The 72,089-nt window shown below is 37.7% G+C and overlaps 2 protein-coding genes across 7 annotated transcripts; both read right to left on the bottom strand.

Moving 5' to 3' along the window:
* Positions 1-7,282: 7,282 nt before the first annotated feature.
* TESMIN (testis expressed metallothionein like protein) lies at positions 7,283-22,738 on the bottom strand. The gene is made up of 12 exons (XM_035552032.1): positions 22,688-22,738; positions 20,338-20,455; positions 19,068-19,126; positions 18,813-18,971; positions 18,037-18,157; positions 16,217-16,293; positions 14,369-14,454; positions 13,638-13,709; positions 12,898-13,000; positions 11,725-11,862; positions 9,307-9,482; positions 7,283-8,584 (listed from the first exon to the last, which is right to left on the bottom strand). Exons 1-12 carry the CDS (start codon positions 22,736-22,738, stop codon positions 8,428-8,430), a joined length of 1,317 nt encoding a protein of 438 aa, XP_035407925.1. The 3' UTR covers positions 7,283-8,427.
* A 2,289-nt stretch (positions 22,739-25,027) lies between these two features.
* Positions 25,028-66,492, bottom strand: CPT1A (carnitine palmitoyltransferase 1A). 6 transcript variants are annotated; one of them, XM_035552146.2, is made up of 21 exons: positions 64,804-64,931; positions 62,984-63,171; positions 55,006-55,216; positions 53,527-53,681; positions 52,247-52,386; positions 51,682-51,853; positions 48,391-48,492; positions 47,407-47,544; positions 46,478-46,555; positions 45,729-45,836; positions 44,263-44,350; positions 42,007-42,202; positions 40,819-41,007; positions 39,858-39,963; positions 37,963-38,079; positions 36,935-37,099; positions 35,361-35,495; positions 32,771-32,923; positions 31,700-31,804; positions 29,564-29,656; positions 25,028-28,136 (listed from the first exon to the last, which is right to left on the bottom strand). In XM_035552146.2, the coding sequence occupies exons 4-21, from the start codon at positions 53,665-53,667 to the stop codon at positions 28,050-28,052; spliced, it is 2,313 nt and encodes a 770-aa protein (XP_035408039.1). In that variant the 5' UTR covers positions 53,668-53,681; positions 55,006-55,216; positions 62,984-63,171; positions 64,804-64,931; the 3' UTR covers positions 25,028-28,049. The 6 variants fall into 6 exon arrangements, with proteins under 6 accessions (XP_035408039.1, XP_035408036.1, XP_050566892.1 ...); XM_035552143.2 differs by lacking the exons at positions 55,006-55,216; positions 64,804-64,931 and adding an exon at positions 66,298-66,492; XM_050710935.1 differs by lacking the exons at positions 55,006-55,216; positions 64,804-64,931 and adding an exon at positions 66,298-66,421 and having other exon boundaries at positions 52,247-52,433.
* Positions 66,493-72,089: the final 5,597 nt, after the last annotated feature.

The raw sequence follows: 72,089 nt of genomic DNA, 5'->3' as shown, positions 1-72,089 counted from the left end.
CGGGTCTTTTCAGATGAAGTCACTGTTTCAGAGTGGTAAATAGTTGTAAAACTGCCCATTTTTCTTGGAACAGTTTCAGTAACTTATTTATCACCTACCTGGTAACTCTCTGAAATTGTAATTGAACACACATAATAAAGAAAATCATTTGGTTAAAACAAAGCCTAAAAAGCACTGTAATCACTGCTAGAGAAAAAATAACATTGGATTCAACTTGTCAGAATATTACCAGTTTGAGAACTAAAGAGCATGTGTACTGATACATTTAGGCCTTGAGCTGGTACCAGATTTGAAAATAACACTTTCCTGCCTCACCACAGGAAATTACATTTAAACAAGGTTTTTGCTTTATAGGAATGCATTTGCCTGTGTTTTCTGGACCTGAAGAGTAGTTGAGGAAGCCTGGAATAATTGTGGAAGAAGCAGTTGCTGCTCATCTTGCCTTTCATCGTCCCAGTGAGAGAGAGGCAACTGACATATGGCATTACGACATCTCGATGCTAGCCCAAGATTATCCTTCTTTGAAGAATAATCCTGTGACCAGTTAAATTTACCTCAGGCCTATTGTGTGTGCACCTCAAAAATATTTTTATTTCAAGCTGAACCACTTAAAGGTCATTCTAGTAATGTCTTTGCCTAGAATAAAACTCCTTAAGCAAGTCAGACTTCAGACATTGGAACTCAAAGGGCAGGTAGCATTACAGCAGTAACTCTTGGGCCATCAATCACTCTGAAATGTTCTTGAAATACTGTACATAAACCCTTAAAGTCAAAAGAGTAGGTCAGATGTAGTCCTCAATTTCTAGAGCAAATCCAAAGATACTGAGTAGATGATTAAGCCTTGCTTCTTCAAGTACATTATTAATTCAAATGTCTTGTTTTCAAAGATATTTTTAGAGGGGCTGCCTACTCAGTGACATACTGTTGGCAAACAGAAGAAAACTTCACATTCTTCTCAGTTATTACTTACAAGCACTTGTCTTTGCCTGGTTATTTAATATAATGAGATGATTGCTTACTAGGAAGATTCCTCTAAGTATCACTAAAGCAAGGCTAGCACTAACTAGCCTTAAAAATAATGAGAACTGGCATTTAAAACCCTGCAATAAAATGCGTAGTTCAGAATTATTTATCTAGTGCCGCAAGAGCCACATGACAAAAAAACCAAAACAAACAAAAAAAACACACTATATGGATGTTTCCTTCTTCTAAAAACTTGGAGATTAAGTTTTAGTTTACTAGCTTGCATAAAATCATATAATCTACAAACTTAGCTTTCGTAAGTGCTTCCTAGCCAAAGAATTCCATGTCATGCTTCTAGCTGTAAATAGCTGATGGTGCCTGCTACTTCCTCACAAGAAACTATATCACAAATTCACAAAATTTAATCAATTCAGAGGAATATAATAACTTCTAAAGATCCTGACCCCTCAGAGCTAATTACCACTCCTTTCCCACCATACATCAGTCTGAAAATACCCTCAGACAAATAGTTAGCTTGACCTCATCTGCAATCTAAGTACAGCCTGCAAACCAAGACTCTTGTCCAAATCACACCAGACAAAGTAGTGATTGCGCATTGAAGATGAAAAGGAGCTGTCAATAAGCAAGTGTGGTGGATGTGGATGTTGTTCGTTTTATGATATTGGAAGATACATTCTGGGTTATTCATCTCTATTGTACATACACAAGTGAGAGCGGCACCTGAAAGGCAAGAATTCCTCTGTCTGGACCCAGTCTCTTTCATACAATTTATGCCTGTTGCTTTGAACTGAATGCTGTGTTGAAACAGTTTTTCTGACTTGTTTCTCTCGTTTATCACTAGATGGCAGGAGACATGCCTCTGACAATGATGAACAGTATTACAAACTTAATCTAGAGGACTTCTATGTATTTTAAAAAGTAATTTTTAAAGAAAAACATTCATAACTTACAAGTGTGTATTAGTTATAGCTGCTACTTTGTTGATTTTTTTCATCATATTAAAAGCAAAATCCTTGAAAAACAGGAATATTGTTTGCTGGTGTCGGTAGTTCTAACTCCATGGAATTATATACTCTGCAGAGGATCTATTCCCTGGTTTGGTACACCAACTTAAATTTAGGGAAAATAGATTGATTAAGGCCAGAATTTTCAAACAAATTTATTAAGTGAAGGAAAAATGTTAGAACATAGAAGAGACGAAAAAAAGATGTATGCCTATGCATTTCTACTAAAGCTAGAAAAAAAAAAGTGTACATAATATATACATTATATATATACACACATGCCCATGTTTCTCTCTCTCTATATATGTGTGTGTGTGTGTGTGCGTACATGCGATTGGAACAAACGAAATGATCAACAACATAAACTTACTCCTAGAGACAGAGAAGCACTATGGCATTCCCCTTAATATGAATAAATAAATAAATCTGATAATCTCAAATACCAATGTTTTTGTTGCTACTCTAATTTTTACAAATAATGGTGACTAAGAGAGCTCTATTAACAATTCAGATATTATTACTGGACTTTGACAATACATAACCTATACCCTCTCCATAATTATATCAGCACTAGCACTGACAGCTTCCAAATCATGGCAGACCTGCAGCAACCTCTGAATATTATTATTATTATTATACTCACTGCAGTCAGAATCTCTCATGAATTACCTCTTTCTGCTTTTGACAGTATGTAAATCTTAATAGGCTTCTTAACAAGGCATAAAAGAAAAGATAAGCAATGAAATGAGGCTGGATTAATGATATGAAAATGAAAAACATGTAAGTAGGGACAGCTCCACACTAAAGTAGCTTTCTATTGTCTCCAATCCTCTGGGAGAAGTCCTATATCAGAGAGATATCATATTTTCTTCTATCACTTCTCATCATTAAAAATAAATAAATTAATAAAATAAATTGTTTTTGATGTAGTTACTTTGATCCTATTTGATTTCTAGTCATTTCAAAGGAGCCACTTTTTTCACCATAAATATTGCTAATAAATGACAACTCCATACAACATTTGCTAAGATGCTTGCATCAAAGGAATTTAGCTTAAAATGACACTTTTCCCACCTGTTGCGTTAACCGAGCTACCTGTACTCAGTTGCTGGGCTTTGTAATCAAAGCAATTTGGAGCACCAGGTTATTCTTTTTAGTTTTTTACATTGTATATTCCACCACTTTTTTTTTTTTCTTTTTCTTTTTAACCTCTCTCCTACTCCAGGGCTATCAGCTTGCACTCAGCAATTCAAACATGACATATTAAGGCAAGAGAAAGTAAAATTTGCAGGCAGAACTTGCATCAGGCATCATCAACCCAAGCTGCAGGTCTCAAACAACCAAGTGGCACCCTTTGTCTATGAATGTTGACACTGCATAATACCAGCTTTTCAGTAACCCTTCCAGACTATTTAGGATTGAATTGCTAGCTAAGTTTACAGGGAATGGCCTGTCCGTTGTTCCTCACCTGTTATATTAAACATCTAATATTGTATAAGAGAAAACGTGAAACGTCACATTTTCCCCAAAGCCACATAGAAAGGTAAAAACTCAAACACAAATTCTGTAGCACACAGACTAATTAGAAGCTGGTATTCAGGAGGTCTGCCATGTGAACAAGTTTTTACCTATTTACCTCAGGGTAAAAATAAATCCATACCAGCTTCTCTGGACCATCCAGTTTAAAGAAAAATGCACAGTTTGCATAATGAATCTACTTCAAAGACAGAAAACCATGATTTTCAAAGTACAGAACAGAACCTCATTCACTTGTTTCAAATACATTTTGTCCATACTGGTTAACATGAACACAAAAGATCCTTTTATTATTATTATTATTTGTTTTATTTTTATTTTTACCTTTAGGTAGCAGGAATTTGTGGCTAAAAACCATGACTTTGTTTCCATGTTCTGTCCAAATGTGAAAACTTCCCCTCCCCCACCCAAATAATGTAATTATACCTTAATGTTTCTCTTGTTACAAAGAATTGAAGCATTACATTGCCTTTTACCAGCCTCCTTGCTAGGACAGAATACAGAGGGATGTGTTTCTAGCTGCAGTAATTACCTTAATTTTGTAGGAACATAAGATTGCTGTGTAATCGGCTATTACTAATGCAATTACTCTGAAAAAATGACTCACAATGAGATGTGTCAGGGGTGCTTCTACATCAGCACAGATTGTAGTAATTTAATAATGAGTCACATTTGGTCTCTGAAGTGGGTAATACTGAATGGCAAATATCCACACTCCAATGAAGATTTATGGAAGCATTATTTTGGGGGGGGTATGCTTATAGGATATGCTACTGTTTTTTGCAAATTCACCATATACCTCTTCCTCTCCCTCACATGTTAGCAGTATTGCTGTAATTTTTACTCCAGTAGACACCTCAACTGGGATCTGGGCCTCACTGTGTTAGGTCTGTGCTCAGGATCTGATATTCCTGACTCTTTCTAAAGGCCTAAGATCCTACTGAAGTAAATGGAGAGACTTTGGATGGGTTATGGACTGAGACCTAAATAACTGGCAGACTAAAGAAAAACAGTAAGGGGGCCTGTTATCCTGCTTTACAGAACAGACAAGAGCTATAATTCAAGGCCCTTTTCCCTAAATCACAGCCATAGAAATTCAGTGAATCTCTCTCAAGACCAGACAGGAAGCCTAGAGCAGAGCTAAGAAGAGGACTCAGGTCCCTGAAGTCTCCATTTTGCTCCTTAGCCACAAACCATGCCCTTTCTGTAACACAGAGCTCTGTGCTGTGCAATGAATTAATAACATTTGTTAACTACTAGCACTTCTCAGAAGGCCTGTCTGACATAGCTTCATTAGTTACTGACAAGGACTGTAAAAAAGAACTCTAATGAGTAAACAACAAAGTATGCCACAGCAGGTTGCCATGCTGCAATATTTGGGATGGAGACCATCTGTACTGTGTACAGGTACCCTATTCATTGATTACAAGCAGCTCTGCAGAATGAAGTGACTTAATTGCTTTACCCCAGAAACAGAAATACAGACATGCCCAAAATACCAAACTTTTATACAACTCCCACTTTATACACCTCTCACTGCAATGGCTATTGTAATTCTTTTTTTTTTCCCTTGTTTTTTTCTTTTAATTCCTGAAACTAAAAAATAAAAAATTAAGAACAATCACCTAAAGACAGAGATCAAATGATGACACTATACTAGATTTCTATCATACAGTAAGCTACTGCTATCAGTGCAGTAAAATACAATGCAATGTATCTAACAATTTTAAGTGTGTACAAAGTTCATCGCTTTCAGTAATATTCATTACTTGTTAAGTATGCATACAGATACCCAGACCTGTCCAGGGTTAACCCAACAGGGCAACAGCGTGAGAAATTGCCAGATACTGCAGACAAGGGAAGGGCTAAAAGTCAGCAGACCAACCTCAACCTGGGCTAAACTAATAGATAATAACAGGACAAATTTCTAGATGTAAAATACTGAAAGTGCAGAGTCAGGAACTCCCTTTGGATGAAAACTGAAAAGACAGTGAGAAGACGTGCTGACTTACTGGGGTCACTGGCAAGGATGAAACTACCAAACAAGGATGGAAAAAAAATCAGCAAAACTGGGAATAGAGAATAAAGAATAAAATGGTGGTGGACTGTTTATTTGAGAGGGAGTAAAATGGGTCCCTGCTGAAGAGATCTGTGCCTAATCAAAACAACCTGGAACAGCACAATAAAACTATTGTTCTGACCACATTCTTAAGACCCCAGTGCTGTGAGAAGCCTTGATGGGGGCCTCCATTATCACTCAGGAGCTCCATTTAAGCTGAGGCCTTTGCTCCTTCCTGAACTACTTCACAGATACAACTGGGCCCAGCTATATACCATGTTGATGCTGACTCACTGATTTAAATTCCTGGTATGACATAGTATTTACTTCATCACTATGGACTTGTTGGGCAACAAGTAGGACCATAGGCTAATTTTGTTACACGAGACACAAGAGCTCATCTGCTCTTCTTGATGAGGTACCATGCATGTTGTTGGTGCAGTTTGTAGGCACACAGGGCTGGATCTTCAAACACAGTCCCTTGCTGCTGATGAGTCATGTCTGCGTTCGGTTTAGAAGGGCCCACAAAACATCCACGTTACATTTCCCAAACTTGCCAGCAATTTCTTGTACATTTCACACATAAATCAAGAGATTCAAAACAGTACTGTGCCACAGAAAGAGTCAGAGATTGAGGGCACCAGCAACATCAAATGTCTTTGAACTGGCAGACATAAAAAAAAAAAAAAGACCTACATGACATAAGAAAACAAGCAAAACAAATTCCCCTGAATTTCCTGTCTCATGTGGATGAAAATTCTTTCATGATCCCAAAGTGATTAATTCAGGCCTGCACATTTAAACATTTTAATACCTCTGAGAAAGTGAATACAGTCTGCCTGCTTCTTGCCTCAACATCTGTTCATGTTCAGTACTGAGGGGTTCTAAGAATGAAATAGCAAGAAGAAATATTTCTCTGGGTGCCATAGTTGAGTAGCAGAAGCCGTAAGTATGAGATTCATGCAAGGCAAATATAACATAATCTACTAGCTCTGCTTTCAAAAGTCCCTTGAATATGCGAATGTACAGATACCTAAACTCTTATACAACATACATAATATACTGTCTCCAGGAAATATGTTTTAATTACGCAATTCTTTCCATATATTCATGAGGTTCTATTTTTAAATTGTTCAGATTCCTGGCCCACACTATATCCAGAAGAGTATTCTAACCCTTTCTCCTTGAATGGTTAGGAGAATTTATTTTCCATTCTAAATTTATGTGATTTGTACTGCCATCTTTTATCTTAAACAGCTTCTATTCCTCTTTGATATTTATACCTTGGATTTATTTATAAAGAGGCATCATATCTCCTCTCTGCCTTCATTTGCCTAGAGTAAAGCATAAAATCTCCTTTGTTTCTAAAGATAGATATTCCACACACACACATTGATCCCAGTTCTCAGAACTGCACCTGTTCCAAATTAAGTTTTATCTCTCTTGAGCACAGATGACCAGAACTATACTTGGTACTCCAAATGAAAATTTAACAGCATTTTATAAAATGACACAAATGTTTTCCTGTGTCTACTAAAATTTTCCAATATTCCCCACAAAAATAAAGTTTTTTTTTTTTTTTTTTAAATAGCATGCATTCTTACCTACTATTCTGGCAAGAATTTTTTTATGAATCAACATGACATGGAGAATATCTTTATTCTTTTCAGCACAAAAGTCAGAAATATTCAAGCAAATATTATTAACCTAGCATAAATACATCTAAAACCAAACAGCGTTATTTTTTATATATTCTGTCAAATCATTTAGATAACAATACGGCAGCAAATAGCTTACTCCTGCTGGAGAAAATAAAATTGAACAACAGTGAGAATGAGAAGCAGAAAACATATCACAGAGAAGATGTGAAAATTTTACACATTTTAGTTTTTATACATACTGAGTGTGTAGCATTTTAGATTTTAAACATACCAAAAATAAATAAAAAAAAACAAAAGTTATTCCAAACTTTTAGGGAAACTGGATTGCAAATCTAGGTTTCAGCAAATTTTAATTCTATATAAAAGATTCATAAAATCTTTTCATAAGATTTCATAATCTTAAAAGATTCATAAAAGATTTTTCTGTCACATACTCTTGTACTTTAAGATAGGAGAAAAAAGGATGTCAAATTCCTACTTTTTATTAGACAGGCTCTATGTCTACTAAAGCTACTGTTGGAAAAAAGTTAGGGGGCGGGAGTAGGAGATGAGCGGGGAGGAGGGAGGGTGGCACTGAGAAAAGGATGCTGGTATTGTTTTAGATGTTTTTTTCCAGCAATGAATACCAAACCAATTGACAATGTTGCTCCCTTTTCCAAAAATAGTACATCAGCAGACAGGAGAAATAAGTTGCCAAACCAGAGAAGATCCAAAGCTAAACGCAGCAGATTTACCTACTACCACTGGAAATTAAATTGCTTCACCATTCACATAATAACCAAAATAAGATAGGAAATTTTTACTCAGTTTTTACTGGATGTCTACTCACAAACATCCAAAGTCATTTTAAGTTAAACTTACTTTTAATTAGAGTCTGGGAAAAGACTGGGCCAATTCTTCAGAAAATCATAAGTACAGAGACAATCTTTTTTAGTAGAAAATGTAGTAAGCTTTCTTTTGTATTAAGTTACTTGAAAAAATGCTGGATATTACATGGATTTCACTTACACCAGCATAACCCAGAAAGAATTCATGAGAAGTCAATGAAATTAGTCCTATGAAAGATCAAGGTAAGATCATTAAGCAGCAGAATTGTGGAGACTGACAATATATCCATATTAATTCTCTTTGGCTTTATAATACATGGAAAATTATTGAAAACCTTCAGTCTTGCAGATTTTAATTATGCATGTAAAATCTGGGATAAACACCTCCCAAATTCCTCCATGATCATGCGTTCACCTAGACAGTCAGAGTATCCTCGTTTTTCTGCCTCTTCAGCTTGCACCAGGAGACAAGTACATGTTGCTTTCACTTCTTCCCAAGATAGACATCTCAGCCTGACAGAGAAAAAATAAGTTAGTATAAAATATATTCATTTTAAATACAGAAAATAATTTAAAAGACAAACTGCAAACTTCTTAACTAAGGTACTAACAGTAAATTCAGCCTACTCCTAGCAAAGAAAACAGCACCGAGTCCCTCAAGGATTCCCGAAATGGCACTTTACCACCCCTTCCTTTGAATAAACTCTTCAAACTACCAGTTGTTAACATCGTATTCTGCTACATTATTAACATTATTCTTTCTGTTATGCAATTCAAATAAAGGCATAATTTGGCATCATCTACCCAATCTATACATTATCCACAGCAGAAATTATTCAAACATTTTCAAAATAATTATTGTCTGAACACCACAAACATAATAACAACAATTTTCTTACTACTTCTTTGGGAAAGGTTTTTTTAGAAATGAACGGACTGGAGGGGATTATGAAGAGAATTAATTACGTGATCAACACAAAACTAACTTCTGTTTTTAAAGCAGAACTAATACATAAGTCCTTGAAGTCTCCATACTACGTTCCTAAGGGATAGGAATAGCCTCCCCTTTAGATATTTATTTAATTAAGAGGGAAAAAGCTATGTGAAGGTAATTCCTTTTATATAAGCCACCTGTCATTTTAGTCATTATTTCTTAGGTAAATATGATACTGGTTACATGAGAGATTACTGAAGATAGACCAATGGGTTATGCATTACTATTTCCAACTGTTCACCTGTCTTTCTCCAATTTTGGTAATATTTCCAATGCTGATGTTAAAACTGGGTTATTTCCTTCATTACTTCCTATGTCCATGTAGTTTAGCGCAGTCAGCTGTGTTTTTTTATCTGGACTTTCTTCATAATTTTTGCAACCAATGCATTTACAAATAGAGGAACACATAATTTTAGCCTGGCAAATACAGAATATTTGTATAAAAATTATATAAAACTTAAATTAAACATACAACTGAAGAACCACTAGACCTATATCACCAGGGACTTATTCTAGATATACTGGTTTATATTCCCAGAGTGAGACTGTCAGTATCAATTTGAGGAAGCAAGTCAGTTCCCTCCAAGGATTCTCTGTGGAGAATAGTGATAGTCCCTTGCTCTGTACACAGACAAATCACAGACTGCTGCCCTCAGTTTGTGGACTGAGCAATGAAACTACCTGGATTGGCAGAAAACATTGCCTGCATTCATGATATTATGAAGAGTCTTCCAAGCCTGGTGGGGCCTGAAGACTACCACCCATTCCTACTCTTTCATGTAGGATCAAATGAGGCTGCAACAAGGAGACTCCAAAATATCAAAAGGCACTTTATGCCCCTCAGAAAGATGTTAAAGGGATCAGGAGTGCAAGTAGTGTTCTCCTCCATCTTCCCATTTGGAGGCTGGGACCCAAGAAGAAGGAGATGAACAGACCAAGTGAACAATTGGCTGCATGGCTGGTGCCATGCTCAAGGTTTTGAGTTCTATGATCTCAGACATACTTTTAAGAGACAGGGCAATGCTGACACAGGATGGTGTGCACCTAACCAAGCGGGGCAAGAGTGTTCTGGGCAGCAAGCTGGCTGGCCTTATTAGCAGGGCTTTAAATTAGATGTGGCAGGGGAAGGGGATATACTTCTGAGTGATGGAAGCAAACCTGGGAGCATTGTCGCTTTAGGAAACAGCAGGGAAATACTTGTGAGCTGTCCCAAAGCAATCAGGAAAGGTTCATCTGAAAAGGTGATGTGACCGACAGCCCAGCTGAAGTGCCTCTACATAAATGTACACAGCATGAGAAATAAGCAAGAGGAGTTGGAAACAATGGTGCAAGTAGACAAATACGACCTGCTTGCTATCATGGAAATGTGGTGGGATGGATCGCATAACTGGAACACTGGAATAGAGGGCTACCAGCTCTTCAGAAGAGATAGGCAGGAAAGGAGGAACAGGGATCTTTCCCTGTATGTTAGGGAATGGATTGATTGCAAAGAGATGCCTCTGAGAAACAGCCATGGGCAAGTTGAGAGCTTGTGGATAAAAGTTAAGGACCAAACCAATAAAGGACAGCTTGCAGTTGGGGTCTACTACAGGCCTCGCGATCAAGGGGATCCTCTTAACGAGGCCTTCCTGCTTCACCTACAAGAAGCATCACACTCACACGTTCTCATTGTGATGGGGAACTTCAACCACCCAGATGTCTACTGGAAAAGCTACACAGCAGGCTGTAAGCAGTCCAGGAGACTCCTGGAGTGCATTGAGGATAATTTCCTGGTCCAGGTGTTAGACAAACCAACCAGAGGAGAGGCGTTACTGGACCTGGTGCTCACCAATGCAGATGAACTCATTAAAAAGGTGAAGATTGGAGGCAGTCTGAGCTGCAGTGAACATGCCCTGGTTGAGTTCATGATCTCAAGGAATACAGGCCTGGAAAAGAGCAAAGTCAGGACCCTGAACTTCCAAAGAGTGAACTTCCAGCTATTTAAAGACCTAGTGGATGAGGTCTCCTGGAACACTGTCCTTAGGGACAAAGGAGCTGAACAGAAATGGCAACTCTTTAAGGGTGTTCTCCTTAGAGCACAAGAACTCTCCATCCCCCTGCATAAGAAAGTGAGAAGGGAGAGCAAAAAATCGGGATGGCTGAACAAAGACCTGCTGGTCAAACTGAGGCACAAGAAGGAAATGCACAGGAAGTGGACGTAGGGACATGTGGCATGAGAAGAGGACAGGGATGCTGTCCGGATGTGCAGGGAAGGGATCAGGAAAGCCAAAGCACAAATGGAACTGAGCTTGGCAAGGGATAGAAAAAAAAATAACAAGAAGGGATTCTATAGGTATTTCAGCCAGAAAAGAAAGGCCAAGGAGGGTGTATCCCCACTGATAAATTAGAAGATTTTTAAGATCCAACCCAAGCCATTCTATGATTCTATGAAAACCATTCCTCATTTCTTCTGGAGCAAGGCATCGGCTGAGAGCTCATGATACTAAACATTTTAACTTCAGCTAGATTCAGTTCTTCGAAGTCAAAGACATGACAAGAATGAGACTGTGACCCCTATGTTCAAAAAATGTTATGATCAACAATTCAAAGAAAGAACTAGTTACAAAATAAAATCAATGTTAAAGTAATAACCAACAATAGGAAAATTCACCTGACTCACCTCAAAGCACTCACAATAATTCTTGAGACATCCTGAACGCCTGCAATTGCATCCTTTGTTATGGTGAGGTTTAACTTCTCCCAGTTTTGTTTGCCCAATCTTTGGTAGGAAAGCTTCTGGGTTTCTATCGAGACAAACCTGAAACAAAAAGTGTTTATGTCCACTTTATGTTCAGTATTTATGGATGGCACAGAAGCTAATATGCTTTTCTCAGGGACAGACAAGATCTCTTATGCTCTACCAGGATGCCATCTGCAGCAGTGAAAGACAGACATCAACAACCCCATCAGTACAACTACTGAAGAGCATTTGATTTGAAAACCAGTTGTTGCACATTGATCCCAAAAACTGCTGTAGCTTCCACTGGTCGAATGTAGCAAAGTAATAAATCTAATTAGATCAAATTCTTGTACAATCCAGAGATGATCCGAGTGACACAAAAGAGTTCTGGAGAGTAGCATGCAAGAATAACAAAGCCATTAATATATCCTTATTTTAAAGTATCAGCAGTAGAATAAGACCTTTCATTTTCACTCTAAACTTTACAAAACATAACAGACATATATATGTCTAAAATAGATTAAATTATTACCCAGATTGTGCAGTTTGAAACGCACACAAAAATCAGCCCCCATAGTACTCCATCTTTCACTAATAAATCAGTTTCCAAATGTAGAAGCAAACCGCTTCTCAGGAGTGCAGCGTTCAGTGCTGCTGTGATAAGCATGACCTTTGCATTGCTGATGAATCAACCAGAAAGACTGGCACAGAAAATTGCAGAAGATCTGTCAATGAGAATAATAATTTGGATAATGATAATTTGTTTTCCTTTAAATACTTCTAATTTGGGGACACAATAAATTTTCCTTCAAGTGAAAACATTTCTGAAATTAAACTTGGGGTTCCATACTTCCTTCCAAGAATGAAAATTATCATTCGATTATCTGAATGGTTTTAATCCAAAGTATCAGAAGTTCTATAAAAGGAAATTAAATACGTATATTAATTTATTTATTTACGTACGAAAAATATAGAGACATCACAGTGCTACTTAATATAAAAAGAACATTTCAAGGACTTTTACTACAGAAAAAACAATACTGCTGTATTTTTCATACATATTTTTCACAAAGATGATACCGGTCTGTTTTTGTTTTTGTTTTTGTTTTTTACCTTAATGGCTTTAAATCGTTCAGTTTCATGAAGTGGATTGTTGTAACAATTATTGCAGTTGCAATTGCAGCAAAAATCACCATTGGCAAAGCAATCACAATATCTGTGATTAACATGTAAGACAAAATAAGAAATGAAAAGATTAACTGCTTTTAAATGTTATTCTACTTCGAGACAGAATTTATGGTCTCTATTCATGAAAAATGTCCCCTTCCTCTGTCATTTAATCATATCCAAACCTATACAAAAACCTTCTCTCTCTCATTCAGTTCTACATTTTGTAAAACATGCCCACTCCACAGATGAATCAAATTGTAATCATTATGTACACAGCTCCATGCATCTTATTTATGTGCATAATATTTATGCATATAAATATAATAATACTGTGTGCATAATATTTATGCATATATTCTTATGTATAGCAGCAAGATAGATACTTCACTATACAGCATTTACATTCTATAAACTATTTTCTGAATACACACTGATCAGTACCTTCTAGCTTCTTTTTGTATTTTCCTTATTTTTTATTATATTCAGTCATCCAAAACTCTGCACTAAATTCTGAGCTTGTGTGAACGTTAGTTTACATAAATTATTGATCTTTCTAACTCAGGATCAGAGGAGTAATTTTTGAGACCTATGGACTGTTCAGTGGAATACATTTATTGTATGTTTATCCTTTCATATATACACTGCTACTAGCATTTATTAAATGTTGATAAACTATTACTTACAATTTAAGACACTGAGATTTTGTGCAGTTACATGGTTTCTTAGACTTTGTAAACCCTGAATGAGAAGGTAGGCTACACAGGTTGAAAAAGGAAAAAAATTAGAAAAAAATATACAAATACAGCTACTATGAAATTTAGTCTATATATTTAAAACAATAAAAACTTTTTCTTTTTTCCCTTAGCACTATTGGAGCTACTTAACGAGTGTAGAGTCACAGAGCGGGTGACAAAAATAGAAGACTAAATAACCTGTAATCTCCTGCTACCCACCAGCTGTCACTACCTGGGGCAAATCAGCCCCCAGTCACAGAATCCAGTGATGGTTGAGCAACTGCAAAGTGTTCTCACCTCTCACCTTGGGGTTGCATCTGCCTTGTATTTAACAATGATCTCCAATTAAATATTATTAAAGAATTCCATTAGTGTTAGAAATAAGGGCAAAGCACATTATTTACATTTGAAAACATATTCACTAATTCAGAAAATTAAATGTTTTTCAGACACATGGACACCACAATTGCATTGATCCTAAGAAACCCTGGAACCATGCTAGACAGCCTTGACCACCAGCAACAGGCTTCATGACCACCGAGATATATACAGAAAGCATTTGTACAGAACTGCATTTGGGTTACAAGAGAGAAGCAGCCATGTAACACAAAGATGTCTAGGAGTCATTTCCAGTATAAAATTCAGAAGTCATCATGGACTAAATGTTTCACTCATCTTACCCAGCTGAAGGCACTTTCACTTGCAGGTTTGATTCTGGCTGGAACGTGGCAGTGCTAGCTACCGATTGTAAGGATCCATGTTCAAACTGTTTAAGATAAAATGCATATAACTAGTTTATGTTAAGTTTTTAAAAAGACTCCCATGAGTTAGAAGAGATAAGGTAACACTGAGAAAATGCTCCAAGGATGCTTTGTTTGCCATGAATAGTGATAAAACTCATAGAAGTATAAAGCCATTAATATTGCATGCATTTCCTCTGTGAAACTGCTCAGTATGTCAGGATCCCCATTTCCCCTGGCGTGAAGTACCAAGAACAGCTTTCAGTGCTGCAGTATTAGCTTACTGTTTTCAACATACTGATAATTCTAGGTTCAGTAGCTTTTATTTCCAGTAGTCAACTGAAACTGGCTAGTGACTTGATAATTTACATTATGTTCATCTACCATATGACATCTAATTGGTTGAAGACTAGGCAAATTTTTAAAAAAGAATTAGATCACAGGCCAACAAAACAGACTGCAGATCTGTTGTCTCTTCAGATATACGATTAATAACAGCCTGGTTATGGAGAGAGAAGGGAAGAACAAATAGGATTATGCTGTTAATACACGTAAAATGAGGGGCTGTGAGTAACTGTAAATCATGGTTATTTTAATTGGTGATTGATCTAGCTGACCATAAGGAAGAGGAAAATTAATATATTTAAAGCAAGAGAAGAAATTTACGGAACAACAGACCGAGTATAAAATTAAAGAGAAAAGAATAGCTGTCCTGCCTATATCACTATGCCAGAATGTTTAGGCACAAATATGCTGATATACTACTTCTAGTGCTGAAAAACTCTATAGTTGATTGTTCCCTCTGGCCCTTGGGTTTTCAATTCCCTCCTTTATGACAGTGATTGCTATTCACAACCCATCTGCTGTGCTTGTACTGACATCACATATTCATTTCACATAAATCAGAAGTTAACAGGTAAAAATTTGCAGTGATTTTTGCTAACAGCTCTGTTGGAAGTAACACACTAGAAATCAAACATCTGCAAAGATTTCTGGTCTTCTGTTTGATTTTCATTTTTAAAAATAAATTGAAATACTTTTCTACCACTTACTCCATCAGCAAAAAAGAAACATGAAAGAATTATGATTTAATCAGATGTAATGACTACTAAATCCTAATCAAGAGGAGAGTGTAAAGAATTCTACTGGAAGAAAAGAGTCCCCTTCTTCTGTAAAAGCCAATATGCCTTCCTACCCCCTCCCTCCAAAAGAGTTGCATAACAGTTCTGAGAAATAATATAATCTATTTAAATACAAAATTCAAGTTCTGAAAACTGGAATACATTTATTTTTCTCAGGGAAAACTATATATTTAATTTTGGTATTATTTCCAGAAAATTCTGAAACTGGGACAAGAGGCAACGGGCACAAACTGAAACACAGGGAAGTTCCATCTGAACACGAGAAAACACTTCTTTACTGTGAGGACAACAGAACACTGGAACAGATTGCCCAGAGAGGCTGTGAGTCTCCTTCTCTGGAGATATTCAAAACCTGCCTGGATGCCATCCTGCTCAACGTGCTGCAGGTCACCCTGCTTGGCATGAGGGCTGGAGTGGATGATCTCCAGAAGTTTCCAACCTCAACCATTCTGCTATTCCATGATTCTGTGATACCTTTATATACAGAAATTGTATTGGGTGCAGAACTAATCTGTCCAGACTAACTAAACTGTCTTTAGAAAATTCACAGTTGTTATTCCTGACATAGACATAATGACCCATATTAAGAAAAGTAAAAAGAATGTATGCTGCTACTTAATAAATGCAAAGAATAAAGCTTCTTTACCTCTTGCTCATTGAGATCCAGTTTACCTGAAACAGGCAAATACTGCCCCAGTACAGCTGTTACAGGGTTGCCCACATCTGAAAAGAAGATATTTACCTGAAGACTGCAGAACTACTCAGTGTATACAGTTTATTTTTTGCATAAATATTTTTTAATTAAACATACCTGCAAATAGGTAGCTTGAACTTCTTATACAAATAAAAAAACATTACTTTCCTGACACCGTCTGTCTTCTGTCTGCACCTCCTGTTACAATTTACTTTAGAAACCAAACTTACTCTACAATTGTGTCAATGAATGAATGAATGAATTGTGGCCTAGAAGTTCTCTCTCCAGAAATGTTTTTTTCATTGCAAAGAACAAGAATAAAAAGCTGACCACACATATACACACACACACAAAAACTTAAAGAAGAATCCATCACCAATTTGTAAGCTAGGAATTTGAGCACAGGTTGTTTTTACTCTATGACATCAAGAACATTAAAATACAAATGGCATAATGGCATAGAGTTATAATATTTTGATAAGATAATAAAAATGGCTGAAACGTGCTTATCCCAAGTTCTTATTTTATGAATTTCTAGAATTTTGACAGTGTATCTGTAATGGAGATCTTTAACTTATGAAAAAAAGAAATACTAAAAATCCATGGAGAAATCCATAGCTGTCCTGATGAGGAACTGCACTGAAGTACATGAGTATCCTAGCCTATGTAGTAAAAAGCAAATATTAGTCATACTGAGATTACAAGATTAATCTTAGGCCTGTATTTACTTCTTTCCCATTTAAATTAAGAAAGATAGAAAAAAGGAAGTCAAAAGACAGCTTAATTAAAAAGTTGAAGATATTAGTTCCTAGAAATTTTTAGATATAATTCCTGGACCTACACTTTTTCCTTGCTAGGAAGATCAGTAAAATGGAAAAAAGCTCAAGCAAATAAAAACTAAAAAAAAAAAAAAGTGTTCTCCTCAGCTTTTTCTTCTCTAATATTACAGCAAATGAACAAGAGCTTGAATTTCTTTTATAGGAACTTTAATTTGAATGTGCCTGGTTATCGCTTTGATAAATATAAATAAAAATGCTCTACACTTAGAGCACCTACTGCGATGTAAACACTCAGCATCTATTGATACTGAGAATAGTATCTGTGCTTGTATGGTGCTTAATATTAAAAGGCTTTATTTTCACATTGACATCAACACACAGCACTGTAATAAAGTTAATAAAATAATACATAATTATTAACAATTTAAATAAATAAAATGGCAGTGATAAATAATGAAATAAGCCATGTTTATGTTTGAGGAAGCTATATTTCGGTAAAGAAATATTCTCTCAAGTATTGTATTGCTTCTAAAATGAAAATGTATTACTCCACTAAACATTGGAATAGCTAAACTGTTAACTTAGGGCCTCAGAAAGCACCTTCTTTAAAAATGGATGGTAATTCAAGTTCGCCAAATGATGCAAAAATCAGTGGGACATTTTAAATCCCAAGGCTAAAGTATACCTGAGCCCTCAAAGCTGCTCTTCTTTTATACAGAAACAGTGACACTTGGTGGCAAGTTAGGGTAAATGCAAATGTATGCAAATATTTATGCTTGCATTGTATTCAACATATTCATTTCATCTTTCTTATTACATTGAAGTGCCTAGCATTTTTCAGTTATAAAATAATGTAATAACTTGTGATAGCTATACTAACTTTGGCTCATCTCCCACTGTTGCTGTGTTAGAACATAAACATATGCAGTTGCACATTAACCATGATATGCTTGCTACCTGACATGTTAGAGATAATTTTAACTTTCATTTTACCAGATTGAAGATAATTATGTTGGTCTTGATACTGGGGCAATACATAAACTGGTTTTAGTTCCTGTGTGGCACAATTGTTTATGCAGAGTATTTGAGTACCTCCTTCCAACTGACAGATTACCTGGAATAAATAACTAATGATTAGCTTTCATCTAAGAAACTTTAATTCTTAACATAAAGATATAAAGGTTTTCATAAGGGCAATGTGTTTCATAAAGCTGCATAATCACAGACTGGAGTCTCTCAGACAAACTCATTATTATGCATTAAGTTGTTTGCTTTTTGACCCTTTCACTTTGTTTGGTTCTGGAAGCAGCTCTTGAAGTACCATACTGTATCTTCTCAAGCTAGTTGAGATGGACTCGTGGTTCTCTAAATTGTTGCATGGGGAGTGTTTTGCATGTTCTGTATGTGTTGTTTTTTGTTTTTTTTTTTAACTCTAGTTTTCTAGTATGCTGGTCTAAGATTCGGTTCCCTAAGCAGAAAACACCACATTCTGTTTCAAGGTTTCATTTCACTTATTTAGAAGTGATTCCTTTGTGAGGTAATTTTTATATTATCATATTTGCTTCTAGCAAGTATAGGTAAGTAGAAAATAATATGTTATATACAAAATAGCACTGTACTTGATAAAATTTAGACTGTGAGTCTGAGGAAGTCTTATTAGTCTTGACAAAGGGCTTATTAAGTGGGATTTTTTTGTGCATGTGTGGTATAAATAAGTTAAAAATTTTCTTTAGCATACAATTCTGCTATCAGTTACAGAATACAATCACCACAGGGTTAGAATCATTTCTGTGTAAACATCTGGGTTCCTCCACTACACCATGCAATGCTAATAACTTGCAGCCAGATTTGCCAACATTTGAACTGTAAAAAATTGTTGTGTCTTGGTAATTCTCAATAACCTTTTTAATTGCCTCTCTTACCTCAGCCTGAAACATCAAGTATTACATCTTAATAGCCATGCTTTAATATCTATTTTGAATTCCAAACAAATACAATAAATTAAAAAAAAAAAGCATACTTACTATTTCATCATAGACAGAAGCATTAGTCTGAGGTAAGCCACAAATACTGCTGGAAGATTCTAGTATATAAAATAAAGAATATTTTGTTTACTAAGAAATCAGTGTTTTTATACAAAGAGATCATTTATAGTGTTAATAAAGGCAGATTTTCATGTCACTATGGCATTACAGTCTTATGAAAGAATATTTAATATCCTCTTGTGACAGACTCGGGAAAAACAAGACTTCAGTATGGGTTTGTTTGATGTCTCTAAAAGGTTTATTGTGCCCATCTGGTAAAATTCATTTAGCAATGACATTACATTAGCAAGGCTGATGAATATGTCAGCTTCCATTGTAAAGACTGTATATTGCTAACATACAAAGAATGGCTGGGGGACTAAATGCATTATAAGGGACATTATATGCCAGAAAGAACAACTTGAGAACACTTGCTTTGCTAGATAGCATCTACATGATAGTAGGCTGTCTGTTTAACACTGGCTGACATACAAGGCTTGGTACACAAAAAGGAAACTCAATCATTCTTTTGAGGGATACAAAAAACAACATGGGCCACATTACATTGTTCCAACATGGTATTATAAATTTTAAACATCTGGTAAAAGGTGAATTCCACAACAATATATCACAGAAAGAACAGATTTGAAGTATCACCCTGCAAATAGAGAATATTTGTTAAATAAGTCTCCTTGATAACATTAGAGAGAGCAGACTACATTCCACATCAAAAAAGAAGGCAACTTTCTTCACTGTTCTTGGTCCACTCAGACTTCAGGAAAAACTACCCTTTCAAGACCAAATCTAGCAGTTGGTTTAACCCTGAGCATGGTTGTGAGCAGGCAGAATACATCAACTCAAGAGCTTACTATCATCAGCAGTATCAGTGCAAACCCCAGTTTTAACACCTCTGGTCAGACTTCAAAGTGAAATAAAAAAATTGTTCGACAAAATCCAAAAGGGAAATTTTGTTGCAAGAAGAAATATTTTCTTCACACTCCCCTAAATGAATGGAGAAGGGGTATAGGAGCAAGGAAAAAATCAAAAGGAAGACAACTACATGGCTGAAGCAACATGAACATACACAAAGAAATGGTGATCCATTTCAAACCTTCTGTTTCCTTCCAAGCCTTCTTAGCTCTAACATTTTCAGAAATGGCTCATACTGCAATTTCCCAAATCTAGAAATTGTTATTTAGCTATTTAAATGCTTTTCTAAGGTTGTTGGAGAAAAAAAAAAAAATCCCACTCAGCCACTTGAGGCACTTACCATTTAAGCAATCTGGCAAGTTTTTTGACTGCATAGGACTGGTTTGGATTCCCTTATAGTGGTCATAACAAATACAGTTATTCTCACCTGCAGCTGGAGGTATTAATGGTCTAAACACCTGAAGAAAAGAATGTTTAATTTATAACTATTTTATACATTAAATGTCTCATTTTTAAAAAGCCAAACAAATATACAAAAATGATTTATAGTGGCCTTCAAAATTAGAAATTATTTACATTTTCAAGATATAATTAAGCACATAAATGCTGCATCCAGCATTACCAGATACCACTGAAAGGTGAATATTATTTCTCCATTTTCTGTTCAACATGTGAACATGGTTCATGATCTGAACCATGGATCATGAACATGGATCTGAACAATGGATCAGATCTAATATACCTGTAACTATAATAGCATCATACCTAATACGTACTTTCGTATTTTCAGTATTAAAGCAAATTAAGAGAAAATGGAAAAAGATAAAAACCAACTATTTCTTAGTCTCAAATTAGGATCGAGATTGTTTGAATTGGACAATTTGCTGTCTGTCTTTATGTTCTCTACTTCCTCCACATAATATAGACAGCAGTTTGGGAGGGTAAGCAAGCAGCATAGACACAGCCAATCAGCTTTTTTATTTCAGTAAAAGTATTCATAACCCAATTATAATTTTGTTCTAATACCTTCAAGAAACAGGACAGATTAAGAAAACGCAGATTTAGTGTGGTAAACTCTGAGGGTAACAGGAAGACAGCTGGTCAGAAAGACTCTTTCTAAATCTCATTTTTAGACCCTTTGTATAGAAGACCCAAGGCTAACAAATGTTTGTTACCTGCAGCTTGATTTTGAATAAAGGAACTGTTGTGCCTTACTGATACCTCTATTTTCTGGAGAAATTTGAATCTTATCAAAAGGTCAAAAGACTTAAGATGATTATTATTATCTTGATTATTAAAGAACTACTGATAATATTGAGCATGAGTGTAGAGAAACTCCCAAGCCAGAGATCCTTTTAAACCATAACCTGAAATCAGAAAGAAACCTAAAACATGTAAGGTAAATGTCATGGTAGACTTTGAGCATCTCAGGATGAAATGCCACTGCGAAATGCAGAGGGCTGGGTAGTGTAAGCAATGGGTTCTGTGATGGGAGGTTTCCTGCACAGATAGCCCCACAGCTGCCACATGACTTCAGACTGGCACCTTGCTGGGATTTCAAGATAATTTCTCAGACAAAGCTTCAGTGCTCCTCTAATAGCAGCCCACAGAGCAAAAACAAAATTAGGGGATTTCTGCAGAAAGATTTCTGTAGATACTCTACAACCATAAAGAAAGATAGCAGCACACAAAAGTATTCTAAATATGATTAGTCTGCATAAAGTAGATGGATTTGGTCCTGTGAGCATCACAGAAAGTTCAATGATAGATAATACTTTATAGATAGTAACTGAACCAACATAGATATTACCTTCAAAATACACAGAAAAACATTGCCAAATGTAGAAAGTACACCACTTACAAAACTACTTTCTCTACAGAGATTTAACAATACAAACCACAATTTACTGTTGCAAATTAATTAATTGTTAGCTCATTTGGACTATACTTTTTAAGATGTCAAGTGAGTCACCTGTAGAACTAAAAGTTAATACATTATTTGTAATTTGTACAATTACCTAATACTTGCTAATACCAATAGTAATATATAAAACAACACTCAGAACTGTACGTTCACTGCATGTTATTTATGGCAATACAAAACATAAATTTATTTCTGTATTTACTACTAGGTTTGTTATAGTATAAAATTTAAGATGTAACTTTAAACATAATGTGGATCCCGTGTAAGTTTTAATGTGGCAATTCCCCACATTTCAAGCACAAATAAGCACATACAAAATTCCTATTTCACTTAATCTTACTGGTATAGTTCTGACATTTTGATCGACTGTTCCTTCTGAAGACAAAACGCTTGAATTTGGAACACTGCAATTTTTATGCTGTGTCATAACAGAAGAAAGAAAATGGACACCATCTGAAGGCAGATAAGGTGAACATGTATGTTCAACTTCTTCTGGAAGATTTAATTCCTTGTAATTTCCAAGATCTTCATTGCCACAGCTGTTGTTTCCATGTGGATATATTTCAGCTTTTGCTATTGCATTCTGATTTTCAATGGTAGGAGGATACTTGAAGTGATCCAACAGAGTCTCTCCCACATTTACAGTGCATAAATGATTGCCTTGACTAGATGACAATCCTTCTTCAAATTGATTATTTATTACTGCAGTTTCCAGATTAAAATTTTCAGAAATAAAAGGATTATTTTGACTAAATATTTCAGTTACAAGTCCACCATCTATAACCGATCTTATATCGAGCAATATCTGATTCTCCATAGTCATAGACAGTCCATCAGCTCCTTCTCATTTATTTGAATATAATTACATTTTCTATTTCAGTATTCTTCTGAATAGCTTTTATATCTAGAATTGAATGAAATAGACTAAGTACACGCAATACTAAAGATTGATTCAATTAACATGAAACTGAAAAATTTAACACTGCAAGTGGTTGTTAGGGTCCTGAATCTGCTTTTTAGAAAATACAGGCCACCACCCCAACACAAACAGCTGCTTTTTACCATAAGAACATGTCCTCGTAACTTTTAAACATGTTAGCAGCATTCAGGCTTAAATCAGAATTTTTTTTTTTTTTTTTTGACTAAAGCCAAATAGCAATCGAATCTGTCCTAGCACAGAGCCTGGACAGAGGTGTTGCTTGCAGAGCAATAATCATGCTGCTTCAAGTTCAGAGCCCTAAGCAGCCCAGTGAGAGCAAATGCTCTTCGTGTCACTACTGTCAGAAGCAGACAAGGTTCCTCCCTGCCCTTTATGTACCACAATGCCAACATTAAGCTGCCATCCCTCCTATTTCTGGATTCAGACCATACCAACGCGCGGAGACTCAAGCGTTAGGATAAGCCAGACAGGGACGGCTGAGGGCTCTCAGCCCCACATGCACCCATCACGACCCCCTCGGGGACACCCCCAGGGCGGGACTCGCCCCTCGCTCCACCTGCACGGCCGTGGGATCACCCTGCCCCTTCCCCAGGGCTTTCACCTCCCCCGGGGGCCGCCGCCGTCCCCTCAGTGCGCGGGTCACACACGCACTCCCCCGCCGTTACCGGTGCTGCGCACGCGTTATAACGCCCCGCCCGCGGGCAACGGCCGCCGGCTCTCCACACAGGGCGCTCAAGACAGTTTGAAATTGGAAACAAACCAAAACTATTAAGTATTTCAAGGCAGATGCCGAAAGAGTAAACCTTAGTTCACTACTGTTCAGGGCAGCTGGTACCAAAACACTGCAGGCACATTAAAATTTCCTGCTGTGTCCTGAGAAAAGCAGTAGTTACTCTCCAGCTGTACAAATTATAACCCAGCAACTGCTTTTCCTTCTACTATCCACTGCATAAACATTAGAGAGTGCCTTTCTTTACCCTTTTTTTTTTTTTTTTAATTTTGTTAAATATGGAGGAACAGCAAAGGCCGTCACTTTACTTGATGGCAGTTCTATTTAAATTTCACCTCTTGCTTCAGGGGATGTTCTTCAATGTAGAGCCGAAGGCTCTCAGATGGGAGTTGCTCTCCCTCCTCTCTTGGAAATTATCTCACATTACAAGAAGTCAAAGATTCCCAAAGCCCTGGTACTAGATAAGCTATTGTTTGTTATAGCCAAAGGTATAATTTGTTATGTGGAAGACTGCTACTCATCACTGGTGAGATCACACCTGGAATACTGGGTCTAGTTCGGGGCTGCCCCATACAAGAGGCATTGAGCTACTGAGAGTGCCTGAAGAACAGCCACAACTGATGGAGGGACTGGAGCATCCCTCCTATGAGGGGAGACTGAGAGCTGGGCCTGTTCAGTCTGGAGGGAGCTTGGAGGATTTTATCAGTGTCTATAAATACCTGAGGGAAGGTGCAAAGAGGTCAGAACCAGGCTCTTTTCAGTGGTGCCCAGTGCCAGGACAAGAAGCAATGGGCCCAAACTGGAACAACAGAGGTTCCCTCTAAACATCAGGAAGCCCTTCCGTGCTGTGCATGGAGCCCTGGCACAGGCTGCTCAGAGGCTGTGGGGTCTCCACTTCGGAGATCTTCAAAACCTACCTGGACGTGGTCCTCAGCAACCTGCTCTGGGTGGCCCTGATTGAGCAGGGGTGGGACCAGATGGACCCAGAGGTTCCACCCCACCTTAACTATCCTGTGATTGTGCGATTCTGTGAAATAACTGGCTTCCAGGTTCTGCTCCTAAAGCCCTTTCTACAACTCACTACTATATTGGATTACTATTAACTGTGAAGCAAAACCCAGTGCTGTTTACTGGCTTGTAGGCAGTTTCACAGAAACTTTTTTTTATGAGGTACAAATAGCTGCTGGAAAGCTGGACTAAAGACTTATGTTGTTTCTTTCTACTGACCCTGAAAAATTGTTCATTACCTAGCAAAGTATTTACATAACTGCTAAAACATCTATGAAACTACTAAAATAATTTAACTACTAAAATACACTGAATAGTCTCCTACTACCGTTCCTAACTGGATTTAACAGCAATTATTTCACAAGCCCAGGAATGGGAGCAAGGGAGCCAGAAAGAAGATACAAAAGACACAAAAACATTTTACTGAGTAGTGGTAATTGTGAAACTTTATTTTTTGAAGTCACAGAAGAGGGTAGAACATTGACACAGTGTTGAATGTAAATTACTAACCACAGTAGAGTAAGTGAACAAGATAAAAAAAAAAAACAGCTTAATACATTTTATACAAGAAAGCAATTGGTACAAAGGCTGAATTAGAATCATGATTTTCAAGGTCAGGCACACACCTGTTTCATCCTTCAGAAGCTCAACCCTTAAAGGAATATTCAGTTTGGAATGGTTTTAATTCTGGACAATGGTAGCCTCTAAATGCACCAAAGCCTCTCCTACTCTGTTGCATTAAATAGCTGAATCAAGAAATTCTGAAAATGCATATTCGAGGTATTCAATCAATTCCACACTGCTATTTAATACACAGGTTAATTTATCATCATTCAACCTGACTTTTACTACCTAGTCAATCCTAACCTGAACTCTTATCACTAATCGAGAAGTGATTCAAGGGATTCAAGGTTTAGTTATGGATGAATCATTTTTCTAAAACATTTTACTCCAACAATAAAGTACATTGTACTAGAAAGTTCATTCAACTCTAAGTAATTTCAATTACATTCCTATGGCTTTTGAGCAAAGAAGCAAGTAGTTTTACTGTATGTACACATATCGAACATCAAGATTTAAATTAATTATTTATTAATAGCCTACATTCACTGTGGATTGCTAAGATTTACATCCAAAAAGCATATTTTATTTACACACTGTTGATGTTTTTAAGAAATGAAATAAAATCCTATCTGTTTAGGAATTATGATCTATCCCAAATTAAAAAAAATACATTTAACACCACTCTTTTAAACATTTACATTTACAAAAACAACTTTGTGCCAATTATACTTACTCTCTAAGAATGTAAAATTGCATTGATAACTGCACTAACTACAATTAGACTTGAAACATTTAAAACCTGAGAGTCAAATCTAAATTATTTTTTTTTTTTGAAATCCTACAAGCTAATATGCCCTATGTTAATTTACGTATGGATTGGTCAGTGGTCAATACAAAAACAGTGCATTATTTCTGCAGCTCCAAAAGAATATATCACTAGTAATGTTGTTGCAGTAGTTTGATAAATGCCAGGCCTGTCAGCTGCAGTAAGGCTTATTCCAAAGTCTCCTTTCCCACACACTGTATCCAATCGAATAATGAGAGTCTTTGGCCAATTTCTATGGGGGGTCCTTTATGTAAGCATATACTTGCTTACATACTGGATGCATACTGGATCTTTGTTGAGGTTTCCTACCTCAAACATACACACACGTGTTTTAATATCTAGAACATCACAAAAAAACACAGGAAGAGGCATATAAAGTTAGAAATACTGGCCAGAAAACATCCAAAAATCTAGTGAGACGTTTTGTATCATTCCCCAGAGTGCTTTCAAAATTAGCATAGCTCTGGAGCAGTACTTACTGTATTACTAAACATTGTGTACTTTACATTCCCAGAGAAATAAATTTGTTGCCCTACCAGGTACACTGCATTGCATGATCTAAAAAAGCAATGACACCAATAAAGCCTGCGGAAGAGAAGCATCACACACCAAGTTACTTCGGTTTTGTAGTAACCATTTTACTTCTGCACTCGGAAATATTATGCCCGCTTTTCAGTGAAATTGTCCACCCTGCTTCCCTACCCTAATTTCTTGTTGTATCCTCCAGAAACTGCTTGATCAAGGGCATCTCCCAGGAAGGGTTTGATAAGGATTTCCCCATTCTAGAGTTGATTTCTACTGCCTTCACAGCTTTTCTCATGTAGATAGCTGGCCACATGTAGTATTGGTCCTTCCAGGCTGAAAGAAGGAAGACTGCAATTGCTCAAACTCTACAGTCAGCCTTGATTCCCAGACAATCCAACAGGCTTGTGTTTAAATAAATTTACAATTCCCTGGGACTCAAACTTACCTCAGCTGAGCACTGACACTGTTCAGCAAAATAAGCTGATGAGTATCTGTAGCTCTGAAACAGTTACTCCTGCATTTCATAGAGAATGATCTTTGCTATTTAATATGAAATCATTTCATTAGAGCTTTGAACCTAGCTGCACCATACACAAAGATATTCAAGTCTACTTATGTCATATCCACCTAGTTATAATTTCAGAACTAGATACGCATTACTATTTCCCCTCACCCACCACTAAAATAATGTAAAACTGACTCCCAGCATAAGATTTTTTTCCTGGGTTTAGAATTTTTTTTCTAAGGCACTGGCATGAACAAGCACACAGGTCCATTTATATGGAAACAAAAATCAACAATGTGGCAAACGTGCTTGTAAGTAATAAGAAAAATGTGATACCTTCTAATTTACATAACATTTTACTACTCACTGTAGCACATACTTTCCAAAAAAATAAAAAAATTCCACTACACTAGTTGAGTGTGATGCACTGGGTTTATATTACACTAGTGGGGTGTGATTCACTGTGTGCGCGTATATATACATATAAATATTTTTTTTGCATTTTGAAGAAATTACTTTTAAGGAAGTCAATGAAGGTAAATAGCCACAAGTTTTGTCATTCATTGACATAAAGCAGCAGATACTTTGAAGAACATTCTACTATCAATACATACCAAATCAAACCTGTCATAGGATTTGAGTTTAAGACTTGATATGTTTTATCCCTTCCATTCAGGAAGGGAAGTAGACTCAAATAATTATAAGAAAGGGGAAAAAAAAGAGCAGGGGTATACAAATTAAGGGAAAACTGCAGGAGTTAGAATACACATACCTTCATGCAATAATGCTATACTTCATCCCTAGAAACATACGAGTTTTCAAAAGACACCCTTTGTGGAAATAAATTCTTCCAAAATATTGGAAAAAAATCATGAAACATTCAAGCCACTGCTAAGGTTTTCATAGATGATCAATAGGATTGTGACTCAGTTTCTTCACCAGCTATTGTTTGACAAGCCTTGCTTTCATTCACTGTTCAGAAGAGTCCCCATTCCGACAACAGGAGGTTGCTTTGCACCAATACGGCAAATCACTTTGTACAGTTTTTACTGTGGTTAAATAAACCCATGATGTCAACCATTGCTTTTTGGATGTTCTTTCCAAAGCGATGAGAATCCTTAAAAACAAACAAACAAAAACTATGAGTACAGTCAGGCAACAGTTATCTTTTAAGCAAAAAAAAGGAATTTAAACATTGTGTAATTTTAGAACTTCAGGATTTAAGCCACAAAAATTCTAATGCTATATAAATTAATTCAGGTTTATGCTATTACTGTCTGATGGGTTCTTCATTATGTATTTGCTTCTATACAGAGAAGTGAGAATCTCCTTTTGAAAACATGTGCTTATAACTATGTATTATGACGTCAAAAACAAGACATCTATTTTATACATGAAGATTACGTAACAGCTGATATTCAGAAGACAGAAGAATGTTCAGAAAGTGTATGACAACCTAGTAGTTGTGAAAAAGCATGAAAACATTTTTCACTTGAGTTTCTACCAGAATCCTGAAACTATTACCATTGAAGAATTACATAAAGTACTGAAAATGAAAAACACATTTACTTAAGTGCAAACAAACTCTTCATGCTGTCAGATGAATGGTACAAGGAAGAAACTAAAATTACAAATATAAATCATTAGCTACATTATAAAACCTACTGCAGAGACAGCTTAATATCAAGGCCAGGCACATGATGTGCTGCCTTCTCTGTATGGACTTTTGCCTTGACTGATACATAAAATTACAGGGAAATCTAATGTATAAACTAAAAGGCACCTGAAAAACAATTTGAACTATGTAAGAACACAGTCGTATTTTCTAATCTTTAATGATTAACCGAAGACATCGAGATCTCTCGGACAAGTTAAGGTCAAAAGAGGAAAACTAGTTCAGCAATGTGATCCTGCCAAAACTGAGCATATCATAAGACAAAGAGGAAGGATGAATCAAAGCTCACTCAATAAATGCTTCTGAATCAGCAGGATAGTGAACAGATGACATATACGACATTCTAATAGATGGGTGTTACTCTGATAAATTATGATAATTATGTTTCCCAAGCACAGTTTACAATTTATGGGTCAACTTCTTTCAGAACTACTTAGACCAAGCAAATTCAAAGAATAAAGAGCATACATTTCATTATCTTTACAACTGCAGCCAAAGGCAAATCAAACTGAAACTATAACAACAAAAAACAGGAGACACCTATATTACTGTTTATGGGACAGGTATGAGTCATTTCACATAAATTCCAGGAACTACACCCGCGTAAAGATGGCCTTCCTTATGCCTGAAAGCATAAGTGAAGTAGCATATGGTTTCCTTGATTCATAAAGCTATTAAGTTTATAAAAGTTGAGAAAAAAAGTTAACATACAGCATATGTCAACCACAAAAACAGGTGTAACAGGTGTCAAAACCCACAGTGTAACAACATTGCAAGTATCACTAAAATTTTTAGACAATGAGTAGAATAGTTTTACAAGCAGATATCTGGACAAATTCATTAAACCACAGGAAAGAATTGTCCCTTACTGTCTCGGAACAAGAGATTTTGCTGGAGACATGGAAATGGATAGAATTTTCATCCAAGATAATGTAAGAAACACCATAACCATCATCAGCCACCTAGAGAAAGAAAGACAAAAACAAGTGCTAATTTTTTTCCTTCATTTTCTACACAATCTTATACATAATTACACAACTCTCACTGTGCAGTTTTTAACATCAGTTGCAGTTTTTCCTGAAGCAAAAATTAAGCTTTAACATTTAATCCAGCATTTCTGAAGACTGCTTCCACTTAAAGAAACAGCTCTGGTCTCATTTGAAGAGTTTGAAGAACATGGAATTAACAGAACTGTCATATTTCCAACATTCTGAAGTTTCAGATTTTGAAATACAGTAGTTGTTCAAAGAACTTCTATCAACGTCTGGTCCTAAACAGCTATACAGCTTCAGTCCTTAAGTACAAAGGAATATATATACACCTAAACATCCTGTTTCGTGGAATCACTCTGCAGATGTAAAAAAAATATAGTATATAAACATGGAGTATAAAGCCTTTTTATTACAAGAACTTGCTCAAAGGCAGTCATCTAACATGACAGCAGTTGTACAATTCTGAACACCCATATCATGAGCAGAGCTCTGGTCAGATTTAAATATTAGCAGCATTACCTGTCCCAAGTTTCAGCCTGATGTTATACTACGTATACCTAGTAAACATGAAGTATCCTGCTGCCACCCTCCTCCCTCTGTTTCCTAAACCAAAGGGTCTTTAACCTCATCCTTCCAGCTCTTTGCTGCTGCTGAGCAGTCTGATAGCCTTCTCGCTATTAGTGGTACAAGGCCTTGTTCTACTGAACACTTTAAAAAGACAAACCAAACCAAAACAAAAGAACAGGGAAAAACAACAAAACTAATAAAAATAAATAAATAAAACAGCCATTGAGGAAAGTCTGATGTACTGAATCACTGGACTATTCCAGCATAGCAAAGCAGAGTTTTTGGAAGGATGCAAGAAACGAAGGGAAATACATAAACAGTGATATTTGGAAAGGCTGACAACTGAAGGAGGAAAAGAAAAAAGGAATGAAGAAATAGCAAGAAAGAAGTCAATGTAGCATTAGCAAAAGCAAATGGAGAAGATAACTGTTAGTTTTTGACTGCTGCAATTTCTGTTTTACTGTCGGACAACCCCTCATTTTCAGACATTCTGATAAGGACTTAATCTACTACAGCAAGCAGCATTACAATGATCGAATGGATGCTTACTAGGAGGAGCAACATTACAATTCATTTAGATTAATTCCAACTTCTCAAGAGCTTTTAAAAGTATCAGAAACAAACCTAAAATTAAAAAGAAAAAAAACACCACCAACAACCAAAAAGACTATAAAACTAGCTTCCATCTTGAAAAAAACAACCAAAATAGACTAATTATCTTAATTTCTAGGAGCAGTCCTGTGATCCCTCTCACTGTTCTTTTAATACAAACGCTTTTGGAAACAGACGAATTTAGTCTATTGCCTGGTAAAATCTACTTAACAAACAGTGTTGACAAATATTATCAACTGTCACATTCAAATCCTGGTAGAAAATACTACAGCAAAGTCAGAAGCTCTTTAAATTTCTAAAAATACACTAGTTTCTTTAAAGACTATGAAAGTTGTAGAAAGCTTTTTTTTTTTTTTAAAACCTAGCCACTACTCGCATTTAGGATGGCTAGCATACCAATTTAATTAGCTTAATTTGGAAACAAAGCATGAACATGTTTTTAATTAATCAGGAAATAAAGTGAAATAATTACTTCTACAAATGCCAACCTTAAAATCTAGTTTAATAAAGCATTTGTCTGTAATAATAGCCTGGCATAATAAATCTCTGGGCATAAGTGATGTGATAAAAGCCCCCAGCTTATCAGAACATGGAGCCCTGTACCGCATTTGGCAACTGTGCATTTCCTCAGGAATAATCCATTCCATAATCCCTTGGGACAAGGAAAAAAAAGATGTTTTTTCTAAGCACATCCACATCTTGGAAAACATTAAACACATACATTTAAAAGCATGTGCTGCACTTTTAGTGTGCAACACTAAGGTATTACATCTCTGAAATTTTTAGACTGAAATGAAACTTTTTCAAATGGGTACTTGTATTTAGCAAACATACTGGTCCAAATCCTCCACCACTGGACAGCATCTCAGGGTTCTTCTTCAGATCAATATGTTGCTGTGGTGTCTGACTTGTTGACAGTCTCCAAGGCTCCGACAAAACCTTTGTTAGACATGAAAGGGATGCAATCAAGTACAACATACTGCTTAAGAACATGCAAGTTTAAGAAATAATCAAGATAAGTTAGTAAACATTGAATAAGCCAGTATTAAATATAACTCCAGTTCACGTTAACGAAACAATCAATCAATAGGGTTAAAAGAAACAACTGAACCTATCCCGATATGCAGGCCATATATGAGGTCTTGATGTCAATTTCTCAAAAAATAACAACATTTCTTGCAGCAGAAATGCTATTTCAAAACAGAAAAATCTGGTCTATAACCTGGTAAACCCTGTATACCAGGTCTCGTTAATAAGGCCAAGAATGGCAGCATTCAAATCCCAGTGAAATACTATGGTAAGTCATTAAGTTTGCAGAATCTCTAACAATATATAGAAGTTTCTTGAAAGGCTGCATAAGTTGTACAAGGCTGCTTTTTCTTAACTTAAAGCAGGAATACACTTATTTTCCAAAAATGTACAACTTTTTTTTTTTTTTTTTAAATAAATCCCAACCTTAAAACCTGGTTTAATAAAGCATTTGTCACTGTAATAAACAGTGGAAAAAATCACAATTAGTGATTTAGCTCACATTAACTTATAACAGTTTTTTTTGCCACAATTCCAATAAAACATTAAGAGAAAATATGTTTTCTGTTGTAATACCTTGAAAACATGCAAAGAGCCACAAGTAGCCAGTATTTTTTGTAATACATATTACATCTCTCTTGCAAACCTCTATAACATATATATAGCATTACTAAATGCCCATTGGTAAGTGTAGATACAAAGCAAAATGAAACCAAGTTGTAATCTACCAGTAAACATTAAGCAATGCTATCTAAACACTTACCTTTTTTTCTGAGGAAAACTGGAATTATATGAGTATGTAAGCAGATACCAGAAAACAATAAGTAAACACTAATTATTTACTGAAATCAATAGACACCAATAAAGATCACTTACTTCCTTAAGAAACGGAGAATCTACAGAAAGGTACTTGGAAACGACATAGAGGCAGAACAGATGGCGGTCAATGCCAGCACCAGTCATGGCAAGACGATATAAATGCTGATGTTTGGTAGCTGCAAGCCGGAAGAACTTAAGCTTATTTTCATTCTAAAAATGAAATAAAGATGAAGAAAATCAGGTAAGTGAACTGGATTGAGGGTGGAGGTACAGTAATTAAGTTACAGCAACGGCTCTTGAGCCTAGAGCATTTAAGGACAAAATACAAGACAATGCAGGCAACTCAGACCAAATACTAGAATTCGCTCACTTTTCGACCTCATATTTTATTTCAGTATTAGCTATTACCTGCTGTAAGCAGTGCAAAATGAAAATAAATCAATATTTTAAAAGTGATATAACCATAGGAACAAACACTATTACAACTGTAGCTTATTACTTTGTATATTTAGCTTCTTAGAAAGCTATAGAAAAGCAAGTCTCAACACAACTTAAGAAAAGCAGGAATTTCAGCAGCTATTTTAGAAGGCTAACTGACAACAACGTATGAACGTAATGCACAGGCTGAAAGAAAATATCAGTTCCAAACTCACTTTTAGACAGCTATTTTAAGATTTAAGATATGGAAAGGAATACTGAAAATATGGCAACCTGTCACTTCTTATGTCCAGCATCACTGTATTTTATGCCACAAGGCATTCAACCCTCACCCCCCAATAAAGTTCCTTAATGGGAATCAAGAGTTCAGGTTCAGAGTGATGCCGCAATTACCTGAAAACAATTAGCATAAACCTGTAAGACATACGGAAGGTTTGAAAATAAGCGTTCACTTACTTCCTTGGCTCACTAAACTACAAAGAACCCAGAGTATTTAATTTCCCTCCTAGAGAGGGTAAGTAATTTCTATGTAACTGGCCACATTCAGGTAAGTGGAGATCAGAGCAGATCCCGATCATAATTTTCTGCAGCAAAATAAAGATTAGCAGGTTGCTAGCAATAAGCTGGAAATTATACATAAAGAATTAATAACTTCAAACTCTAAACAGTGTTTTCTTTCCATTTTAAAGGAATAGTTACACATTAAAGATCATCCAGGATAACTCTTTTTAATCCAGGTCCACAGTAGCAATAATTGGCATTTTTTAAATTAATTTTCTAATGAAATGCTATATGACTATTCAATAATTTTTGGCTATTACCAATGTTGACAACGTATAACAGTCATTTCCAAATATTCACTTCTAAATATATATACATCAGCTAATAAGAAAAAATAAGGTTAAACTACAACATAGTGTTTTCCTGCATGAACATTTATTCATAGAATCACTGAGCTGGAAAGAACCTCAGCTGTTCATCTACTTAGACTTCTCTGCACTAAGATCAGATCAACTAAAGCTCCTTCCTGAAGGACCATTATGTAACTTACTTTAAAAGAAAAAAAAATCCATTTCGGGCTTCTGACTATTTACTTCCCTACTCATTATCCTTAGTAGCAGAAAATGTTTCCCTAATGTGTTTCGTGCCAAAATTTAAGTCCATTACTTCTTGGGAAAGAGAACAGATTGTTCCCATCATCTTTGCATCAGCTTTTTTATCCACTTGAGGACAACCTGGCTCCCTACCTCTTCCCACTAAGTTCACTTCTTTAGACTAAGCAAGAATAAAGAAGTTTAAGTTCTCCTCACAGATCCTGTTTAGATCTTTGTTACTTTCGTTTGGACCCTCTCCAGTCCATCCATACCTCAAGTGTGGTGTCCAAAGCTGGACATACCATGCCAGCTAAGGCCATACTAGGGTGAGGAAAAAATACAGGGGAAAAAAAGACTGATAAAAATAAGAGGGCAAGACAAACTAAACTGAGGGCTGACATTTTCACAATGGCATAACACTGAGCGTGCTACATCAGTGCTGAGTTACTGATTATTATAGTCCTAGATCTTTTTCATTAGAACTTCTACCCATGCAGATGGAAACTCCCTTTAGCTTAGAAAAATCTGCAAATGCAATGATTTATTTAGTCTACTCTACCATTGAAAACCACGACTATCAGTAGACTAAAGAACAGACTGCCATCAAGATGACTATCCTCCACACAGACTGTCCTGCATCCTTCCATTTTGACAGCAAACATCTTTAACAGCATTGCCCAAGTTTTCAAAACCAAGCAGCTTTCCTCTAGGCCATCAGATCACAAGAAAGACTAAAAAGCCCACTGAAATCAAGATATGACAGCAACTACTTATTTCCTATGAATAATGTTTGCTTCCCTATCAGGGAGGAAAGCCTAACTGGTATGGCACTACTTGTACAAGTAACAAAGTCACAAATAATCACAGTTTTCTGGAATTCAGGATCTGTGAACATTGGCATTCTGGTGGTTACTGCCATTCACCTTTGGTATAGCCTTCAATTCCTGTCATACTAATGGAGGATTCAGACAATTATCTGATGCTACACTTTTTCCTCAAAACAAAGGCATAGCTCTTTCTTTAAATCTTTTAAAACCATTAAGGAGCTTGTATGAATAAGTAGCGATAGCCATGTGACTTATGAATTGTATTAGGAAACAACACAGTAAACTTACACTTTCATTTGGGTCTTCCATGGTTCGAACAAAATTGCATGATTCAACAGTACATGAACGGACGGTTTCAGTCCTGCCTTCTCTGAACAAGCGTGTCATAGAGGCCTCGTATGTTAAAGAAAATTTTCCCATGTCCTTTAAATTTGAAAAATAAGGACTTAAAGGTTTAGTCAAACGTAGCCCCTCTTTCTTAATCAACAATAAGGTTCAAGGTAAGCACACAGGATACAAATCATTCCACAAATTAAACAACGTTAAGTTTTTAGTAGCCCATTAACAGTCTTATCTACAGACAATAAAAAAATAAGATTAATAATGGGATTTGATAAACACTAGTTGAACAACCAAACCAGCAAGGATTAACAAGGACTACACCATGCATTTTATATCTAGTCTTTTTCAGTCTGTTATAAACAGAAACCAATTAAAAAACTAGCAAAAAACTACTAGAAAGTTCAGTGGCTTCCTAGATTATGTACCATAGTTGTGTTAATTAGATGACTGTGACATCCTTAAGAATATTTTCAACCCAAAGTTTAATAGGATGTAGATGCATGGCAGCATGGGGATGAAAAGCATGTGAAAGAATGTGATTCAAGGATATGAAAACTGAAAGTGATCTGCAAAATCCAAAGAGTGGCTTCTGTATTTTCTATAGATCTGCCCAACATACAGATTAGAAGCTAACAAATTGTAAAAGCTTATTTAACACGTTAGCAACTCTTCCTGATCAAAATATACATCAGAACAGACCACAAGTCTGTTCAGCTTAAAATAAAGAGGATGGGTGGTTAAAAAAAGAAAAAGGGGGGGAAAAAGGGGGAAGAAATGAAACTATTTGCCATACAGCCACCCTAAGCAATGGTAACAAAGACCATAAATGGTGATTGCAGCAAGGGAATCTGGATGCTTAGACATTCCATTTGGAATGCCATTAAGAAAGTTAGAGGAGCTAATGACAGTAAATAACAAACATTGACAGCTAGAATGTAAAAAAAAAAAAAGCCCCACATTTTGCTACATTGGTGTTTTCTGAAAACAGACTAGAAAAAGTGAGCTAACAGGAAAAAAAAAACAGGCAGGCACTTCTATTAATCTTCTTAGGGAATGTCCATGACTACCCAATTAAGGGGAACTTCCAACTAAAAGATAAGTTTAATACCATTTAGATAATAACACTACTGGAAAACACACCTGCTAGAATCTTCATATCTACAAAGTATCTAGAGATAGAACAACTAACGGGAAGAGAAAAAGCTGCATTAGCATCAATAAGCCAACCTTTGGACACTGAATTTCCAGCAAGTAATCTGTTTCACGTTTCTATTAACTTCCGTTGAATGACCTTGCACAAGCAGTGCGAAGGTAAAGTACAGCGTACTTTACACAGCCACGTGTTTTAACCACAACAAACAGTTGCGTACTAATAGTACACAAACATACCATTGCCAATTTAATGAGATTCTATAATCTAGACGTCCAATCTTGACAGTTTGACTAGATGATCTTGGAGGTCTTTTCCAACCTGAATGATTCTATGATTCTATAAGCCAGAAGCAGTCTGTTCTTCTTACCCGATAGTGAGCAAGCTGCAGGGCAAGTTGAACGAAGGCATCAGGGCTGGTTTTTGATTTCTTTATTAGTCCCTTCCCAAAAACATCAAAATAAAATGAATGGAAGTCCACATCATCTGCCAGAGCTGTGGCAGTGCTCAGAGACCTCTCAATCACTTCTTGGCACTACAATAAAAAAAAGAAATTGCTTACCTATATGCAAATATGGACATATGCATGCATTAGATGGCATCTAAGAGTAACGTTGAAGAGCAGCACGCATTTTTAACTGACACATAAGAAATGTTGCCTTTCTGCAGGCCATGAACATCACTGTCTAAATACTCTTCCTTTGGAGAAGCTATCTTTGCCTGAAAGTTAAGATTCAAAGAGCTTTAAAAGAGTTTTAAGCCAATACTCATTTAGAGCCCAAAATTGGGCTTAAAAAAAACAAAACAAAAACCCACATTATAAGACTGTTCAGATCACTAGAATATAAAAGAATGACTTAAAGAGACAGAATGGCAATGGTTGTGCAGCCTCCAACCTAGTGTACATGCTTAATTAAATGTATCACCAGCCATTACCTTTTAAATTAAAACGAAATAGGATTACAGCAGTTTGTTTTGAACTCATGAAAAAAATTAAAGAAAGTCTTCTATACAGAACTTTCAATACATAAAAGACGGCTAATCAAAAGGAAACATTACACAAGCACAATAATGAAACCACAAAAAACTATAACCGCAAAAAACTATATGGTAGTACAGTTACTGTTTACAATGGATGGTCACTTGTTTTTGATATGTTGCCAAGAAAGAACATTTCTAATAAAAAGTTGAAATTTCCTGGCCAGAATTTTAAAAAGGGGGTGTTAAAAACCCTGACATCATTTTAAGTAAACTGGGTAATGTGAAATAATATCTTACAGGGCTCAAGGAAATTCAAGCTATTTATAAAGTTATCAGTAATTACTGAACTGATTTGACTGCTCAGGAAAAAAAAAAAAAGGAGCTCCTTCCCCAAAGCACTATCTGCTCCGTACTTACTTCTTCTGGAATTTCCCACTGTAGTTTGGTAGGAATAGGAATATTTTGATTGGTATCTCCTTTGCAGTGTCCATCCTCTGAATAGCCCAGTTCAAGATACTCAGTTGCCATTACATTCTGCAAAGACACATTTTCAAAATTGTAAATGTAACATATTACTATGAAATTAGGATTTAATTTTGAAGTCAGTATAGTACAATTTCAATACACAGTGAAGTATAGTACACAATCTATTTTCAAAGAGTGAGGATAGGTGCTTTCCTATTACTTTAAGGGATTCTTGCCTGTCTTCTTTAGCAGGAAAATGTGAGGTATGTACAAAATACCTGACTGCTGCAGTACATTTTGTTAGAGGGTACCGAAATAATCAGTGTTTTAATTAAAACCCCACCTTCAACTTAGCAGTAGTAAAAAAAGAAGTCTTAGAGTCTTATTTCACAAACTTTGTTCAATTTTGATTTCGAGAGAGTTTCTGCAAGGTTGTTATCTGTCAAAATTTGTTCGTAAAAAAAAAGTTTATTTCAGATTAAGTGCGTATCCTTTGTAAAATTTTATCAGAAATATTTCATTCTCTTTAAGATTTGCATCCTACTCAGTGCTTATATATGTGCACTAGACCTCTTGGGTGAGGACGTGGAATGTTTTCAAGATGGACAATACAACGTGAATGACAGGATAAAAAATTTCTACCTTACATGATTTCAGATGACATCCTCAACGTACAAACACAAAGCAGATTTCAATATGCTCAACATGGAAAGTAAAAAACTTGACAAAAGTTTGTTACATGTACATACATATTTCCAGTCTCTTAATTTAGCTTTCTCACTTAGCTGACAGAATGTGCCAACTATGAAAAAAATTGTTATATTCTACAAAACATACAATGTATAAACACCTAACAATAGATAACTTCCTAGGAAACTGAATTCTTCTCAGTTTATTTTGGGCTTTGTAATTCTTAGTAGAAAAGGGAACAACTAAGAGTAAGTACAAACAAATGAACTAAGTACATCTAACGATTCACTGAAAAGTAACTTTTCCATTGCCCAGAAGAGCTGGTCTGAACTAGACAGTCCAGTCAACCTCAAACGAGTTTTGACATTCTCCCCTGGTTAGCAAATGCAATTAGGGCTTTTTGTTCTTACAAATAGATACTCTCAGATAATAAAATCAGGACATGACTTGGGGGCATCATTCAGGCCTGAGTCCCATTTGCACAAATATACAATGAAATCAGAATTAGCTAATATTTATGAGTGATTGAGTCATAACTGTTTATAGGCTCAAGCTTCAAGAGGAAAAAAACATTCAAATAGGATTTCAGGCAATAAACTATGCTCATGATGCAGAAATCTGTCAAAAAGCGCCTTCATCCCATTCATTGCAGTGAAACGAGGTAATTAAAACAACACATCAGTCTACACCTCATAAAAAATGGCTTAGAGGAAAATTTATACTCCAGCTTATATCTAAGTTTTTAAAATAAGCATGGGGTTTGGATAGCACAAGGAAAGTTAAATGCTTCAGGAGCATGCATATATGCACCATAAAATGCTGTGTCAAACAGGCAACAGTTCATTTATACAAAATATTATGAACAAGTTGGATGGAATGCCGTATCGCTTTTCTGTGAATGCATCTGTTCTCACTAAATTGCAATTAAGACTAATTTAAGGCACAGCAACTTTCTAAGCATTTTTAAAAAAAAATCTGTGGTTGCTGTGTAAAACTGAAAATAGACTAAACTGAAACAGGTCCATAAGTACTCATCAGCTCAATAAATGCAAGAGACTGAAAACAAATTTGATAATCTTCAGAGTTATTGCAAAGACCACATAACATTATCTTCTACATTCTTTTTTTTTTTTTTTTTTTTTAAATAAAACACTTACCTCCCACAGGTGTCCAACAATAGGAGCATCTGCCCAAGAATGCTCTGCATTCAGACCCACTCTGCCATTTTTGAATACTACAAGAGTAAATGTTTTATCAAACCACCTACAAAAGAAATTGAGATTACATTATGGATTTTTATACTTCTGTCCTGGTTTCAGGTAGGACAGAGTTAATTTTCCTCCTAGTAGCTGGCAGGGTGTTATGTTTTGGATTAGGATGAGAAGAGCGCTGATAACATGCTGATGTTTTAATTGTTGTAGAGCAATGCTTACACCAAGCCAAGGACTTTTCAGCTTCTCGCTCTGTCCTGCTAGCGAGCAGGCTGGGGGTGCAGCAGGAGCTGGGAGGGGACAGACCCAGGACAGCTGACCCAAACTGGCCAAAGGGGTATTCCATACCATCTGACGTCATGCTGAACAATATATAGGGGTGGCTAGCCGGGGTGGGGGGGCCGGCTGCTCGGGGATAGGCTGGGCATCGGTCAACGGGTGGTGAGCAATTGCATTGTGCATCACTTTGTACACATTATTACTATTATTATTATTATTATTGTTATTCTTTTCCCTGTCTTAATAAACTGTCCTTATCTCAACTCACAGGCTTTACTTTCCCGTTTCTCTCCCCCATCCCGGAGAGGGAGGGGGGAGGGTGAGCGAACGGCTGTGTGGTGTTTGGCTGCCAGCCGGGCTAAACCACAACAGTCAATTTGGCGCCCAACGTGGGGCACGAAGGGTTGAGATATCGACACAACAACTTCAGAAACATTTTTAGGCTGTATCTTCATCTCTGTCAAAAAGACATTCAAATGCGTGTTTTCTTTTGTTTGGGTTTGATTTTTTTTTTTTTTAATAAACAGACAAACTTATTGGCTTAGAAGTTACTAACTCACATATTAGCCACGTGAATTAGCAAAATTCTAAAAATAAGAAGAGGTTTTCCATAGAATTGATACTGCACCTGTCATAACATCTGCCATGTATTAGGGACTTTGCATATGTATCCAGTGACCTCACTGGATCTTCCTTCCTGTACCCTTGCTCGATGTCATCCAATGTCACAAAAAATGCTGCTTTTTCAACAGCATCTAGAGACTGCTTGTTCTTTCCACGGCTAAAATAAGTCTGTCGAGCCTTAGCCCATGGTATTCTGCAGAAAGAATTTGGTTTACAGCCAAGTTACAAAAATCAGTCAATGTTTTATCACTCTTAAAATCACTACACAACATTTCTCCTACTTTTATCAAATTCAAAGCTATTACTTCCACTACATTTAAACTACATCAGAAGGGGAAGTTCTAAGAACACAGATATAATGCAAACCTAGGAAGCAATTCAATATCAATTCCAAAGGGATCTTACAGCATGTTTCCAGTGCTTGAAGGGGGCCTACAAAAAGCTGGAGAGGGACTCTTGATCAGGGAGTATAGTGATAGGACAATGGTAATGATTTTAAACTAAAAGAGGGTAGATTTTGATTAGACTTCAGCAAAAATTCTTTACTCTGAGGGTAGTGAGGTGCTGGAACAGGTTTCCCAGAGAAGTTGTTTATGTTCCGTCTCTGGATGTGGCTTTGAACAACCTGGTCTAGAGGAAGGTGTCCCTACCCATGGCAGGGGGGTTGGAACTTGATGAACTTGTAAAGCCCTTTCCAACCCAAACCATCCTATGATATCATCACACATGCAAAGCTTACTCTTCAGAAGTTCAACATGTCTGCTGTACCCAAAACGTATAGCATAGATTATCTACATTTAATAACTGAAAAAATAACTGATCTTGCACCTAGAACCGAGTACATCCTGCTTTATTTTGTAGGTCCAAGTCATGAATATAGAACAGCAGTTATTGAATTTACATCCTCTATCTTAAATTTTAGGATATTCTTTAAGATGCCAGCAAGCCTCAGAGCAGATTTAAGCTTTAGTTCAACATGCTTAATACTGTAAAGCTTCAAACTACTATTCTTACAGCAAACAATTAAATCAGAGTTCCCCAGCTCTCCAGCTAAGTATAAGGAGCCTGTATACAGCACTGACACTGCAAAGTTACTTTTAACTCCCTGTCATTACAACGGACTCTACAGCTGTTACATGTCAGCAATATACTTCTTAATATATTAATTTAAAAAAAATGATAATAGCCATACCTATCTCCTGCAGTAAGAGCTGCTAGTTTTGCTTCGCCAGCCTGAGGCTCTGAATCATCATCAAGAATTCTTTGCATTTGCTGTTCGATTTCTCGAGGTTTCAACAGTCTACCATCATGGTACAGCCACACTTTGAAGTAACGCCCCTTATGGTACACAACAATGTGCTTGCTGTCTTTCACATGCTGGAGAGTATCTAGAATTGTAATCGCTTACGTGAAAAGAAAGCTGAAGGCTCAAAATACCAATAACACACTATATAACATCAAACGCCTACAGTATGTACCAGTTAGCCACAGCTTGCTTATTTTAACAAAGTAATAAATAAAATGTGGAATAAGCAGTACCACTCCCACACGTTTATTCAGGATTTTAGTACACAAAGATTGCTGCACGAAACAGTCAAATACCCAGATTTGGTAATCATGTAACAGTTCCATGGTGGAGACAACTAAAGCAACTACATCTGCATTTCTGTATCCGAAAAGTAAGCAGTACCAGTGTAGCTTGATGAAGCAGTCAGCACGAGAACATGCTGAGTAAGTCCGGCAGAAGGTACTTCTATGTCCATAAGCTTTTTTTCATGCTTACCCTGACACATGCAGATGGAATACTACCTCTATAGTCATGAAGTGTCATGTTATAGTAGTCAGTGAAGCAGAAACCTAGGCCACAATTTGTCCTCACTTTAATTATAAATAGAAATCCAATTGGGATAGGCCTAAACTTATGTCATGAAGGCACTGTGTCAAACCTCAAGAGAAGGTTTGTAAGCAGCCAGGAAAAGTCCTCCTTTGATGAAAACTGTTCATTCAGTTCTTTCACTACTCCAGAGAACTGTTTACATTCTTATACATCTGAGGAGACCAGTTAATGAGATGGTAAAGAAAGAAAGCCTAAGTCAGGATTCTGAGAAATTTGAGAAATGTTGCACCAGGAAAGAGTGCTCAGAGTACTCAAAGTATAGAACTCTTACTGAAGTATAGAACACTTAATAAAGTTTAGACAGGTATGCTCCATCCATTGATGAGAAGCATTTTTGTGCTTCTGTGAGCCTATGATACTATTAAAGAGCACCACTGCCACTTGGAAACAGCAATCAAACTCTAACGTGCAGATTCATCACGTTATGGAAGGCATTTTAAAATAAAAATAAAAAATGAGGACCTGGAGTTACCCCAGAGTTACATGACTAACTTCAACAGGCAGAGGACCTAAAGTGAAAATGAGAGGGCCTAAAATGAGAGAGGACCGAAAGTGAAATGTGACAAACGCTGCTTTTTTTTTAATCTATAGGCAGTATTAATGAATGCACACATCTGCATTCCCTCAAGATGTATTCAACTTCTGTTGTCTGTAATGAGAGCATGTGTACACCTGCAATGAGAACGTACACATGAACCATCACTTGCAGATACAAGTGTTTTTGGGGCTGAGCTAACAATTGCTTGTGGTGATCACAAACATATTTGTAGTGTCCCGCAGTAAGTAGAAGTTGCAGAAACAGACTGAGGTGAAAATGACCCTGTCGTAATTCAACAGGTGTCTCCCTCTATTCAACACTAAGATGTGAAAATTTAGTTACTCATCACTTAGGATAATCAGACCATTATCAGGGTTAGGGTAGGGCAGGAGCTCACCACCACCACCGTATACATTTTCTTAATGCATAACAGAGAAAGTTTTGGACAATCTCCTTATTACAGGTGATTTCACTTACCTGGTATCTTACAGTGCATACAAAGTGTCAAGATAATACTGGCATTGAAAAAAAACTGACAGGACTAAGATTGCCTCTAAACCATGTAAACAATACTGTTGCTCATATTGAAAAGAACGCATTAGGATGTTATTGTGAATAATAAATAGAAAGGAAAGAAGAAAAAAAGATGGCAGATTTTAAAATAACTTAGATAAAAGAACACAACTTTCACAAAGAAAAACAGAGATAACAAAAGGAACCTGAAAGAGCAGAATGGAGAAAAGTAAAGGTTACGCACAAATTAAAAACATGGGGCAGACAATTTCTTGAAGTCAGCTTTTAAAGAAAGAAACAAAAAAACCACTGAAGTTTCAAAATTACTCTGAAAGAAAAAACATCTATACACTTTATGGAAATTCATTACTTCTTGAGAAACAACACTATTGGTGTCCTGTCTTTCAGATCCTTACATGGGAAAATAAGATTTTAGCAGAAAATTCTCCCCAAACTAAATTCCATGATGATGTTTTTTCTCCTTGGATGGTCCTGCTTACCTGATTCCACTCCTGGAATACGGGACGTGTTAAACATCCGCTCCCACTGAGCTGAGCAGAGCGGAACAGTTGATCCCATCAGAAGAATCTGCACCACAAATACACATTAAATTGTAATTTGTATACAGTTAGCATATTAAAAAAGGAAAGAAAAACACAGTCTGGTTAAAGAAAGGCTGTAGAATGATAAGATTTATAATGCATCTGTTTTTCGTGTTCCTCATCTTGACCTCAACTAAATGTGGGAAGTTTCATTGACATTCCAGCACCTGCATTTCCACATTCCCCCTCACCTTATCAAAGCTCTCCCTTCAGGGGGCATAACTAAAGCCAGTTAGCATCAGAAATCCAAGGATCTCTCTACGGTCAGTCTGGATGCAAGAGATACACGTGCGGCAAGCATTACCTCTTCACTTCTTTTGTTCCTATACAGCCAGAAGGAAGTTTAAAAAGTTCCACTTTCTCAGACATGCAGTTGCATACAATTACACCCCTGCCATGATCTTCAACAGAACTCCTTAATTGCTTTAACAATATTTGTTCACTACAACACACAGTCACAGAGCAGAATAGAAATTCAGAATGGGATTCATCTTGCCTATCTCTGCTGCCTAGAAGTCAGCACAACCCTCCATAGGATTTTCGTGTCATCTATACTTAGGCTACCACTGGCCCACTCTTAGCCTCAGGGTCCACCCCTTGCCTCAGCCACCCCTTGCACTGACAGCGTGTACACAGTCAGAACGGTATGAGGTACATATCTAGTGTAAATCAAGTGTTCCTACATTTCTTTTCAGAGATTTTTTTTTTTTAAGTTTCTCTAGCATCATTGTTGCATCAGGTTAAGAAACGAATAAATTCAGCTACACACTGCAGATTTTTATTTCCCACCTTGATAAATCAAGTAAATACATTCATCATATTTGGCAGATTTACTAAGCTAGATAATTATGAGCAGAAATCCAAAAGAATACCACAAAAATACAGCAAACAGTATGGCATTCAATGTAGCATACAACTTATTTCAAATGCTACTCCACTTAAAACTCATCCTTAAAGCCAGTATTAGCAGGAAATACAGAAATGTTTTCCTAGGAGATCTTCAGACTTCAGTGGCTTGGAAGTACCATTACGTGCTTGGTACATACCAATAATTTGTGAGGTGGTATACTTAACATACACAAGTGGAAGATTCTATTTTCTTTTGGGCAAATAGGTACATCAGTTTCAAATACTTAAGTTAGTTGGCATGACAGAAGCCTGCATTTTTGACAGCTGGTACTTTCTGCCCACATGCAATTCAGGTAATAACCAACATGTTTTGAGATCACAGATCTAGCTGCATCTTACTTATTGTTCTGGCATAAGACATTCCTCTCCTTTCCTGTTCCAAAAAAAAAAAACTGATCAACTTCTTACAGGCTGTGCTGGAAGAGATCAGAAGCCATTTAAACTTTTATACATACTGGCTTGATTTCTTGTCTGTCCAGCTTTTTCCGGTAGAGCAAGATGGCATGAATAACATTACCAGCTCTAGCTGCCTGTAGGGTTGTGGGAGATAAATAAAGGAAGTCCTGTAGAACACAAGAATCTTAAGTTAATTATCACCATACTACACTGGGAAAAAAAATACTCAGTACTTCTCATTCATTTTTTTCTTACAGTTTATTCTGGTCAGTAAAGAAAAGGCTGTAAAATATAATGAAGTATGCTAGTGCAGTGACTTGATGACTTCAAACTTAAATTTCTTCAGTAGTCAAAATCTCCTTAAACAGCATCAGTCTGAAAACCTACATGACAGCTATTAATCATCCCAAATACGACTATTAAAAATTTAAATTCAAGATTGCAGTATTTCCTAATTTTGTTTTTAATATCAAGGTCTTTTGCAAATGTCTGTACAGGAAGTAAAATTGTAAATAAGAACACGCAGCTGTGTTACCAATGAAGTTTTACATTGAGATTTTAAAGATTGCTTGTTGCAATAAGCACAGAATTGGATAACAACTCATTACTGTACGAGTCTGCTTGAATGACAGATGTGCTAAATTTATTATGAAATAGCACTGTACTTAAGATACTAGTTTCAGGTTATACTCAAGAAAGAAAATCACCACATACTGGAGTTCCAAAACAGAAGAAATGGAAAAAAAAACACTGGCAGAAATTTTACAGTGCTTCTGTGACAGATAAGATGTTCACAACATTTACCTACCATCGCAAAATAGTTACTATTAACCATAATTGGTCCACGTCCTCTAAGGTAGATATATTCTTCCCACCAATCACTAACCTGCAGCATGAAGAACAAGAAAATGAGTAAGACCTCATCATTTCCATAGTCTGTGTTTATGTTAATGACTCCACAACGCTCCACACAGAAGCAGCGTGGAAACTGTTAGCTTGCCCTTCCACTTAGAAGCATGCAAACAGACCAAAATCCTCCACGAAATTCTGTTAATATTTAGGGGAAAACAACAACAAAGGGTGAAAAAATTAAATTCAGCTATAGCTCTCTGACCATAAGCTTCTGAAGAAGTCATCATCTTCATATAACGCTTAAAATGCAACAAATCTCCTGAATGTGAAGTATGCCAGGGTAACTGTAGAACATCATAGTTTACCTCAGGCTAACTTGTACAGCTAGATTTTAGATAATACCTCAGGAAGGAATTATATTACACAGTTCTCACTGTGGTATTGGGGTCTGGATTTTTTTTTTTGGTAAAAAAAAAAAAAAAAACATTTGTTATGATTCTTTACCTCACTTTCATATGCTTTACCTGCTCTACATAAAAAAATTGTCCTAAATCCCTCTTCTACCTGGTCAGCCACACAGTGTTGAATTATAAATCTTAACAAGGTAACGAACAGCTTACAAGCAATCATTACAGCTAAATTACCAGCTCCAGAAGAATAAACATAGAAATGAAGATCCGCTCTTTCAAGTTTCATTTGCAACACTGTTTACTAAATCCCAGATCAAATCACTTCTGTAAAGCGGTCTCCACTTTACACAAATATTAGTCGATTTCAGTTGCTTTCTTCAACTTCAATTTCTTTTAAATGTTAAGCCAAAAATGCAACAAAGAACAAATAAAATAAGGTCAGTTGAATAGTTAAGTCTCCTGCTTATCTACTTACATAGTTTGTGGCCCACCAGGATTTGAGCTTCAAATACCACTGAAGCCTTGGTCCCAAATTAAATGCAAAGTCTTTGGCAAGACCTTCCATTCTTTTGAACTCTTCATCATTCATAAGTGGCCGGACTGATTCCAGATACTAGAATACAGGAAAAGAATCAGCATCAGTGTAGTCACCGACATGTAGCTTCTCATTGTTTCTACACAAAACATCTGAACAGTAGACAGGGTATTCAGACTGAATACGTAAGGCTTCAAATGTTATGTTGTAACAGTAAGAGTATACTCTCTTCTAAACATTTGACTGTGAAGTATAAAAATGAGATCTTTTCCACACATTTGTCAGCAAATTGCAAGTGAAAAAGGTCACTTTTCTAAGATATACATTCTCCCCTCAAGAGCAGAACATATTTCAAATAAAGTATTTATTGTATTAAAGAACTCAGTATATAAGCTTTAACTCATTTCTTTTTTCCTTTTTTAAAGTAAGTTGGAAACATTTGGAAATGTTTTTGTTCCTTAAAAATTATGATACTGCTTCTTTAGCATGATGCAGAGAGGTTTTTTTGTCTCAAAACCAAGAAAATCAAATCTTCAGCTTCTATGACATACTGCCCTACTTACACACTTTGCTGCATTTTTGTTTCATAAAACACATTTGTGTGCGTGTTAGGGAATGTAACAAAACCAAGATGTATCAGAAGCCCTGGAAGTCACACTTCACTGGACAGTGTTACATCAATAGATATCATATCATTCAACGTGAAGCAAGCCAGCTTCAAACTGTCATTGGTTTTAGTGGTTTGTCATAGGCCTTGTTTTAATTTCTATGGAGAAGTTTTAATCCATTAGACAACATTAATACTACCATGCAATGATTTTATAAGACATGGCAAAAAAAAAACCAAAACAGACAACCAAAATCACAATGGCATCTAAATACAGATTAAATCTTACTAAGGAAAGTGAATTAAGTTCAACATACCCTATTGACTGTGTCTTTAACAGCTGGAACCGGCAATCGTGGTAAAGATGTCTGGAAACTGTATAGCATGGGCTTACGTCCCGAGAAGAGCTTTACAAGTGTCTGAAGAAAAAACAAAACCAAAATACACACCCCAAATTATTAGGTTCCACAAAGGAAAGTGACAAGAGTAATAAGGAATAACATAGCTCTGAGTTCCTTTCATCAGTAAGTGATACATTTAGCAAACTACCATCTTTATCATTGTTTCACAAAGTTAAAAAGGCACTGACAAACTAACTTCCTAAAGGTTGAAATATCATGTCAGTTGAAGAAATTGTGTCATGGAGTCTTCCTGTCTTCCCACACAATCTCTTAGTTGTTAAGCAATATTGTTGTTCTTGTGTGGCATGCCTCGATCTCAAAGAAAAACAGAGACAGAGACAGTTACTTAGTGCTTTGTTTCTTCATACATTTCCTCTGTGAAGAATAAAGAAGTGAGTCTACCTGTTGATATTTCACTTTCATAATATGCAGTGCAAAAATCACCCTACATTGTACTTTAAAACAGGATTCATTATCAAGCCTCTCATTCAGCTAAGGATCTTAGATAACTACAGCCATCATTAAAAATAATAGTAATGCTTTGGAATCATGATTTTATATTTTCCACAGTTAGAGCTCAGTATCGATATTATAGATTTACAAGGAGTTTCTTTAAGCGTGAGACTGTCCCAGGTAGTCTACTGCACAATTTGAACACATCAAGTTGTGTGAGCATGCCAGTGTTATACTCAATCCTTCTGTTATCAAAAAAACAACCAAACAAAACAGCCAAAAGCCAACAGTTACCATTTCAGCTTCAGATTTTAGAGCAGTCCCTATTTTTCCATGAGACTGAAGACAGAAGCAGCATTTCTATCTGTGACTGCCTCTGAGCTGTGACATGCACTAGGCTGAAAGTCTAGACCATGCAGCTTCTAGACTGTACACAGAAAGATATTGAAACCATCACCCCATTTCAGCATGAAAGTAAAATCAAGCATTAAACCAATGATCCAGTGGAGCCTTTACTGTGAAATCCAATCTGGGCCCAACAGACTACATAGCATATTGCACACAGTTCAATATACTAAATGGTCCAATAGTCTGAAGACAGAAGAAAACTGAGGATTTCCTTTCACTGTTTAATTGCAAGAACTTGCCCTCTCTACCCAAATTACAAACAACTGACAAAGCTACTTATTAAAATATCCACTTTCCTCTCAATTTCCTTGGTCAGCACAGCTACAGGAGGTTGTTTCAGGCAGCATAGCCATTAAGAGTTTCAGTGTTAGCAACAAAAGACCTCCCTGCAACAAACAGATCTGTTAGATGTGCCACAGTGATCAACCCAATGAAATCTGAACGTGCTTCATGACGAGACAAATTTAAAGCTGGGTGAGAAAAAAACTCAGCTTTTCACAGGAAAATCTACTTTCCATACATAAAGACAATTTTATTCTAGAACTCAGGCAAGGCTGACACTTTCTTCAGACAGAGAGAGAGCACCTGCTCAACTGACAGAGGCAGCAAACATTTCACAGTATTTCTATTAAACTCATTGAGAATTTAACAGTTTGAGACCATTAAAGCGAGCTGACAGACACACATCCTTGATTACTTCTCCGCTTTCATATCCAGACACAGCAAACGATCTCATTCTTGCACATGTTGCATCTGTTCTAAGAATATTTGTCTTTTTTTTATTTTTAAACTGCAACTAATACTTGGAATTTCTCCTCATGCTGATCAGAAAATTTGACTTATTTAGACGCTGGAATTTTCATCCAGCCTGCAAATCAATTTATACAGTGACTGAATCACAGCTCAAGTTTTCTATCTGCATGACTATTTGAACAGAGAACAATATACTCACGCTATTATTTTCATGCTGTTAATGAGCATGAAAAGCAGCTGAAAAAACAAACAAACAAAAAACCCACACATACACATAGAAACCTCTCCTGGATGATAAAGATCTAGAAAGCTAAGGTAGTTGGTACTTTTACTAAGGAAACCAGTCTTCTCTTTTGCTGGAACTAGCTAAAGAAAAAGTAAGGAATTAAAAAAAAGATTCGTATTAAGGAGAGATGACACACTGTCGGGCATATATTTATACAGTCACCTGTTTCTAAAGCATATATAATACACAAGAAAATAGAAAAAATATATGCAACCTATAATATACAGAAGTATATAAATATAATACACAACAGAGCATGGTAAGTAGCATTACAGTTCACACTATTGAAGGCTGGTGTTATAAGCTAAGATTAACAGCTTTACCACATCTATTTGGTGAGACATGCTGAAAACCCAGACAGCAGGAGCTTCAAGCAACTGACAGAAAGCCTTACCATTCAGAGCCTGTACTGTACAAATTCGAGTCATGAGGCTCTTGACAGTGCTTCCAGGAGAAGCTAGTGACTAGAAATTTCATATTCATCTGTTACAAATGAAATTTTATTTTAATGTATATTCTGGATACCTGTTGTTGATTACCTTCCATAATAAATCATTACATGCTGTTACACGTAACTTAATTTTTGAGGCTAGAGAGACTGATTTTATCTTAGTAGAGCACTTGAATTATTTCTACATTAATATTGGAAAGAGAGTTAAAACAACTAAGTCTGAGTAACAGAAGTCACTTCATTTTTGGAGCACCTATACGTACATTCCCTCACTTGACACCTATCACTGCCTTTCAGGGAGATGACAGCCTCTTAAATCCTCTTCCAAAGCACCTCAATTATCAAGAGGAGCCAATCACTCAAATCTCACGTGTAAATTGCGTGACGAGCTACCTACCTCATGTTTTTCCTCCTACTCTTTTTGGAGTCATACCACTAAAATTGATTGAAGGGACATTCAATGTTACTTTCTTCAAATGTGGGATTAAGTTCAGAATGGATGACTAGGAACACCAGCATTTCAACTTCAACAAAGAATTAGGGTAGCACTTTGTGGGGAAGAAAGATTTTTTGGTGCCACGTACCACGAGAAATAGGTATTTGAGTCACAGAGTCCCAAGACGTTGGCAAATTTAGAAGTTATTCTTAAAGTGTTTACTCTTCCTTCTACAAGGCCATACTGAACAGTTTAATTATAGCATCAAAAAGATGATAATTAGAAATATTTAACAGCCTCCTGTCTTAGGATACAGAAACACAAGCAAGAACAAAAAAAACCTAAAAGTTATACATTTTAGGGCCTTGAAAACAAATCAGATGCACACTAAGATAAAATAGAAAGACAATATATCCTTACCATCCAAAACTTGGTGCCTGCAGAAAGTTTGCCGTGTTCAGCAAACATCCAACCATGGTAGGAAAGCAGCATTTTGAGAGAGTACCGCATTGTGACAATAAGGGCAACCCAAAGCCCTGTGCCAAAAAGTATTCCACTGACGATGTTCTGTGTTTGGTTTGACATATAGCCACTATTTAAAGAAAACAGGCAGTATCTGTCAGTTAATAGCAGTTTAAGTTTTAAAGAGAACTTAATATTGCAAACCTAAGTCCCATGGTACTACAGGCAGACATTCCAGAAGCCTGTTTGCCTCTTTTCATTAAACTCCTTTACAAACGTCCTCTCATACACGAAGAACAAAGGCAACAGAAGTTACTAACTGTGCTTCCCAAACACTCATAAAACAATGCAGTAATACTGGTACAACAACCTACATGTTTCATACCCTTATGCTTTAAGATTTATGCTTACTCTATCACAAACGTACTGTTCAAAAACTTACGAAGTTATATATAACTACCCTTAATCTCAATCCTGTCAAACTGATTTGGTTTAGAGAACAGTAAGTTTTCAGACTACTTACGTTGTATCAAGGGTTCGGTTGATTTTAGCTATTATTCCTAAAGAAGGATCAATTTTGGCATACATTGTTGACATCACACCCACAACTACAATAAGCCAGCTAGATGGGCTAGCAGGATAAACACCAGTGATAATTCCATTCTGGAAAGAAAAGCCTTCACATAATTTTTTCATACCAAAGTAGTTGACTTCATATTACCATGGAAAGAAACAAAAATCAACACACTTAAGTCATTTAGTTTAAAACAAGAAGTTAAGATTATCCAGCATTTTCTTACGCATGCTTAACTCATGAGTAAGGAACAGATTTTAGTTAAGTTTGACACAACAATACCAATAATCAAAGGAACTTAAAAAGTTTCTTTGCAGATGATACAGACAGTGCTCCAAGTCTTACTAAAAGTACTGAAATCAGCAAACTTCCTTGGAACAAATGGCATTTCAATAATTCTCACTTAGCTCTGGATCAGGCCCCTCTAAATGAATAAATGGCAAAAAATATTCTACTAAACAATACACTGAAAGCTGGAAAATTACTGTCATTGAAGCAGCCCTTCTCAAAGCTTTGTGAAATCTTTATTAAGACTACTTTAAAATATGTAAGTTTTTGAATGTTAAAAAGATGCTGAAATTAACCTGTAGTTTACCTAGCTTTTTACTAATAAAATAGATACCATTTAGGATCCCATGAACAAATAAATTCATAGAAATCTGTATCAACTATCAGTTTCATTTATACCCATAATACAGATCAGAAACATTACTACTTAGTATAACTAATTCAAGATAGATGTTCAGGTAATTTTCGAAAATACCAAACATTTCCTGTAATTTGAAAAATTTAATTTTGGTAAAGAATATATAAATCAAAAGTATATATATATATATATTTAACCTTTTTAAGTGACATAACCTTTAAAGTCACAATTATATTTTTGACCTGTGCTAAAAGATTACGTAATTACATCATCTATTATGAAGATAAGTAAATTAAAGCTATTGTTAATTTCTTATATTAGAACTTGCTTAGACCTGCTTTCCATAGAATAGATCAAAAAGATGTATCCTTTCAGTCTTGACACTGTCATTTTAGCACAGCATCAGCCAGTGCTACCTTCCTTACTATCCCTTGTTAACTGAAATCCACGCAAGTCATTCAAAATAAGGAACTTTATTTGCCACAGAGGCATAAAAATTAAGTTGTGCTTAAACAAAACTTCAATAAATCTATGAAACACTAAATAACCTTCACATTTAGTAGGCTTGGCTAATTTGAAGTACCTTGAATCTGATGAACTTTTTCTTCCATGAATGGACACCAGACAGATAAATTTGTTTGAGTGCTTCATGGCTCATCCGCAGGTCGATCCCATCTGGAGTTACTGTAAATTGAAATGCTACTGCTTGATGGGCTTCCGCCATTTTTGAAGAGAGTTCTGTCAAAAAAAAGTTTTAAAAAATTAGACTCTTTGTTCAAAGGTGCTAGGAACTATCCTATTTCTGTCAAGAAATCTTCTCCACAGTCATTTTGGAAAACATTTCAAAGCATGACAAATTTACACATGGCACTTCTCTCTTCTTCACAGGCTATGCTTGCACTTCAGTCAGCCTCTGGTATGTTAATTAAGGTACTACTCCTAACCACAGCTGCTGAAAATGGAGACAAAACACTCTCATGTAATTTCAGCCTTTTGGCAGGACTACAGTAAGCTGAATATTGTGCATACACACAATATACAAATCCCCAGCACAGAGCAGAAATTTAAAGATATAATATTTAGAAGAAGTGTATCGCAGGTAAGTAGCACCTCATTCTGCTATGATAAAGGATTTTGTTTTTCTTCCAACATTTTAGAAACAAAAGGTATTTAAAGTCTTCAACTCAGCTAGCAAAACAAAGTGGCTTTGGGCCATGCCTTCTTCTGAACTAGTCTCTTTCCCTTACTTTCAAGCTGAGTGGTCAAAACAATACGACATCACAGCCCCAGTTCTCACCAGCAAATAAATGCAAAAATTAAAGCCAAGCAGGAAAAAAAAAATCACAACTATCAGGAAAGCAACCTTCACATGAACAAATCTGAAATTAAGTAAAGAGGAAATTTAATTGAACTAATTATGCAAATATAACAAATCAAAAATAACATAAGTACAGAAAAAAGACCATCATAATGGGCAGGCATACCAGGCTAAAATAAAAACCACCAGTAATTAGAATAGAAATGCAACTGAGATGCAGTTCACATACGCATGTCTTAACTCTCTCTGAGGATACTGTCAATTTGAACTGAACTTTAAGTTCTTCTTTATCAACTTATCTTCATAGCTTCTTTCTTTCCATAAGCAGCATTTCCACACAGATACCCTGGAAGTTACCCCTACTTGTCATCACTTCACAGTAATGTTTGAGCATCTACAATCATAGATGGTCTACAAAATACAGATTTTTCTAGGCAGGCTCTACGAATAACATTGAAGTTGTTTAGTCCAAATATTCCTGAGGAGACTATTGTGATTCCAAAGTCTGTTGTACACACGGATTTATTAGCTTACCAGAAATTCTGTGCATAAATTTAAAACCAACATCCTCTTAGAAGTACAGCAAGGAGGTTAAGGAATCCATCTTCCCATTTGTAGGTCAGGATTCAAGGGCAGGTTTTAACTTCACATTTTACTGGTACGAAATACAACGTAATCAACACAAAGTGCTCTAAAGTAGCACTGGCATTTGTCTTTAAGCACAAAAGTACAACTGCTTCATACCTTTTGAATCCTAAAGGCTGAAATTTACATTTCTTCCACAAATCTGAAGCTTAGACTTCTTAGTAAAACTTAAATTCTGCTTGACCTTCATTCCTTGTAAAACAGCATGTCAGAGCTAACCAGTGCAGTTTAGCTGGGCACTTCAAAAGCAGTCTATTATGTTATAATGCACCTCCTCTTTGCTGGAAATATCCTATAATGTGAAAATCATCTGGAGGACAGAAGGTATAAAAAGGTCTATGTATGGTAAGGATTATAAGAGATTATAATGCTACATTAGAATGCTACATTAATAGCAGGCCTAGGAAATAAATACGCAATATAGAAAAAGAAGGAGCACTAGGCAGGGAAGAACAAGATAAGTACTGTTTCCCAATATCTAATAAGGTAGTTGACCAACAAGTAGTGACTGCAATATATGTAAAGTACCTGTCCCTCAGTCAGCCTCTAATGATATGCCTCTGCAATACAACTGCTCCTACAGCAGTTTTACTCTGCTATTCAGAGATCTGCATATGGTAATTCAGATGATCTCTGATCATGATGGTAATTCAGAGATCTCCCAAACACATCAGTCACTGCTCAAGTGTTAGAGGCTCAAAATCCTGGTGAATCAGACTTTTGGCTTCCGGAAGAGTACCTAAAGCTCACAATGGCGTACAGACAGAACGCAGTTTGATCTATGCTTGTACAGTGTTTCATTAAGACAACAAAGAAACCAAATCAGCTTGTAACATGAGTCTCAGAACCTTTAAGTCTCAGGTCCTGTATGCCGTAGCAACAATTGCAATCTGTAGCGCTTCATGACTCAGTCACTAACAACTGCTCATTTACAGTGGCCGTGCTGTTGGCAAGCATCAGGAAGTCAGTCAGCTGGGTATTCATTCATGTGAACTGTGCATCAGCTCTACATTGAGACCAAAACTGTGTGAGCGATGAAACAGACAGGCAACAGTAATACACGGCACACCCTGGACACAACAGGGCTCGAAAAAGGAGAGAGCAATCAAAGAATTCATCATAAGTCTGGCGCTACTATTAAGACCAGGGTTAAAAACGAAGACAGACACACACACCATATCACTATTGGGAGAATCAGGCTCCCAGACTCATCTCGAAAGAGCCACCTGGCTCTCCAGATCACACACAGAATAAGACACTGGCATCCCAGAATGTACAAGTAACAGATGAACTAGTTTCTGTTACCCTTCAAGTCCCCTACGGCTTCTCAGCCTGGGAATCCTCCTCCCAGTTTCTGAAGAGAAAGGATTTCAGGAAACCCTCCCTCCGAAGTGCATGCATTTCTAGTGTCCAATGTAGAAAAAGTTTATAAATAGCATTCATCAGAAACAGTCAACCTGATACATTAACGACATTAAATTTAGCATGATCATTAAATAAGCTTCAATAGGGAAAAGATTCCTTATTACCAAATGAAGCGCAAGTGAAAGAATATTAATCCAGCAAGAACTAATCCTGAATCAGTTAAACAAGCCCTGAAAACAAAGACAGGTTTAGTTATAGGACTGTATTACTTGACCCTGAAAGATACGAAACCATCAAACGGCTTGTTTCTTTTCATATCCTTTTCCTTTACCGAAGGAAAATAAGTCTTTAAGACTACTTTGTTTGTTCTGAATTATGATGGCGAAGTACCAAAGAGACTTCCTGGAGTGCCTTTCTTTGAACACTTCTTTTAGTTCTTAAAGGCCAATTCAATCATAAACTGCTGTACACTTCCCCTCCTTTGCATTCCTCTGCCATCACGTGCTTGCTCGCAAAGTAGGTGAAAGAGCACAGGCTGGAGGAGCATGCGCGAGATTTTAGACTTCACTTACCACTGCTGGTAAAGCAGAGCCCACATCAATCGGCTAGCTAAGACTGAAACAATAACTTCTTTTAACTTCAGGCGTTTTGGTCAGCAAACTATTTCTGTACAGCATATGCTAATTAACCTCATTCCCAGCAGTGAGCCATAACGAAGAGCTTACGGCCTTAGAAGCTTGGCCAAGTCTTTCTTAAAGGCAAAAAAGAGAAAGATGAACACAATTTCTACACGTAAACTTAAACAGTTATTTTCATATTTTGAGTGTTCCTTTATAGAATTAACATATCTTAAAGACACATTTGCCCCCTAACTTGGTTTGATTTTATTTTATTGAAGGAGAAAGCTGTCTGTTCTCTGCTCTTTTCTGGTTTTAGTTCAATTCGAACATGCTGTAACAGCTGCAAATGCTTCTCCTCCTCCCTTCTCATACCTCAACTTGAGCCAATCAAAACTTACCACGATTTTTTTCCATTGTTATAAACAAAATACTGCTAGGTTGGAAGCTGGATTTTTAGTCAAGAAAACACATAGCATGCTGTGAGGCTCAAGCCCTGATAGACCTAACGGTCTGAAAATTGTAAAATGGAAAAACTATGTTGGTTTGTCTACTACACATAAAGCCTCCTCACTGTGCTGTTTCTGCAATTTCAGGACATTGTCACTCCAAAGACCAAGGTTTAACTTTTTAGCTTCTCATGCCCACAGTCCTAACGATTTCAGGGTGCAAACACCAAACAGTCAGCTTTATATTAGGGCCTACATGTTCCTACTTCCAAGGAGATGTTGGTCTCAGCTCTGGGAACTCTGAAGCTACAAGAGATCCCATGTCCAGGAAACTTCCATTTAGTCAGACATGGAAGAAGTCTCTTTGGGTTTGTAATGTCTCTCTGAGAGATACAATACAAAACGCAATGTCTAAAAAGACAGTGAAAGAATTTTCATGTGTATCTTAAAAAGCACCAGGCCATCATACAAACGAGTTAAATTTATCAGTGTGCATTGAGTGAAACAAGTTATTAATTCCTGAAACAGTTACTTTTGGAAATGCTATTGAGTATGAACTTTTTATGTGTTTCTGCAGGTTTAATAGGCTTTACATGGATAAAATGAGAGTGTTAAAAAAAGCTACGGAAAGCCAGCACCTCCCCATCACAAAAAGCAATTCCTCTCCCTTTAAAGGGATATCCATATTGCCCCTTATCTCAGGGCTCATACAATACATTTTCTCTAATTCCTACTCCTCTTGGAATAGGGAAAAATCCAGCCATTTCTCCTTGTATATAGTCCAAACACTCACCAGGAAGAGACATTATTTAAATGCAGTTTTCACATCCACAGATTCTTCTCCAGCAAAGGAAGCAAATTAACAAGTGCAGGGTAAAAACTAAGAGAAATCTTATTCATACAACCCTGAACGGCTAAAATCTGGGTGAAAGGATTCTCTGACTCCCACTTCAAGCAACCTTAAAAATTTAGTTTGAAGCTCTCTTTGTAGTATTTTGACATCTCCTTGTACGTTAGCTTTTATATATGGTGCATACATCTGTCAGGAATCAAACTCAGTTCATCCAACAAATCCCTCCAATGATTTTACTTTGGCAATCAATGGTTGACTCTCTTCTTGAAGAACAGTGACTGCTGAGAATGCCGCCACATACCACCCTGTACTAGGTTTAATACTACCACAGTATTCTCAAATAGACGTCTTTGACACCCAAACTGTTGCTCATTGGTGGTGGGCAGACTTGCAGCATTATATATCCCTGTGCTAGGAGTTAAAATATGCTGCTGGATTCAGAAGAACCTGGAAACCATTATAACCTCACACAGAGGCACACATCTCTTCTAAGGAAGAAAAACAATTTGAACTTCCTTCAGGAAACGAGCTTGCCACAGCTTTTAGAAGAAATGGTCATCAAAAATTCCCATTTGCATCTTCATTTGTTAACATTATTTTGGTGGTTTAGGATAGATCCCTGAATGCGAAGTCTAAGGACAGACTTAATGAATCAGAGCCCTGGGTTAAAACACTAAAACACCTGCACTGTGTGTGTGTTTTAAAAGACATTTATCAAGTATTTTGTCTCTCCCAATTAAGCTCTTATTAATACATAAATACGCATTTTCTACTTCCTTGAAAAGTCAAAACTATGAGTGCATTTTGTTTATATAAATCAATAATTGTGACCAAAACTGATCACTTCATACCAGATACTAAAAGCAAGATAATCATAAAAAATGAGGTTCCTAATTCTCTTCCTGGATTATTCTTTATTTCTCTTCAGATTTCTGCCATTGACGTTCCTCTGTCAGTTACACTTACATTAAGCAGCAGGATTTCTTCTTACACAAACATAAAGACATTTTTTGCAAGACTTTAACCTTTTAAGTGTAGATGGGCAACATTCATCAAGGATGTCTTTGCCTATTTAAATTTTGCACAAGTTCTAAGGCCTTATCAAACTGGCATCCTCCCAGATGTTTGGCAGAAAAAGCAGTATCTTTCCAACTTCTTAAATAAGGTTGAAATAAAAAAAAAGAAAGCATGAACCACCATTCAGCAGATGGACACACAAGTTGGAGTGGCTGACAGACCAGGGGGTTGTATTGCCGTTCAGATGGGCTGAAGAAACGGGCAGGTTGAAACCTCATTAAGTTCAACAAAGAGAAGTGCAAAGTCCTGCATCACAACCCCGTGCGTTACCACGTGCTGGAGACCAGGTGGAAATCAACCCTGCAAGTTGCACAAGGAGCCAGCAAGGGGCCCCTTGCAGCAGAGGAGGTTCACAGAGCCCTGGGACGCATCAGGAAGAGCCTTGCCAACAGGTCAAGGGAGGTAATGAGGCCCCATCTGGAATTCTGTTTTAGGCTCCCCAGTACCAGAGAAGAAGCTACTGGAGAGAGTAGTCATCAAGTGAAGAGCGATTAAGAGGACTTGGAACACCTCTCCTGTGAAGACAGGCTGAAAGAGCTATGGCTGTTCAGCCTGGAGAAGAGGCTTGCTCAGGAGGGATCTTATCAAATCAAAGGGTATAAATATCGGAAAGGTAGGGTGCAAAGAGGACAGAGTAAGGCTCTTTTCAGCAGTGCCCCGTGCCAGAACAAGAGGCACTGGACACACACTGAAACACAGGAGGGTCCATCTGAACGTGAGGATTTTTTTTTTTAATATAATTATTTTATACTGTGATGGGGCCCAGCACTACTCGTCCAGAGAGACTGTGAAGTCTCTGTCCCTGGGGATATTCAAGAGCTATCTGGACATGGTCCTGGACAACCAGTTCTAGGTGATCTTGCTTCAGTGGTGGGGCAGTTGGATAAGATGACCTCCAGAGGTCCCTTCCAGCCTCAACCATTCTGGAACTGTTGGCATAAGAGCAAAATAAAACAAAAATCCTGTATTCTTTTTAGGAAGGGGACACTTGGCATTCAAGGATCTCAAGTCCTGCAGTCAGGGAGAAGAAAACAAGCACTACGCACAGAGCAGAATAGAAAAAAAGAAGCAATTGCACAAAGTGCCTTACAAATACCATGCTCTTCTTCTTTAATCTTCCTTTTACATATTTATGTACCAGGCATAGCATTTCAGGAAAGAATACATGGAGAGCTGGAAGAACGCCTTCAAAGGCATGAAAAGAATGACAAAGTTTAGAATTTCAACGCTAGGTTCAGAAGAAAATAAAAAAAACATCAATATAGAAGAAGAACAAAGTTCTCAATCAAGTCATGCAAAGTTCATTATCCCCTTAATGATGTTTAGAAAGTCCCTTGGGATGTCCTGAGTGCAACACAAAGCATCCAAACTCCAGCAGTCAGTATCTGTAGCATCCCATTTACAGCGGAGCCTGTACGTAGAACAAAACTCCCAGTTCGCCATTAGCGCTGCTCACGTTGAGCACAAATACAAAACCTTTCTCAAAAACAGAGTTTTAACTGTATAGCTACCAGAGATTCTTCCTAAAATTTGATTTTTTTAGTAGATCTACTTCAAAAATATAAGGGCTGAACAAGAAATCTTATGCATAAACAATTCAATTGCTTTAAAAGAACAGCACACCTTGGAAGTCAAATTGGGAACAGATGTTTAAATGGAACAAGTTTTCTGCAACTGACAAAAGAATACCATTAGTTTGGATAACAAAAGCAGCTGGATTTTGCAGTAGGATTTGCACGTAGATTTTACATGAACTTTTCAGACAATTCTTCACCTGATTTTTTTTAAACATTATCCCAGTAACTTTGTCCTCGCTAAAAGCACCAGTGTGTTACTATAGAAGGTTTATACACTTATGTAGTCATTTTGAACATCACTACATTGTTGAATGAGAGTTAGTCAGTCTAGAGCAGGTAGATTTCTCATACAAGTGATGGGAAACAATACAAACTCCTACTAAAAAGTGAGCCCTTGGAACTTAATGCTGCATGCATATATCTAGAGGAAGGGAAAACAGTGACTGGCCCTATCAAATCAAGAGCCTGTGTTCAGCAACGAAGCTGATGTGACTTCAGTGAGGCATTTTCACACTTTGCTACAAGTACAGCAGATTTAGTCACTGAAGTATATGCTGTACAGCAGTATCCAGCACCAATGCAGTAACTCAGTCACATCTGCTCTGATGTGAGTACCCCCGTACCACCACCTGACACAACCTATCCTCTAGCATTAGGGCAGAATTTTGGTAGGGCAGGCAGCTAACCAGAGGATGCCAAAGACACTTTTACTCACAAGCATCTGGTGCTCCTTTGATGCACAGCTGAACAAACTTCAAAACGACACATAAAGCATCCAGTTCAACAGAAATCCAAACAAAGATAAAAGTTGTCTAAATGTACATGCATTAAAATTTCCAAAAAGGTCACTATGCCTCCCAAAGGAAATTAAGTTTTTGATCTATCTTCAGTAAACAGCATCAAATATACAGCCGAAACATTTAATCATGACCAAAAAGACATTTGTTTGTTGAATATTCTACTAGCTAATGCCACTTTCTTGCAGTGTAGATTAGAGTTCTGCAAAAATGTAACAAGATAGCTTAGAAAGAGTAGAGGGCTTACTCATAAGCCACGTGATATTTTGCAAGTAGCTGACTTCTGAACTTGCTGTAAAGATTAACCAACACTGTTATTCACTTAAGAATCTCTATTTCTAACTAGCTTCCTTGAATACCAACTTTCAGTAATAACTAACTATGTTTGAGACTCCTGCCCAAGTCTTACCAACAACTCACTCACCTTACAGTGATTAAGCATACTCTAACAGGTCTACAGACACAAAATCATTAAGAGAAATCTGAGCGGAGTAAAGCCAAGCCATGCCTTTGCAATAAACGGTCATGAAAATTAAAGACACTCAACAGGGCATCTCAGGTGAACCTAATGACTACTGTATAGAAATAAAATGAACCAAATGATCACTCCCCTTTAAAATTTGCATTAAATGATAATCGACTGAATGCTATGTTAATCTGTAAGTTAAATTGACAGGCCCTCTCATGCCTTGTTAGTTGCGACTGAAACAAGCTAAAATCAGTTTGTCTCCTAGAAGCTGAAGGTGATATTTATTTACGCGTGAGTTCTCTCAAATTCTCAAAATAAGACTACTAGGCCAGTGTGTGAAGTGGCTTAACCAAAGCATCAAAGAGAAAGGAGCTTCTCCCTCAGCACCCATTACGAAAGTTTTGCAGGGTGGTTTTTTCTTTTTTTTTTTTGTTACTGCTAATCATTGGCTCTAATCTCTCTCATCCTCATTTATGGCTGAGGTCCCCTTACACTGCAATGTTTTAAAGGATTCCTTACATATAAAAATGAACAAATGCTGTGATCCGAGCCTAGCAGAAGACCTGAGTACATGTGCTTCTACAGGTACAGCAACACTGCAAACCTCACCCACAGCAGACTGAAATCAGAACACCTCAGCAGTACTGCCCCACTGACCAAGCTATCAGCTTGTGACCTGTCCAGCATTCTCCAAGATCACTTCTGGGTATAGATTAGCTACCCTCTGCAGGCAACTTCTTTGGAATCTTGGCCCAATTTCTTGACCCCCTTCCCACGTGCTAAACTGTAATGGGAGGCATATGTGAAAGGATGAGATAACAACAAAACACCCACAGACAAACAAACAGACCAACGAATGAAATGTGAACATACCTGAACAGCTCTGTCTGCCTCAAAAAAGGACTTGAAACCTGCTTGTCACACAGAAGTCTTCTGTCCCACAGGCTCACCGCAGCTGGACTCTTGGGAGGTCAGGACACACTCAGAGCCAGATTCATTCCAATGCTGTCAGCTGCTAATATCCATTAAGCTACAGCAATGGCAAACAGTTAACTGTAGCTCTGAAACAGAAAGAAAAACAATTTGAACTTTGAATCACACACAGCTTTCAATGGCTCAGGACTGGATCAGACTGGAACCATTTAGGGAGAACTGATGCCAAAGGAGAAAATTGTCACAAACAGCAGCTCTGAAACAGTGGTTTTTACTACACTGGATGAATAAACTGGACTAATCTGTCTGCATGTAACAGCTCCGAGACGGCAAAGAACCGTGGGATGAACAAAGTTCATCCACTACTCTGCTACCCTCTCGGTTATTTCTGGGGGCTGAAATTAGTGGTTGCTGGCTAGCTGCAGTAAGAGAGGTGATCTTGGGTGCCTGACTCCAAGGCTAGTTTCATCTTGCAGTTTAAGACAAGTAAATGCAAGTGTTTGCTTAAAGGCTTTAAACTCCCATTACAGTCAAACCAGATACTATCAAGATTTCTTGGAGACATGTTCACAGAACAGACTGCTTTCACTGACACCTCCAGGAGAAAGATCACGGACAGTAAGCTGGCTCCTTACCTAGCAAACAGCCACGCAAAGGAGAGAAAGTATAGCAAACAACGTGCTAATTACCAGGCTAATCCCTACAGTTTATGGATCATATGGCCTGTCTCCTCCTCCTGAATAGCATGCTGCTATACAACACGGTTCTGTAATGTACACTCCATCAAAACCAACCACAACAAGAATCCCACTGTCACACTCCAGAACTGTAATCAAAACTGAAACTCGTACAATTTTCATTATTTACAACATTTTCATTATAGGTTTGGACATACCGTACTGTTCCTAGATATTTTACATAATTCTAGTCTCCACTGCAATATGTTATACAGTACACATTCCAGCAAGCCACCTCTTCTGACCTTCTCAAAATTCACAATAATCTTGCTGAGTAAGAGATAAGCACACACACCAAAAAAAAAAAAAAAAACCACACCACTGAACAGCTACTGTACTATGCAGAAACCTCCCTCCCCCCTCAAAAACCTAAGCACTAGGACCTGGTTACTTTAAATACTGCTATAAAAGACGCCACTTAGGCATTTAATTACAGTAGTTTTCTCTCTTCTTTCTCCCTTTGCACTAATTAGCTTCTAAGCTCATGCAGTAAAGAATTATGTTTATCCCCTCTGTGGTAACAAACGTTTCTAGAACTGCAGGACTTTCAGCAGCCCTACAAGATGTCCATCTTCCAGCATCTCCAAAGTCCAAAAACATGACCACAATGTCAGGTGACCAAGGACAAAATGAAGGAATTACTATTACAATAGTTCAATGATCGTTTACTGTGTAAGGACGTAAGTCCGGAATACTGAAGAGCCACATCTAAATATTTTCCTAATATTTAAGCCAACCATTCAAAATAAAGTTAATCCAGACACTGAAAAGAGGGATGCTTTTGAGCCATATATCTTATTTTTCTGGAGTTTGGGACTATGATACAGCACTGTGCAGGGCAAAGTCAATATATTCAGAATATATATAAAAAAAAAAAAGTGTATTTTCTTTAAATAAAAGCTTCCACTTAGGTCACTCTTTACGCAAGACTTTCCAGAACCGGTCACGCACCACGCTGGGGATGCAGTGTTCCAGCCACCCCTGCGTGCAGCCAACACAAACACCCCTCTGCCACGCACGCACCAGACCTCCAGCCGCTCCACGAGCGGGAACATGCTGCTGACTTGATCCGATTCCGCTTGATCCGATTCCACTTGATCCGATTTGTCCCGACCCGATCCCCGCCGCAGGACACCCGGAGCCAGCACCCTGGCCACGCCCCCTATGGGCGGGACCACCTCGTAACCACACCCCCCGTCCACAAACCACGCCTCCCCGGCCACGTGACCGCTGCCGGGAAGTGGGTGAAAGGTCGCGGCACCGAGCCCGAGCTGGCAGCCAAGGGCTGCCCCAAAGGCAGTAGCAGCGCCCTCAGCTCGGGGCACGTTCGGGTTTGCTCAGAGCTCACACGCCTCAGCTGTTGGATGTCACGGGTTTTTTTTAACCTAGGAGTAGCGTTTTCTTGCAGGAGGATGCTCTGTAGGGGGCTGTAACCCCCCAAAACGTCCCCGAGTTCCCAGTGCAGCTGCTTCTTGCAGCAGGTCACGGCTCTGTCAGAGCCTTATTTCTGTGTGAGCAGGTAAAGTTACACTTCTGCATCAATGGAGAGCCGCGTCACTCACCTACAACATCACCTGCAATATTACAATTCGGTAATTATTAGTTGTATCGACAAATCAAGAACACGTTCCTGGTGCTTACTGTACAATTCACATTGGACAGAGGACACACGACCACGTTAGACAAGCGCATAGATCCAGAAACTGAAGAGGGCAGACAGGAAAATATAATTGAGAAGTCCAGCACAAAACATCCTTCCCAGTCTCACTGCTGCACTCCTACACACGTGATAAGGAAATGAGTAGTCCTCTGTACAGTAATTTCCTCTACACTGCAGAGTTTCAACACAATCGTCCTTCAAGTGCTGATACATTGCCAGGTGAGAGGAGCAATGGGCCGCTTCTCTCCATCCTACTTTGCACTTTTTCCTTCCCCAAAAAAGGCACCCGACGCTGCAGCCCCACCATCAGTACCACAGCTAATATAAATAACTAAAGTCACACTTAATGCTGATTTTTCCATTGAAAACTGAAGACACGGCACAAAACATTCACGGTGCGTAAAAACGTGGCGAGCAAACGGAGACCAAAAGCTGCTGCTAGACCTGACCTCTCCCTTCCGCAACGAGCCTATTCAGCACGCCCACCCAGCAAACCCGGGCCCCGTGAGCAAAACGCGCACAGAATTACACCTCAAAAGCACTTTTTACGGTGACTACGGTATTTCTGTGTAAGTTTCACAGCTTTTAGCCGCGTTAGCGCGCAACCCGGTGGCACACAGAACTTGGCAGCGCGCAACCCCACCGGGGATAAAAAGCCTGAGGGGTGCTTCTGGAGCCCAAAACAGGGGGGAGCAGCCCCGGCTCCCCACGGGGCCGCGGTGTCCCCCTCACCACAACCCCGTCCCCACCGCCTCTCAGCCGCCTCCCGCTACCCACACCGGGAACACCTCAGAGGGCACGCCGGCGGCTCAGCCCCGCTTCGAGAGGCTCCCCCAGCCCAGCCGGCCGCCACCCACCTGCTGAGGGCCGCCGCCGCTCAGCGGCTCCACAAAGTGCGGCCCAGAGCCGGCCGAGCGCAGGAGACCGGCGGCGGAGCAGGGAGGCAGCGAGGGAGGGAGGCAGCGAGGGAGGGCGGTGGCCGCTCCCCTCACACGCCCCGCCGGAGCCGCGCTTGCCGCCCGCTCCGCCATTGGCTGCCTGTGGAGAAGGGGGCGGGGATTCGCCGGCAGGGCGGAGGGGCGGGAAGGGCGGCAGGGGCTGATAGGCCGGCGGTGGGGGGTGCTGGGGTGTGATTGGCGGGCGGCGCCCGGGGGACGGGATGTGAAGGGAGGTGTTATGGCGGCCTGAGGGGAGATGGGGGGGCGGGTGAGGGGAGATAGGGGGTGGTAAGTTGGGATGGGGTTGTGGGGAGCGGTGTCAGGGGGCTCACAGGGCTCCTGGGGCATGGAGGCGGCCGTGTCCGGGCGATAAAACCCCAGGGATTGCGAGGAGAGGCAGTGGGGGTGTTGAGTTGTTGGGATACGGGTGTACATTGGGGTAACATAGCACACTGGGGACCTGTCTGTGGTGCCAAGATGGGCTCCCTGTGAGGGCGCAGCAAATGCAGGGGGCTGAAGGAGGTACGCTCGGTGCTTCCCAAAAGTAATTGCAGTCTTCCAAAAATGCAAAATCATGGAAGTAATCTAAATGAAAGTGTCAGTCATGGAGCAGAATGGCATGCAAAAGTTGAAATGATTAAATTTTATGCTTGCAATGGGCTAGTCACTTTTGGGTTTCAAGAGGTCAGAGCTTGAATATCTCAGATGCTCTGTTTGATTTCAGTATGACAGGTGCAGGAAGTCTGCTCTGTCCTTTCTGAAATGACGTCAGACTACAGTGGTGTCAACACGAAGGTTCTGAACTAGGACAATTTGGGATTTATAATCTTTCCCTTGTGGGCAGATCCACCCAACCCCACAGTCCTGCCAGCTGGAATTTCCAGGATGTGCCTGAAGGCTCCAAAGCACACAAACATATGATGAAATCCAGACGTGTGGACACTACACGCTGAGCCTCTCCCATAGCCTTAAGATCATGCAACGTAAATAAAACGAAACATTACTGGTCAGAATTTTCACCTCCAGTGTTCCATGTCTAATGATGTGATTTTAAGATGTTACTACCCCAGGAAGAAGCATAAATCCCAGAAGAAAACAAGGAGAGGAGATTTAGATCTACTAGTATTAGCAAGAGGAGGGGAAAAAATAAAAAATAAGTAAATCACCACAAACCCAACTATGCCCCAAAGTTCAGCGGCATCCATGTTTACATGTATTTAGCCATAACAGGTATGGCTAAAAAATATATAATGTAACTTGAAGAGTTAGAAGAAGGTAATTAATAACTTTTGTCTCTTTGGTGTATGTGTTCTACAAGAAGATTAAAAATAAAAAATCATCTGCATATTTTTCATTATGCACAAAGACAACCTAAAATGTCTTGATGTTTGTTGTTGATGATTTTTTTTTGTCCAGGTGCTTTTTACCTTTGAAATATTAAACAAGCAAAAAACACATTTACACACACGCAAATCTGCTTTCTCTCATTCTACCAGGAGTTTCCTCATATCTTTGTCCCCAGCCAACATGTTCATCTACACGGTAATCAGGAAGGAATCAGTCAGCTGGGAACAGGTGTTGGTGTTGTTTATTTTCTTCTCATGAATTAGGGAACACCTAGATAAACTTGTCATGATTCTAAGCCCCCTGCAGCTAACCTCCATAAGGACATGAAAAGCATTGCATTACATGAGGTTGTGTGAGTGTCTCTTAGCCAAACCTGACTTGGCTCTATTTTGCTGGCAGATGTAAACATAACATTACAGATAGTCCTGTGACTAGTTGCCAGTGGTCCCGCCACTATCACCTAGGTCAGGCTCTATTCACCCATTAACCCAGATGAAACAAGTCAAATACTTCCTGGAGTAATATCATCCTAATCAGAACATGATCCATCTTTTACTGTGGCTACTGCTCCATCCTCTCTGCTAACTATGCTTTCTCTTCATCAACGGACATAAGGTGATTCTGCTTCTCATGACTGGAATTGTAGTGAGCTGCAAGCCTGCAATGCGGCCTGAAATTCTAACCTTTCACTGCCCAGCAAAGATAAGTCAATTTTTTTCCCATAATTTACATATTGAATTCCTAAAAAAAAAAAAAAAAAAAAAAGATGATTACCATTAGCACAGATCACATGTGCTTGGTGCCATAAGACCTCCTAGTAATTAATTCTAATTCTTGCAATCCAAAGAAATCAAAATAATCAATGACAGGTCACGTTTATATGTGCCTAGGCAGACTGAAATAGTTTAAATGTGTCATTATAGATATGTACCTCTTGAATTAAATCCTTCTGATCAGCTTACCCCAGTTCTTCAAGATTTCTTCGCTTCTGTACACGCAACATGGCTTCTTTGCAGCAGCTTTTCTTATATAGTACTGTACTTGGCATTATTTTTGCTTTTATCTATTTTTTTAACAGATTTTAATCATGTCAAATCACTAAACCTTAAGCCTGGATCATGTTTGGAAGTTGGTTATCCTCAACAAGATTTTGCATTGTTCTCTTTTGGTGTTTTTGTTTGTTTTGTTTTTGTTTTTATTTTTATTAATATTATTATTTTATTGATTCAGTTTCTCAAATGGGTCAAGTCAAGCAATTTTAATATAGACAATCAACTGTCTTGAATTGTGTTGAAACTGATTTATTCTGCTTATTGGTATTGAATTGTTCAATATTTTCAGCACACAATTATTGGGTGTAGTCTTAGTTGCTTCACCAGATGTTGTCCCAGTTTGCTTGCTAGTCAGAAAATTTCATTTTAAACAGCACCAATACTTTGACTTTTTATTTTATTTTCCTTTGTGTTATCTCCTGTTATATCTGAACATGAAGGTTTCCATTTCATAATTAGGACACACAGCCACTGGTAACCCAGCATCCCACAGCAATTTACCACTGATAATTTGAGTGGCAAAACACATCAGTAGTAAGTGAACTGAAGAACAGCTCCAAAATACAACTTTTGTAGACAGGTAAGTGCATGCATGTTTGTATGCCAGGAGTCAAGGGTGAGAGCAAGGCAGGCAAGGCAGTGCCCTCCCTGACAAGGGCACCGTCCCATGGCACCTGAGCAAGGCGAGCAGAACAGGTCCAGTGACAGTAAACAGGGTCAGCCAGATCATTTGACACGTCTGCAGCAATGAGGAAGTCCAAGGTTGTCAAGCTGGAAAACTGAGTCAGGGTCAGGGTCCAGATCAACAGGGAGCGTGGCCAGGTAGGGGACTGGCTGCAAGGCCAGGGCATCAAGGACAAAAGTCTCAGCTGAAAAGCTCCTTCCAAGTGAAGCAGGGAGCCCCACTGGGGCCCTTAGATCCTCCCCTAACAGCTCTTATCAAGGCCAGAAACCTGCACCCTGTGTCTGAGGCCTTGCACCCAAAAGCCACGGAGGCGTTGAGGAGCCTGCTCAGGGTCCTGACAGTATACACACATACACACTCACAGAATAGATGCACTTACCTGAGAGGTGATGTAGGAAAAGTGGAGGTCTTTACAAAATACAGTAGCCAAAAGGTACAGGATTTTATGTCAAGAATCGAATGTGATGCCATTGCAAAACTGCATACAACACATATACTGACTAGTGAAAATCCCTAGATGATTTTACCTACCAGAAATAATGCCCATGCATTGCCACATCCTTCTTTTCTTATATGTTTCAGACCACTCCTGACTCCCAGGCCCTTACTGCTATGAGTCAACCATCTTAGCCACTGTTGTTAATACTGACTAACACTAAACTCTACCAGCAGAGTAATGGAAAGGACGACTTTGATCTGGCTTGGTTTTTCTTCATTCTTAAATACTTTCTCATGAGGATATAATAGCAGTCCAATTGATATTTAAACAGAAAAGAGTGAGTTGTCATGTCTTACCCTGCCTTTTTTTTTGTTTTAAACCAGACAAAATGGACACTACTGACATGGCTTGACTGCATTGTCAACAGGGATATCAGCCTATCCTGTGACATTCAGACCTAGCAGAAGGCATACGATGTGTATCTGTGACTTCAACAGCAGAAAGAAGTTCTAAGAAAATAAATATGCTCTTCTTCTCTTAAACAATACCACTGTTTGAACTGAACTTCTAGTATATTAATTCTTCTGGAGTGGGATGAGAATTTTGATTTTACAATCCATTCAAACTGTGAAATGGTTGCTCAGAACATGTGACAGGTTTTGTTTAGAGTACCTTTCCACTACTCTAACCCCATGGTTTAGGCTGTCAAACTAGGCTTTAGGGCACCTTTGGAAAGTCAACACTCGCAGATGCCACTCAACTAGTAAGCAATACAGTGTTGCTTTAGAAATTTCATAATGATAACTTCAGGTGGTGAAAACCCACCTAATTTCCCCAGATTTGACGCAAGAATTCTCCATGGCCAGGGTTGTGCTCCCAGTGCCTGGCCTTACTATTTTGTACATATGAGATATTCCTACCTTTTGCAACATGACCTCCAAAGATATGACCTGGACCAAGTGAACAGAAAAACTAATCAATACCCACTGAGAAGTGTATAAATATAAGCCTAACACGTTGCTGTCTGAATTGGAAGTCTTGAATTCAGTCAAAATTGAAGTTTTTTTGACAGAAGTTTTACAGAAAGGGTTACATTTATGGTCAAATAATGATGATAGAACCCACTGAGATTATTTTAAAAGTGCCTGAGAATATTTGAGAAAAAGTCCAAAAGAAATCATGACATCTGCATGCTTAAAACACCACATTCCAAGCAGCGCACTGCTTCTCTAATATATTTTTAATACATATTGAACACTAAGAGCAAAATGAACAGCACTGCAGTGCCATACAGATGAGACTGTCCTTTTAGACAAGCTCATAGGTGTTCCTCTGCTCAGAAAAACACGTAAAGAGCCTATTTGGAAGGAACATTGACAGCACGTTAGATCTCCCACACAGAGATTTTTAAATTATCTGTTTTTCATAACTCTCCTTCTGATGTTTATTTTCCCTGAATTTGAGTATTTGTCCTTCACAGTCATATTGGGTGAGGAATATGGATCATCTGATACCATCTTTTATGTGAGAAAATGGATGGCATCCCAGGTATAAAGGGCATTACTTACAGCCTTACAGCATGTGCCTAAGGTTATATTGACAGTAGCAAAATGGAGTCTGGCCAAGATTTGAAAGGGAAGCATGTAGTCAGGCATTATCTAAAGTAAGGGAAAAGTCAAAAATACAATACCAAAGGTCCATGTATATTAATGAGAAAAAGCTTTAGTGAATGTTGCAACCTAATAGTGGTCGTGTTTGGGACACTCCCTAAATTCTGCAAAACTTTGAGAAAGAAAATCATCTGGCCTGAAAATACATACCATTATTTCTAGCAAAATTAGAGGTTTATTTAGAGGTTATTTGGAATTTCGTTTAGAAGTGTATTTGTTCAAATTGAAGAATCTGGCAGGTACTTTTGGGAAGACATCACGTCCACTTGGAAAACATTTCAAGTAATCCACTGTCACTAGAAAATCTGCCTCTCAGACTAACATTCACCCACAAATTAATAGCATAATTTCCTTTAACGGTTTCAAATACTAGGCATAACTTGAGGGGTTTGTAGTACAGATTTTTTGGGCTCCTAGGGTAAGAGATACTGTATGTACTATTTTCTACTTGTTTGCTACCCACATGGGTCTGGGAGGACAATGGCATTGTCAAGTATCTGTGAATATTTGCTTCATTT

The sequence above is a fragment of the Cygnus atratus genome, chromosome 5, assembly GCF_013377495.2.
Source record: "Cygnus atratus isolate AKBS03 ecotype Queensland, Australia chromosome 5, CAtr_DNAZoo_HiC_assembly, whole genome shotgun sequence".
Taxonomy (NCBI): Eukaryota; Metazoa; Chordata; class Aves; order Anseriformes; family Anatidae; genus Cygnus; species Cygnus atratus.
This window is presented reverse-complemented; position numbering and strand designations above follow the sequence as displayed.

Excerpts from the sequence above, each read along its gene's own strand:
- CPT1A (XM_035552143.2), bottom strand. The coding sequence starts at position 53,667 with ATGGCGGAAGCCCATCAAGCAGTAGCATTTCAATTTACAGTAACTCCA. Across the intron at positions 45,837-46,477 it reads ATAGTAACTATTTTGCGATG|GACTTCCTTTATTTATCTCC; the intron begins GTAGGTAAATGT and ends TGTGTTCTACAG. Across the intron at positions 35,496-36,934 it reads TGCAGCTTGCTCACTATCGG|GACATGGGAAAATTTTCTTT; the intron begins GTAAGAAGAACA and ends TCAAATTTAAAG.
- TESMIN (XM_035552032.1), bottom strand. The coding sequence starts at position 22,738 with ATGGAGAATCAGATATTGCTCGATATAAGATCGGTTATAGATGGTGGA. Across the intron at positions 16,294-18,036 it reads ACATAATTATCTTCAATCTG|ATGTGGGCAACCCTGTAACA; the intron begins GTAAAATGAAAG and ends TCTTCTTTTCAG. Across the intron at positions 14,455-16,216 it reads TGGATCTCAATGAGCAAGAG|TTTGAACATGGATCCTTACA; the intron begins GTAAAGAAGCTT and ends TATCTTAAACAG.